General features: G+C 39.1%; 1 long non-coding RNA gene across 2 annotated transcripts; it reads right to left on the bottom strand.

Annotated features, from left to right (window-relative positions):
• Window positions 1-66,926: 66,926 nt before the first annotated feature.
• Window positions 66,927-70,383, bottom strand: LOC148970419 (uncharacterized). 2 transcript variants are annotated; one of them, XR_016148641.1, is made up of 4 exons: window positions 69,887-70,383; window positions 68,956-69,066; window positions 68,339-68,480; window positions 66,927-67,063 (listed from the first exon to the last, which is right to left on the bottom strand). It is a non-coding gene; the product is annotated as an uncharacterized LOC148970419 (long non-coding RNA). The 2 variants fall into 2 exon arrangements; XR_016148639.1 differs by lacking the exon at window positions 69,887-70,383 and having other exon boundaries at window positions 66,928-67,063; window positions 68,956-69,852.
• Window positions 70,384-72,089: the final 1,706 nt, after the last annotated feature.

Here is a 72,089-nt window from a genome sequence, read left to right as displayed (position 1 = left end):
CCATTGTTTACACTGTCAGTGAAATGTGACACAATTTGGATTTTTTGCTCATATGTGACACAGATCGGATGTGTTCTATGACCATGTAAACAGGAAAAGAACTCGTGCATTCGGATTTTTCGAGATCAGTTTCAGGCCTCATTCATATGTGGAAATAAATCAGATATGTGCCAATGTGACTGTCACGGAAACAGACAGATCCGATTTTCTGAGGTATTAGATAACGTCGCCGTGGTTTAATGACGAGAGAAACCCCGACGAGCATCTGCAAAGGGACAAAGACAACGAATCAAAGGTTGGCTTGCTCATCCTAAAATTTCGGACCCTCTGCTCCTCGTTAAAGCCAGTATTTAAACTCAATATTCTCCCACCAGTCCTGTCCTGATATCTCTCTCGCACACAATAACTGAAGCATACGCAGGCTGCAATGATGGCACTTTTCACCCTCCCCCACCTCAAAATCATAGTGATGTTTGGCGAACTTCGCATATATCGCAGAGCTAGCATCAATCTTATTTCGCATTCATCTATCTGTGCAAGAGAGGTAGAATTAACCCTTAACCCTTTAAGCATGAGCAATGTTTCAAGTATCAACACATGAATCGGATATGGGTCACGTTAAAATAATGTGTAAACAGACGGTCAAAAAAATCTGATAAAGGAATCAAATCAGAATGATACATCAAGACCTGCAGTGTAAACGAGTAACACAGTCTCATCCCAAAAAGCCATATAACTGACGTTTTGGGACGTATTTTGACCATACGTCAATATCCGCCTTTTTAGGGCCCCCTTAAACGTCGGTAGATGGCGATCCCGGGCCGTCATACAACTGACGCTTTACTTTTAACGTCAGTTAGGTGACGGGTTAGGTTTAGGGTTAGGTTTAGGTATGGGGTAGAGTTAGGATCACATAACCTCATCTACCGACGTTTAAGGGGGCCCTAAAAAGGCGAATATTGACGTATGGTCAAAAGACGTCCCAAAACGTCAGTTATATGACGTCTTGGGATGAGACCGGGTTGAAACGAGGCCTATGTGACGAGTTAGGAAGTGAGAATGTGTTGCTAGTTGTTTGGTAGAAAAACTACAAAATGATCTATGAACAGGTTACTTAAAAATGCACTTAGTTACGCCACAAGTTTTTTTTTTTTTTACAACCTAAAGTAGGAAAACACTTGTGGCTCCCCCAAGTGAAAATCCTAACCCAGTCTATCTCTCAAACATCACACACGCATATTCACAATGGGAGGCAGTTGGAGCATCTGTGTCCTCACTAAACGAGGCTCTTAACTGCACATCTCCATCTTCCTCTGCATCTGATGGCGGCCCCAGACTGAGGCAATTCTACCCCGCTCGCCATCGGCACTGCAGCAGCTCTGTGCTGCCACCAGCAGTTAGACAACAGTTCAAAGATGCATGTGGCGATCACTTCCCGCCCTGGAGTTCTCACTCAAAAGCCATCATGAGTTTTCCAGCTATCAGGAGCAGCCGTCGGTGGTCTCTAAGTTATTCATATAAGCCGGTGGAGGCCCTGCGCTATGCCTACTGTTGCCGCCTGCGTTTTGAAAATGTAATAAAGCAACAGAGATGTGTCTATGTTTTCTTGAAATGCTTTTTGAGGGTGTTTGCGCACATGTGTTTCAACGCACCCCAGTGCCAACATTTAGATGCCCTCTTCTAATTGATTTGTGCACAGACGGAGCGTTTATCAGACCCTGTTCTCCTGTTGGCTCTCCGTATGTTTTCAATGACTGATTGTGTCGATACGCACCCCTGTCCTCGTTGTGTTCTGAGCCATCAACACTCTCAGTGGGGATTGAAGCCCCTGCTGGAAAACTATTGGAATTTGCCTGTAGCTGTTCTGGTGCTCTTTACTTGAGGACTGGATGAACGCTGGCCTCACGACCCAGACAAAAGCAGGACCAGCCTACGGAAAATGAGGAATAAAGGTCGAACTGTGAAACTCATGGGACAGATGAACTCTCAACAGGTGTGCCAGTTGTGCAAGAAATTTGCATGGAAAATGTTTCTAGGAGTTTTCAAGTTTAAAGAACAGTTACTTGGATTTATTGATTCACAAAAAGAAGTCTGAATGAATCGAGTAGATTGTTGACACAAAGCCCTATTCAAACAGAACTAGTTTTTAAAACAGCGTTTGAGATTAAATTCTTTTTTGACATCTGTGATTTGATGCATCAAATGAGACTGAACTAACATCTCTACGTTTATTAAACAGGCAGGAGTGTGTTTTACCGTAGGTCTTTTAATGAATTGTTTTATATAATTTTTCATTTATCATAAAAATCTTTTTCAAATACATTTCACAGGAGACATTTGATTTCGGATTAGATTCATTTTTTCAGGGAACTATTGTGTTTGCTGAAAAACAGGTAATTTGCTCTGGATTTTTTTTTACAGAGGAGTAAAAAAAAAAGACAGATTTAGCATATTCAGACAGGATTATAATTAATATGTGAATTTTTCTAATGTCCTCTGTGAAAACAGTCTTGTCCGATTAAGGCTTTAGAGTGTAATATAATAAAATAATAATAATGATAATATACATACTCTGTAGTCAAAATATTCAAAAGTTAAATATTCAAAGGTCAAAGGCCCACCCACAAAAAAAAATATCAGATTTACAAATTACTTAATTTAAATTAATTGATAAAATAGGTTTATTCAAGTATTAAGTTGTATGAATTGCATGCTTAATATTTAAAAAAAAAAAAAATAAGCATTGTGTCATTGACCTAAGGTGTCCATGGACTATTTTTATGGTCGAAATCACTTCAATTGGAATTGATGCATGAGAACGGAAGATTTGCCCATGCTGATTTTGCTACACGAGTTGATCATCAAAAAGCATCTCGAAAATGACTTCTGTATGAACTACCCTATTGGAAATCTATGATCAAATCTCACAGAAATTTGGCCAATTTGACTCCACATTGAGAGTGCTATTTGGAACAGGGCCTACTCATTTGACACAAAATTGCTTTGTCAGGCCACACAGGTTGCAATTCTGTTTGGTGCCACTAGATGTACCAAAAATTACCCACTGACCATTTAAACTCCTTTTTTGAAATTTAAATGAACATTCTGGACAGAAGCGAGGGCGAGAAATGCGAAACTAGCCCAACAACCCCCAAATATTACATCATCCTGAATGATTTACCAGTTTTTCTTATTAGGGTTCCGCATTACCTACTTTAAAGAACTATAAAATAAACTGACAAATCATTTAATCTGAAAAGAATAAATTCACTTTGAAATAAACACTCTATCACTCTATGTTACTCTTTCAAAACTTTATATCAAAACAATCCAGAAAGTTAAATTGTAACCTTAGTCTGGGATCATAGCCGAATTCTGTTTTCATTGTAAAGTTTAACAAACTAGCTTTTTATAAATGAACAAGCCCCTTTACATCGTTACAGGTTAACTTTTAAAATAAATGCTGAAGGCACATGTAGCGCTCCCCTCAGTATATATATACGGATAAGGGTAGGGCTTTTGGGTTCTTTTAATGTTTCAAATGTATGTTAACCCTGATTAACTCAGTTTTAAATATTATCTTGGATCTCTCTGTTAAAATACTCACTTGAACTATTTTAAACCTATCTATGAATTTACCTTTTTTAAGTTGAGTTTTTAATAAAGCTTTTTAACCAAAGGTGTCTGTATGTCTCTCTCAAAATAAAAAGATAACCTCTTTGCAGATAGGAATTAAACTAACACACCACAAGGTTTTAGAAAAATATATCTCAATTATTTACTCAAAAAACAATTATATCCAAACAAAATAAGAAATTAAATAAAATAAGATTGTCGTTTGTTTTAAACCTTCAACACAAAATATCCCTCTTTCGTAAAGGGAAATATAGTTAGTACTATAATTTATAAATGCACAGTAACAAGTTAAACCCCAATAACCTGCAAATGCATTAATTCAGCAAAACTCAAATACAACAAAGTAACTTAAATCAATATATTTTGTGGGCCCACAACACCTTAATGAAATCTAAAGCCGGCAACCAAATGATTATTAAATAAAATACCGTAGCAGGCCTGATGTGGTGCTTGTGTTCGTTGTGGCCCAAAACTCAATGGCCGCTTCACTCGTCAGTGAGCAAACAAAATAAAAGAAAGATACCTCGAGTTAATGTTTCTGTCCCGTCTTCACCCCAGTAATCACTCGAACAGGCTCAGCATCACATTAGCATTTCCAAACGAACTCCGTTGGTTTATCTTTTCTCTTCCACGTCTCCAGCAAACTCACGAGATCACGAGAGAAATCCCAAATGCTCCAAACTCCGTCTGAGTATCTTCCTTGTCTTCAGGTCGAACACAGCAGATAAACCCCTCGAAATGTTCAACGGAGGGACTCAAACTTTAACTAGAAAATGTCCTTCACTTGTAATGAACAGACTTACATTAGCATTAGCAGTAGCACAAAAGTAAACAGTCTCTGAACTTCGTGTAGAAATTCATCCCGCTTCACAATGTACAACTTGTCACTCTACTCACTGGTTGTTGTGCAAACAATCATCAAATACGAGTTATACACTGGCTTGTACACTACTGATTCACAAATTAACTCAGAACATCTCTGAGTCACGCTCACTCGTGTGCTTCACTCTCTCGAACTTTTTCCTCTCTTTCCCCACGTCGCGCTCCCTCCACCCACCTCTCTTAACCCCATAAATGCTGGTTTAGACAGTTTTCAGAAATACATTATCTCTTGACTAAAACAATAAACATAATTTTAAAACTGCTTTTAACATTTTTATTATAACTTTTCTTTTTGCATGTTTTTCAACCTTTTTTAAAATCACACAACTTTTATGCTCTAATTACCAGATGATAGACCTACAACTAACATCACTTATAACTTTATGCATTTTTAACCCGGGTTACACCCTCCCCCTTCTAAAAGTCTTTGATGTCCTCATCAAACATAATGAACTCTACATTTTTTTTTCAAATGTATTAGAGGAAAAGGTGCATGACCAGTTTAAATTAACTCTTGCCAATCTTAATGATAACACCTCTGTGCACAATAGTGAGAGGCTGATCTTTTGCCTTACCAGGCTCATCATAAGTTAACTTGATAACTGGTTTCACTATTCTTTTTGGACGGTTTTCAGGTTTGCTAATCACTTTTGTTTTAGTGACTGTCTCTGGGTGCTCATCGTGGTAAGGGTTATCAGTCCCCGGATCACTTTCTTCTTGAGGAACTGAATCTTGATCTCCATCCTCTTCTCTCATACTGTCTGGCTCATCTTCCGAACTGTTTCCCTCTGACAAACTATCCTCAGCAGGATTTCCATCTGACTGTTGGGAAGAATCACTATCATCTTGTATGAGATTTGATTGTCCAGCAGTATCTCTTTCTTTTGTCAGGAGTTCCTTCAGATAAGTGCTGTAAGGTTTTACAGGTCCATAATACTCCACATCTGAAGAAGAATCTGTGAACTGCAACTCTTGAAGAGCCTCCTGCACTTCAGGTAAGACTTTCTTTGACCTCTTTTGTGTCTCAGCTTTTGTTCTTGATCTTGTCTTGACAGGTGACTTGTCCTCAGTCTCCACCGTTGGCACTCTCACTAACTGTCCAATCGGCAAAAGATGATCACGATGTAGAGTTTTGACTCCTCCTCCGTCCTCCTGCTTCACTTTGTATACTGGAAGATTGGGCATTTTTCCCAGTACCACGTAAGGGATAGGACTCCAACGACTCTCCAACTTATGTTTCCCTTTCAGTCCCAAGTTCCTTAGCAACACTCTGTCGCCAATATCCAGTGTCTGGAATCCCACTCTTTTATCATAGGACCTCTTGTTCCTCTGATGTGTCTTGAAAGCCGCGTCAGAAGCAAGCTTGTAAGCTCTTTCCAAGTCTCCTTTTAGCTTGGCTACATAGCGTGAATGGGCAACATCAGCTTTGCCATCAGGAGAGGTTCCAAAGCACAAGTCTATTGGAAGCCTTGCTTCTCTGCCAAACATTAAGAAATAGGGTGAATACCCCGTAGCATCACATTTGGTACTGTTGTAGGCGTGAACCAAGTAGCCAATATGTTTGCTCCATTGCCGTTTCCTCTCACAGCCCAGGGTTCCCAGCATTGAAAGAAGAGTTCGGTTAAATCTTTCAGGCTGTGGATCTCCCTGCGGGTGGTAGGGAGTGGTCCGTGATTTCCGAATCCCCATCATCTTCAAGAGCTCTTTGATTAACTGACTCTCAAAGTCTCTTCCCTGATCTGAATGGATTCTAGCTGGCAAACCATAATGGAGGAAATACTTGTCGACCAGGATCTTTGCCACCGTCTGCGCTTTCTGATTTCGGGATGGGAAAGCCTGAGCGTAACGGGTGAAATGATCCGTGACCACCAGTACATTGCTGATACCTGCAGAATCGGGCTCCATGGACAGAAAATCGATGCATACCAGATCCAGTGGTCCATTGCTTGAAATGTGATGTAAAGGCGCCACCCTATGACAGGGGGTCTTCCGAGTGACACATTCTCCACAGTTCTTTATGTACTGCTCAACATCACATGCCAGTTTCGGCCAAAAGAACCTGCTCCTCAACAAGTCTGTGGTTCTTTCAATACCAAGGTGTCCAAGATCATCATGGGTGGCCTTCAACACCACTTCTCTGAACGCACTTGGCAAGACAAGTTGAGTGAGTTCTTCTCCGGAAAGCCGCTTGCTTAAACGATGGAGTAGCCCATCTTTCATCATCAGTTTCCCCATCTCTTTTTTGAGACGAAAATGCTCTGAACCGGATCCATTCTCTTCCAGCCATTTGCCATGTTTAACAGCTTGTATGGCAGATCGGATGGCTGCATCATTCTCCTGAGCTTCAATCAGCTCCTGCTTTGACATCTGCCCCAGTGATTTTAGCTCCAGGTGAGTTGGAAATGCATATATATCAGGCACACAATCAGGCGAAGCTCCCAACTGATCTATGTACCTCGGTGGACTGCCCGCTGGACCAGGGATGCAGATTCGTTTGCAGATAGATCTCACACCAGACTGTGGTATGGTCTCCCATTCCTCTGAACTCTCATCAGGCATTTTCCTTGAGAGCAGGTCAGCGTCTATATTGTGTCTGCCTGGTCGGTACTTGACATCGAAGTCATAGGTGGATAAGGCAGAGAGCCATCTGTGTCCCACAGCACTGAGCTTGGCGGTCGATAACACGTATGTAAGCGGGTTATTGTCGGTAAGTACTGTAAATCTGACCCCATACAAATAATCATGGAATTTATCCACAACTGCCCACTTAAGGGCTAGAAACTCCAACTGGTGAACGGGGTAATTTCTTTCAGATGTTTTTAACTTCCTGCTGGCAAAGGCGACTGGTCTCAGACTCTCCCTGTGTTCCTGATATAGGACGGCACCCAGCCCTCTCAAACTGGCATCCACATGCAGGACGTATGGTTTGTTGGGATCCGCAAAGGCCAACACAGGTGCATGAGTAAGGCAGTGGATAATCTTGTGGAAAGCCTCGGTGCAGGACTGGTCCCATCTCTCACCAAAAGGCTCGGACTCTTTGATGTAGGTCTTTGTGTTGTCTTGCTCAGGTTTCTTTCCCCGTTGGGTTGGAGCATAGCCTTTTGTGAGCTCAGACAATGGCCTGACTATGGCTGCATAATTGGCGATGAAACGCCGATAATACCCGCAGAATCCCAAAAAGGATTGAAGAGCCTTCAGGTGCGTAGGCTGTGGCCAACTTGTAACTGCCTCTATCTTGGCTGGGTCAGGTGATACTCCATTGGCTGACACAATATGTCCAAGGTATTTTACCTTTGGGAGACAGAATTGACATTTGTCGAATGAGATTTTCAATCCAACCTGGGCCAGACGATCAAGGACTTTAAGGAGTCTCTCTTCGTGCTCTTCTAAAGTTCGGCCAAATACAATCAAGTCATCGAGGTAGACAAGGACTTCGAGCAGATTCATGTCACCCACAGCCTTCTCCATCAATCTTTGGAAAGTGGCTGGGGCTCCAGTTATCCCCTGCGGCATCCTCTCGAACTGGAAGAACCCCAATGGACAGATGAATGCCGTCTTTTCCTTATCTTCCTCGGCCATGGCGATTTGGTAATAACCGCTTCTCAGATCAAGAACGGAGAACCACTTGCTTCCTGTCATGGAATCCAACACCTCATCAATACAAGGTGTGGTGTACTGATCTGGGATTGTCCGGCTGTTTAATAATCGGTAGTCGATACACATTCTCACAGCTCCATTCTTCTTGCGAACAATCACTATGGGGGATGCATAGGGACTACGAGACTCCTTGATGATCCCTGCACGCAACAGTTCTTGGAGGTGCTTCCTCACATCTTCGAGGTCAGCTGGAGCCAGGCGACGAGAGCGCTCCCTAAACGGCCGTGGATCTGACATCCGGATTGTGTGCTCCACTCCTTTTGCCAATCCAACATCCCATTCTTGTAAAGAGAACACCTGAGACCTTGTGGATAGCTTTTGACGGAGTCTCTCTTTCCACTCCTCCGAGACAGGTGAGTCTCCGAAATTGATCAGATTCATGTCGAACTCAGTGTCAGTGGTCTTCGATGGAGAGAGAGGAGTGACTGCTTCCGTCAGATACATATGCCCGATAACTGTTCCTACCGGTATAACTGTCTCTGTCAAGGACTCATTTTGGACCAATATTCTGAAATGGTTTATGTTCACCTCGTCGCTGGGCACCACCGTGGGCTGCAATAGTACCCCCGCTGGGAGTGGAGCTACAGGCGAGGAGTCCACCATCAGGATTTCTTTGTCAACTTGGAGCTTGTACTCGACTTTGCAGACTGCCGTACAGTCACCACCAGGGGGCAGAGTCAGTGGGCCAGGGCCTTTCCATAACACACAGCCAATATCACCCTCCTCTTCCAGGGCAGTGGCCATCCCAGAAACAGTTAGCTCGTTGTCACTGTAACAGGCTTGTATCCCTAGTGTCTGGGTGATGTCGATGCCATTATTCTTACACTGTTGTACAAGACGTCGGATGTGGCTGGCATTGGTCCCCACAATAATAGGAGTCTGGTCTGCAGTTCGAGGCTGGGGGCAGATAAGAGCGAGAACTGTCACTGTCTGGTCTGCACCTGCAACCTTTGCTGGATAGTCAATGTCGACCACTACATACCCACGGTATGGATAACTGATCTCAGATTCACTTAGTCCCCACAGGGCTAAGCCAGACACGGGGCGTATTGGAACATCGGACAGGTAAGTTTGGTACCAAGACTCAAAGATAATGGTGACCTGAGAGCCACTATCAAACAAGGCATCACAGCAATGTCCATTTACTTTTACAGGTACTATGCTGGGTGGACCAATCAAGCCTTCAGGGATGTTAGCCGACTCTGATGAGGTAACAGCACTTTTCTTGACCAAGCAGTTAACTTCATTGGTGGTGGCATCTCCAGACTGCTGTCTGTCTTTGGTCACCTTCAAAGCATGAATTAGCTTTCTGATAACCTTCGCTTGATTCTCAGGGTTTCGGCACTTTGTGGCAAAATGTCCGCTCTCACCACACCTATAGCAGAAATTCTCTTCTGGCTTTTTGGGTGCTCCTTTGGGGGAGTTGGGGACCGGTTTAGAAGCTTCCATGGTTGAGACAGCAACTGCAGTATCTTGTCCAGGCATCTTGATGCTAGTTTTCTGTTTTAATCGTTTCAGTTGTTTTTTCAAAGCAGCCAACTCGGCATCTTGCCGGTTCTCAGAGCCAGGCGGTGCACTAAGGGTTTTGACCTCCATGTAATCATCTTTAACAGGAGTGGATTTGGTCACTACTGATGCAACCATTGACTTTAGCTCTTTTATTTCAGCCTTTAAGTTCTGGATCTCAGCTTGCCTTGTATCAACTTCTGTATTAGCTTGTACTTGACGTACTGAGGCACTGAGCTTCTTTCTAGAAGTTTCGTACTCTTCTTCAGCACGAATCTCTGTCAACAGCTGTAGAAAGCTTGGGGGGGCAGCCTTCCTTTCTCTCAAGCGCAACTGAATCAGCATCAGGTCTGAGGCGATAGCACCCCTCAGCAGTTGCTCCAGTCGGGTTTGATCCTTGCTGCTAGCAGGGAGACCACCTCTCTGAATCACCTTAGCTAGAGACCTCTCTAGTCGCCGAAGGAAATCCGATAATTTCTCTCCTTTTTGCTGTTGCATCATTCGGAAAGCAAAGTAGAGATCATCACCGGACTCAGCATTTCCAAAAGCACTTTCCAGAGCATCCAAGCACTCTTTTGGGCTGGCATCAGGATTGGCGTGTCGCACTGATTTGACAATTTCTAGTGCGGGCCCCTTTAAACTTCCAATAATTCTGCGTCTTTTTTCTCTATCAGAGCATTCAGTCTCCTCAACCATAAGCAATGCTTGCTCAAACCAATGATCAAATGGTTCCTCACCTGGCGGCGTTGGTATGGCTCCCGAGAACATGCGTAGTCGACCATAACTCCCACCATCAGCTGGTTTGGTTGTCTTTTCCAAAAAATCTCCGACAGCACGAAGGATGGATTCAGTGGAGCTAGTGGGCTGGGGTGTAATGGGAAATAATGATTTGAGGTCCTCAATGGTTTTTCCTTCAGCCTGCAGCAACCCTTTTAGTTTAGTATTAAACTCTTCAGCAGCTGCCTGTGCCCCTCCTAGGATGATAACCGGCCACGCCTCTCCACCATCAATAGGCACAACTTCAGTAGGAACACTCTCCTCTTTCACAGTCTCTTTACTCTCACACAAAACCATCCGTCGATTTAGTCTTGCACTGAAGTTTCTCCCACGGACACGCACCCGTCCTAAAGACTTAATAGTTTCCAGTGCTCCTTCCACTTCACTGATCTCTACATCTTCAGGGACGATGGTCATAAGTGCATGCGTCTCATCCAAACCCTCACCACGGCACCAGCGTTTTAACTCTGACACTAGTTCGTTTTTTTCCATGTTAACTGTTTGAAAATTAGCTTACTAACTCTAGCTAGTCACTTTAACTTTTGCTTGCTGATTTTGTTTTTTTATTTACTGAAAAATCCAAGACTATCCCAGCGGTGCCTCCATTTTATGTAGCGCTCCCCTCAGTATATATACGGATAAGGGTAGGGCTTTTGGGTTCTTTTAATGTTTCAAATGTATGTTAACCCTGATTAACTCAGTTTTAAATATTATCTTGGATCTCTCTGTTAAAATACTCACTTGAACTATTTTAAACCTATCTATGAATTTACCTTTTTTAAGTTGAGTTTTTAATAAAGCTTTTTAACCAAAGGTGTCTGTATGTCTCTCTCAAAATAAAAAGATAACCTCTTTGCAGATAGGAATTAAACTAACACACCACAAGGTTTTAGAAAAATATATCTCAATTATTTACTCAAAAAACAATTATATCCAAACAAAATAAGAAATTAAATAAAATAAGATTGTCGTTTGTTTTAAACCTTCAACACAAAATATCCCTCTTTCGTAAAGGGAAATATAGTTAGTACTATAATTTATAAATGCACAGTAACAAGTTAAACCCCAATAACCTGCAAATGCATTAATTCAGCAAAACTCAAATACAACAAAGTAACTTAAATCAATATATTTTGTGGGCCCACAACACCTTAATGAAATCTAAAGCCGGCAACCAAATGATTATTAAATAAAATACCGTAGCAGGCCTGATGTGGTGCTTGTGTTCGTTGTGGCCCAAAACTCAATGGCCGCTTCACTCGTCAGTGAGCAAACAAAATAAAAGAAAGATACCTCGAGTTAATGTTTCTGTCCCGTCTTCACCCCAGTAATCACTCGAACAGGCTCAGCATCACATTAGCATTTCCAAACGAACTCCGTTGGTTTATCTTTTCTCTTCCACGTCTCCAGCAAACTCACGAGATCACGAGAGAAATCCCAAATGCTCCAAACTCCGTCTGAGTATCTTCCTTGTCTTCAGGTCGAACACAGCAGATAAACCCCTCGAAATGTTCAACGGAGGGACTCAAACTTTAACTAGAAAATGTCCTTCACTTGTAATGAACAGACTTACATTAGCATTAGCAGTAGCACAAAAGTAAACAGTCTCTGAACTTCGTGTAGAAATTCATCCCGCTTCACAATGTACAACTTGTCACTCTACTCACTGGTTGTTGTGCAAACAATCATCAAATACGAGTTATACACTGGCTTGTACACTACTGATTCACAAATTAACTCAGAACATCTCTGAGTCACGCTCACTCGTGTGCTTCACTCTCTCGAACTTTTTCCTCTCTTTCCCCACGTCGCGCTCCCTCCACCCACCTCTCTTAACCCCATAAATGCTGGTTTAGACAGTTTTCAGAAATACATTATCTCTTGACTAAAACAATAAACATAATTTTAAAACTGCTTTTAACATTTTTATTATAACTTTTCTTTTTGCATGTTTTTCAACCTTTTTTAAAATCACACAACTTTTATGCTCTAATTACCAGATGATAGACCTACAACTAACATCACTTATAACTTTATGCATTTTTAACCCGGGTTACACACAATAAAGGCATTTCTACCTTCGACTTTGCAACAGATATAAGTGGATCAATTGTGTCCAGTTGCAGTTGAACGTTGAACAGTAAAGTTCAGAGCATAGTTGTTTCACAGAGCAGGAACGCAGCACAGTGCAGATCCAACTTTCTCGAAAAATCCTGGTGTGGTGGTTCCCTAGACAACACAAAACCAGACCAATTACAATTAATACCATTTGTGCTTTATAAATACAACAAGTTTGTGGTGGAAAAAGTTCAATCATCTTAGACTTTCATGACTCAAACAAGAAACTATTTTGGTTAGATTAAGAATTTACTCATTTACAAGTAAATTAAAGATTTAATTCATCCAAAAAAAATCAATTCTTATTCGCCCTCATGTTGTTCCAAACCAGTAAGAGTTTTGCTCATCATAGGAACACTTAATGAAGATATTCTTAATTTCTCTTCATCGTCAGCCCATTCAACTACCACTTACAAAGCCACGGAAAGGTATAAAGGAAATCATAAGTAATCCATGTGACTCCAGTAGTTTGACCTCAATTTTACGACTTTATTACACAATTTTAACTCAATTTTATTTACAAAATATTAATCTTCAATGCACGTTCACGGCACATCTGCTCCCACATCAACAGTATGCACAAGTTGTAATGTTCTCATGAACACATGTTGGAAACTAATATTTTATTAATTAAGTGGTAAATTGTTGTTTTTTTTGACCACTGGAGTCGCATGGAGTACTTTAATGATGTACCTTTATACCTTTCTGGGGCTTGACAGTGGTAGTTGCGTGCACTGTCAATGGAGGTTGTTATATAGCAGCAGGAAAGGAGGAAGCAGGATCCAAAAGCAAGTACAATTTAATTCCACAAACCAGGTAATCTGAAACAAACATAACAGGTACAAGAACTCACAAAGATTGGACTGAAACACAGGGCTTAAATACAGGGACAAATGATCTAGATGGGATAACAAGGGGGTGTGGTTAATGGGAAACACCTGTGAAGACTAATAGACAGACAGGGAACCATTAAACATGACAAGACAAACCCACACCGTGACAGAGGGACAGGAAGCTCTCAGATTTCATTAAAAATATCTTAATTTGTGTTGTGAAGATGAAAGAAAGTCTTACATGTTTGGAATGGCATGATGGTAAGTAATTAATGACAAAATTTCCATTTGTGGGAGAACTAACCCTTTAAGAATAAATTGAGACACGCACCTCAAGAAATCTCACTAAATAGTCAGCCGCCTGAAGAATCTAGAGTAAAATATAGTTTGAGGATAAATACCAGCCCGTTCTCATCGTTTAACGTCATACAGAAACGCTATATGCAAAAACGGCGCTGTACTACGCACATGGCACCCTTTATCGTTAATATAACACGCGAACCCAAGACGTCATAAATCCTTTAGCGTGAATATATGACACGCACACCCTACCCCACACCTAAACTTAGCCCTCACAGCGGGTGTTATATTAATGATAAAGGGTGCCATGTGCGTAGTATAGCGCCGTTTTTTCATATAGCGTTCTATATGACGTTAAAGGATGAGAATGCGTTGTAAATACATACTTTACGATTTTTGCACATCACAAATTTTGTCATAAAACTATATCAAATTCTAAAACACATATTGTAAATTAGTTAAAACACTTACTCTTTGTTTTCACTGTTAAAAGCAAACTCCGTGTCTGCACTGCGTCATGAGTCAAAGAAGATGCAGATCGTTAGAAAACAATATAAAGGCATGAAATACATGTAAATTAGTTTAAAACACTTACTTTCCCTGTTAATGAAACAAGCAAACCTTTGAGAAAAGTTTCGGCTTGTTTAAGCACGCAGAGAAATGAGTTATAAATCAATATATTATAAAATACATATTGTAAATTAGATAAAGCACTTACTTTTGTCTTTTCCCTGTTAAAAAGCTGTCTGCTCAGCATTGCGCGTCAACGGAAATGCCCCTCTGAGAACAGAACATACATATTGTTATGTATATTGTTATGTACAAAATATTATGATGTTATAAAATGCATAAATAAATGCAATAAAACACTAAATACATGCATACAATGTATTTTTACAATACATGTTTTCCCTCCTCATAAGCCTTGCATCGCGAGTCAAAGAAAATGCCGTAGGCCTATGTGAAAAAAGTTTCAGCTTGTTTCGTCACACCCAGCTGTAGATGTCCCGGATGTGACTACTGTAGTTACACTCTCTCTGTGTTATTTAGATTTTACTCTTCATATTTTCACCAGCCAGAGGGTGCAGTTTACATTAGCAGTGTCAATCCCTTGAAATTCGACACCAGAAAATCAACACTTTACTCTAAGTTAAAGGAAAGCTAAAGGAAGAGTACTTCCTGCTCAGCTACTGTTCGGACGCTCTTGCTTACTGCTCCGCACTTTGCTCTATCACTTTTGTATTTTTTATATAGGCCTATTTTATCTCCTTTTCACCTAATTTTAACTTCAGCAAATCAGCACAGTGCTCAAACACTTGGATTACTTAAAAGTACTTCACACTTTTATTCAACCAGCCTCTCACTGCTTACATTCCGGGGAAGAGGAAACACAACTCCCTACATACATAAGGATAAGAAAATGCCTCTTCTGGAATCTACTTGCTGCTCTAACTGCCACAGACTTTTACAAACGATTGCAGTTCTTGAAACAAAGTTAAATGTTTCAAGAAAAAAACCAGACAGAACACACAACAGAGCTTCGTCATGGACGCCCTCAGCACACAGCCGGTGAGTCCCATGAATCTAGTGCTCCTCAACAGGCTATACTGACTGTGGAGAAACAAGCCGATCGATTTACAAATCGAGACCTAAAGGCACTCGAGACATCAGATTGTCACGAGCACCACATATTTCAGCAATAGCATCATCTACCCCAGACTTGACTCTGACAAGGATTGCAAACACTGGTCTCCTACCACCGCCTATTCATCTTGAGAACAGATTTGAAGTATTAATGAACGAGGAATCCCTGAATTTGACGAATGTGATCGAACACAGACTGGGTCAGCCTGTAGCTAACACTGATGCAGTGGCGGTTCTACTTTGAATTACACCCAGGGCGAGACCCCCTTCGAGCCCCCCCTTCGAAAAAAAAAAACTTTGCATATTATAGGCTACTGTAAAAACTCATAATTGATAGTCAACTCATAGTTGATTTTAGTTGATCATTATGAAAAGTATTAGATAATATGGTATATCACATACACAGAATCTTGTTTAAAAAGCCTAATACATAGTGAAATCAATTCACCAAGTTAATAACATTAAAGATTTGTTTTAAAGGAGTGTCTTTCATTTTACCTACTAAACTTAAAAAAAGGTTAACACACAAAAAAGGGTTTTATATAAAGATAAACCTCATATTTCAGCATTTAAATCATCTCTATAAAAAGAATGAGTCAATAAAGATACATTCCTGACATTTCTACCCTAACATTTATAATGCACAGTAGCTTATCTTTTATTATTAATAGTAAAATTCGTACCGATTTTCCCATGGCTGTCGTTGCTATAGAACCATGCACTCATTACACTGCGCTCTAGGCTACACAAGGAGTTTTAGTAGCTAATGTATTTCCACCACAGAAACTGAAAAGTTTATGAGCGCGCTTCCCGTGAGCGCATAATGAGCGCGCTTCCCGTGCGCCTATTTGAAACATAGAGGATTTGAAATAACGACCTCGAGCGCGCAAAAGACGCGATACGTGAACTAATGAGGAGATCCCCTTGACATCGCTTCTGCGCACGGCACCTTCTCAGCAAGCAGGGCGCCATTGCCAATAATTGAATCGAAATAAAAAATAGAAAAACTTCGCGGCACAGAGTATTTTTTTAACTGCTCGTGCCGCCCCCCATGTGACATGAAGAAATGCCGCCCCGGGCGACTGCCCGGTTCGCCCGTGCCTAGAACCGCTACTGCACTGATGCTAACCGGCGCTCAAGGTCAAGCAGACAGCGGCACTCAGCTCAGAGCACAGAGGGGCCCAGGACTCTGATAGTGGGCGACTCCATAATCAGAAACATGAGTAGCAGGGATACAACTACATGCTGCCGTCCACAAGCAACAACTTCTGATGTAAATAGGGAAATCGACTCATCATTCATGTGTGGAAAAATTATATTCATAAAGAGCAGTCAGATCTCCTTAAGAAGTATTTCAATGAACTTTTTGAAACACTTAAAAGACTGAAAGTTGAAACATTCATTAGTGGACCACTCCCAGCAAGAGGAACAAACAGGTTTTCACGGTTGCTTGGGCTCAACTCATGGCTGCAAAAAACCTGCATTATAAAAGGAGTCAACTTCATTGACAACTTCAATCTTTTCTGGAGTCAGAGCAGCCATCACCCAAACAAACTTGGTTCAAGAGTGCTAAAGGACAACATCTACTTCTCCCTCCATCATCCTTCTGCAGTGTGTGCCAATCCATTCAACCTGAATGGCGCACACACACCTGGATACAGTATGAATGACCACAGGACTTCACTTCAGCACCTGAATGGACATATTGTTGACACATCACATAAGGACAACGATAACACGACTCAGCCACAACAACCTCTGCTCACGGATACAATCTCAGCAGAGCCCTGCCCACAGAGCTCACCACATTCAGACTATGACATACAAGAACTGCTCCAAGATTCAGCACCCAAGGATGACTTTCTGGAAAACAGCCAGGGAAACCAGGACAGCCTTTTACAGCCTTCGATAACACCAGAGCAACAGCCCCTCTCACCTGACACGTTATCCATCTCTCCAGCATCTCCACTTCTGTGCTTCTCAGAGAAAATGGAACAACTGGTGTATGCTGGAACCAAACTATCCCACTGTTTTGCTGCAAGCCCCCAGATACCAACCAAAAAACGGCAGGCCCCACAACCACCAAAGCCTGTGGGCACAGCTCGCCCTCCACCTGCTCCTCCTCCTGTGAGAGCTCTTCAGCCTCTGCCACAGCGCCAGGGCTCACACCCTCCTCCATCGGCTCGAGGTGAACCAAAAACAAATGATACCAGCTCTAAGTGATATGCGTCGGGTCCTCGCTATGAAAACAATAACGTTATCAAATGTTTATAGAACAAGCGGGAACCCAGTGCGCCTGAATCCTTCTCTATTGCTGTTCAATTACATGATAGAAAATCTAAGGCCTTCAATAACCATACAGAAAACCCATCTAATCTGGTGCCTATTACACGCCAAACTAAGACTGCTGTGGGGACAAAAAGTAAGACTAATAAGTTAGCAATATGTTTAAACATCTGCTCACTTAAAAATAAATCACTTCTAGTCAACGACTTAATAACCATATAGAACCTGGATTTCATGTTTCTAACTGAAACTTGGCTAGAAGACAGCTGTAGTGCAATGGTCCTAAACGAAACATCCCCCCTAAACTTTACTTATATGAGTGTCTGCAGAGCTGGTAAAAGAGGTGGCGGCTTAGCTGCTCTTTTTAAAGATGTTTATCAATGTAAGCAAATATCATTTGGGAATTACCCCTCTTTCGAATATCTGGGTATTTTTTTAAAAGGTGCTCCACGTATTTTACTTATCATTGTTTACAGGCCTCCAAAATATTCTCCAGCCTTTGCTGAGGACTTTACAAAGCTGTTATTAACAATTGCCTCTGAGTTTTACTGTTTTGCCATTGCTGGAGATTTTAACATTCACATAGATAATGCAGAAAACAATATGGCAAAAGAAATAATAACTGTTTTAAAAATGTTTGATCTGACTCAGCATGTACATGGTCCCATACACAATCGTGGACACACTCTAGATTTAAGTCAAGTCAAGTCACATTTATTTATATAGCGCTTTTCACAATACAGATTGTATCAAAGCAGCTTCACAGTGATAACATGTAAGTAGCACAACACAGATCAACAACATTGCTAAACACTAAATAAATAACCCCAACTGCGCAAGCTCAAAGCAAGCTCAAAGCAAGCCAAAAGCAAGGCGACAGTGGCAAGGAACCAAAACTCCATCAGATTGGATGGAGAAAAAACCTTGGGAGAACCCAGGCTCAGTCGGGGGCCAGTTCTCCTCTGGCTTACATTCATATTGTTTAAATATAAATATTAAATATAAATATTGTTTATGAATCAAACGGCGCCATAACATATCGCAGGCGTTGAGTCGTCTCATCACAGGCGTTGAGTCGTCTCATCACAGGCGTTGGGGCATCCGAAATCCCCGTGAGAGGCTGGACACAAAACTGGACCTGACGAACGCCATTTTTCTCGGGACAAGCGTCCCGAGATAACAGCAGAAAGGCAGATGGGAAATAATTAGCATAGCTGATGTTCATAATAATTTCCGTTATAACTCACAAACTCTCCGTAACCCAACCATACGCGCCGACCCGTTTGTCTAAAAGGCTGTCGAGCCCCACTGGTGCGTTAAGCAGTTTCAGTGGCAAACGGTTCCGTATGGCATAACAGAGGACTAGAAGGTAAGCATTATGTAAATGCTTGACTAAAGAGATGCGTCTTTAATCTAGTTTTGAACTGTGTCAGCGAGTCAGAGGCTCGGACCGTATCGGGAAGGCCATTCCAGAGTTTTGGAGCTAAATGCGAGAACGCCCTCCCTCCTTTACTGGACTTCGATATCCTAGGAATGACCAGAAGCCTTGAATTTAGTGATCTTAAGGAACGCGGTGGATTGTAGGGCGAAAGAAGGTCCGTTAAGTACATAGGTGCTAAACCATTTAGGGCTTTATAGGTCAGTAGTAGTATTTTGTAGTTGATGCGGAACTTAATAGGTAACCAGTGTAGAGATGATAAAATCGGTGTTATATGATCATATTTTCTTGACCTAGTAAGAACTCTAGCAGCTGCATTTTGTACTAACTGTAGCTTGTTTATTGAGGATGCAGGACAACCAGCTAATAAAGCATTACAGTAATCTAGTCTCGAGGTCATGAATGCGTGAACTAATTTTTCTGCATCAGAAATAGATAGCATGTTACGTAGCTTAGCAATGTTTCTAAGGTGGAAAAAGGCTGTTCTTGTAACATATGAAATATGATTTTCGAACGACAAGTTGCGGTCTAGTATAACACCCAGGTCTTTTACTGTTGTGGATAAAGTAACAGGACATCCGTCTATATTAAAGTTGTATTGTGAGAGGTTTTGTGAGTAGTTTTTTGGACCAATAAGTAATACCTCCGTTTTATCTGAATTTAATAGCAGGAAATTACGCGTCATCCAGCATTTTATATCTTTGAGACACTCTGTCATTTTAGATGAGTTAGTTAGATTTACTTATCAGTACGGGTTTAAACATCTAATCGATTGTTATTAAGGATGTAGCACTGACTGATCATTTCTGTATTTCCTTTGATATATTAATCTCTCCTGTCATTGAAACTAGAGCTGTGTCTGTCAAGAAGAGATGCTTAAATGAAAACACTGGTGTGCAATTTATGAATGCTATATCTTTAAAACCAAGCATATCTGCCGACTCTGTTGATTTTCTCCTTGATTTTTTTAACTCAAAAGTTAAGAGTGTAATTGATGATATTGCTCCTGTGAAAGTCAGGAAGAATAGTGGCAGACAAAAAGCACCTTGGAGAAACTCAACAGCAGTGCAAAATATGAAAAGACAATGCAGAAGAGCAGAGTGCATGTGGCGGAAGACAAAACTTGTAGTCCATTATAACATCTACAGAGACAGCATACATGGTTTCAATAGGGAACTAGGCAAAGCTAGACAGACTTTCTTCTCAAATATTATAAACAGCAATATAAACACACGCACTCTTTTTGCTACTGTAGAGAGACTGACAAACCACCCGCGCCAGATTCCCATAGAAATGCTTTAGAAAGGAAGTGCAGTGAGTTTGCTTCTCTCTTCTCTGAGAAAATCAATAATATCAGAAAGGTGATCAGCACATCCTTGAGTTGCTCTGGGGTCAGGCAGATCAGACCACAACCTGAGAAAGTAGTTACGATGTCTGTTTTCGAAGAAATTGATGGCACAATTTTGGTAGAAACCGTACAGCACCTTAAAACATCAAACTGCGCCCTTGACACACTTCCCACATCTTTTTTCAAAAGTGTGTTACACAGCTTAGAAGCAGATCTCCTAGAAGTGGTAAATGCCTCACTTTGCTTTGAGAGTTTTCCGAACTCTCTGAAAACTGCAGTTGTCAAGCCCCTCCTGAAAAAGAGCAATCTGGATAAGACCATATTAAGCAACTATAGACCAATCTCAAATCTTCCTTTCATAGGCAAGATCATTGAAAAGGTTGTCTTCAATCAGCTGAATAAATTCCTAAGCTAGAATGGATACTTTGACAATTTTCAATTTGGTTTCTGATCGCATCACAGCACAGAGATAATAAACGATATTCGCTTAAATACTGATACAGGCAAATTATCCGTACTGGTACTACTCGACCTCAGTGCTGCATTTGATACTGTCAATCACAACATACTTCTTGACAGGCTGGAAAACTGGGTGGGGCTTTCTGGGATAGTCCTAAAATGGTTTAGGTCATACTTAGAAGGGAGAGGTTATTTTGTGAGTATAGGAGAACATAAGTCTGAGTGGACATCCATGACTTGCGGAGTCCCTCAGGGCTCGATTCTTGCGCCACTCCTATTCAACCTGTATATGCTCCCAATGAGCCAAATAATGAGAAAGAACCGCATCTCTTACCACAGCTATGTAGACGACACACAGCACTTAACCATATCGCCTAACGACTACAGCCCCATTGACTCCCTCTGCCAATGCATTGATGAAGTAAACAGTTGGATGTGTCAAAACTTTCTGCAGTTAAACAAAGACAAAACTGAAGTCATTGCGTTTGGAAACAAAGATGAAGTTCTCAAGGTGAATGCATACCTTAACGCTAGGGGTGTAACAACTAAAAATCAAGCCAGGAATCTTGGTGTGTCTCTAGAGTCAGACCTTAGTTTCAGTAGTTATGTCAAAGCAATAACTAAATCAGCCTACTATCATCTGCAAAATATTTCAAGAATTAGATGCTTTGTTTCCAGTCAAGACTTTGAGAAACTTGTTCATGCTTTCATCACCAGCAGGGTCAGGGTGGATTACTGTAAAGGCCTCCTCACTGGCCTTCCTAAAAAGACTATAAGAATGTTGCAGCTCATACAGAACACTGCTGCTAGGATTCTGAGCAGGACCAGAAAATATGAACACATCACCCCAGTCCTCAGGTCTTTACACTGGCTGCCAGTTACATTTAGGGTTGATTTTAAAGTATTATTACTGGTATATAACTGATTTTAAAGTATTATTACTGGTATATAACTCATTCAATGGGTTAGGACCTCAATATATTGCAGATATGCTCACTGATTATAAACCTAACAGATCACTCAGATCATTAGGATCACATCAGCTAGAAATACCAAGGGTTCACTCTAAGCATGGTGAGTCTGCTTTTAGCTATTATGCCAGCCGCAGCTGGAACCAGCTTCCAGAGGAGATCAGGTGTGCTCCTACAGTAGTCACATTCAAATCAAGACTCAAAACACATCTGTTTAGCAGTGCATTTACTGAATGAGCACTATGCCACTGTTCGTCCGTCTGTTACTGCACTTCATTTTATTTTTGATTCTAAATTGTTTTAGTTATTTACTGTATATTATTTTTATTAGTATTATCTTATTTTATTTTTGGTAACACTTTATTTTACGACCTGCAAACAACTGTGTAACTACGCTGAAATTACGGTGTAAGTGTCTGTAATTATAGTGTACTTCCGTGTAAAGGGAACAATATGTCAAGTTTTGGGTAATAAAGGGGTAACAAGCAGATATGCAACCTGCAAATAACTGTGTAAGTACACTGAAATTACGGTGTACATTTCTGTAATTATAGTGTACTTCAGTGTAGGTATAAGGGAACAATGTGTTAAGTTTGGGGTGATAAGCGGTAACAAGCAGATATACAAACAAATTATTTAAAAATAACAGGTACCTATTCTGTTAATATATTTCAGACAAAAAATGTACGTCTGTTGTTTGTAAAATGTATCACATTTCTGACAAAATATTGCTTCTGAAATGTTCTTGTGCAATGTTACAGGTTAATTGACATCTGTTGGTTAAAAAAACACACAACACACACACGTATATATGACAAAAAATAAATGTATTGGCTTTTCTTACTAGATTACTTAATGTTAAGTCAAAATAATTTGTTTTTGCTATGATTTTAATTTAGACCGTACCATGTGGTAATTAGTACTTACCTTATCGCATTGAATTGCAATGACACTTAAATGTCAGGGCAAATATACTGTGTAATTAAAACGTTTTTTTCTTTCTTGATGACAGTACCTTTCTCTGTAATTATTACAGTGCAAATAGTGTTGTGTCGTATTGCTACACAGTCAACCCGGTCTCATCCCAAGACGTCATATAACTGACGTTTTGGGACGTCTTTTGACCATACGTCAATATTCGCCTTTTTAGGGCCCCCTTAAACGTCGGTAGATGAGGTTATGGGATCCTAACTCTACCCCAGACCTAAACCTAACCCTAAACCTAACCCGTCACCTAACTGACGTTAAAGGTAAAGCGTCAGTTGTATGACGGCCCGGGATCGCCATCTACCGACGTTTAAGGGGGCCCTAAAAAGGCGGATATTGACGTATGGTCAAAAGAAGTCCCAAGACGTCAGTTATATGACTTTTTGGGATGAGACTGTGTTAACACAGTAAGTAGCGTTTGTTACCTCCTTGTTCTGTGTAGTTACAGGGTGAGTGTAACTCCTGCGGGCTGTAAATTAAAGTAGTGCTTGTTACCCCTTTATTACTCAAAACTTAACATATTGTTCCCTTATACTTACACGGAAGTACACTATAATTGTAGAAACGTACACCGTCATTTCAGTGTACTTACACAGTTGTTTGCGGGGCGTAAAATAAAGTGTTACCTTATTTTTTTATTCTAAACTGTTTTAATTATTCTGATTTCTTTTGATTATTTTAATTTCTTCTATGTAAAGCACTTTGAATTGCCATTATGTATGAAATGTGCTATATAAATAAACTTGCCTTGCCTAAGAGTCCTTAACATTTCAACACTGGAGATTTTACTGTGCATGTGCTAACTACTATATAGCAGCTTTAACACTCAAATTTGTTCTTAACTTGAACCTACGATTGAAAAACAACGTGGTATTGAATTATTAGGAATTGATGCATCATGCTCTGCTGCGATTGATTTAATTTGGAGTCTTGGACTCAGTTAAGACGGATGCCCCTCACACATGACTGGTAACGTGTTTGACAGTTGAGACATCTATCCATCTTTCTTCGCACCTTTCCCATTCATCCATCTTCCTGCTCTCCTTGCACAGCATCCATCTTCCTGGACTCATTCCTCATCAGTCCGTCTTCTCGCTGACACTGTCAGAAGAGACAGTGAGAAGGTGTCCATGGCTTATCCATAAGGTTGCTGGTACTGACATCTTTAAGCTTGTCTGAACTTTGAGCAAGTGCGGTATACCACAACTCACAGCCCATCAATCAGAGAGAGAGAGAGAGAGAGAGAGAGAGGAGAAAGTGAGAGAGACAGGGATAAAGAAAAAGAGTAAAACAGAAGTGTGCTCAATAGAATTGAGAGTAGCTCACTAAAAGTAGTGACGATATTAACTACATTTTTTCAGCTGCTTTCAAAATAGTGTAGCTTTTTAACAAGCTTCTTTTCCCAAGAGTAGCAGTGTAGCAAGCACATGCAACATTGCTGTTTTTAACGTCACTTTGTTTTTGCGTGTACCTGTTTCTTATATTTAGAGTTGGTAAGTAAGTGTGATTCATTTTAGTGACAGTTTGTGAATCAGTTCATCCCTCAAGTTAGAATCATTTTTTTATAGTGAATTCATTCTATTAATCATTTCCAAAATTGTCATTTTTTTCCTCGCATGTAACTAGGTTTGGAAAGTTAAATTCCTTTAAGTGAATCAGTTCATCATAAATGGTCATCTCTCTAAATCTGATTCATTACACTGAATATGTTTGTCCAAAACGGTTCTCTTTTCCAAGTGTTTCTTTGGAAAATTTAGCTCTTTTAAACTCTTATATGAAAGATTGCAAAGTGCGATTCATTGATTTGTCCTTAACAGTACTCTCTCAGTCTGATTCAATGTAATTAATCAATTTGTCTTAAATGGTCCTCTCACATAACATTGGAAAGTTCAGTTCATAGTGAATCGTTTTGTCTGGACAGATTCTTCTCCCTACATGGCAGATTATTAAGATTTTAACAGATTATTAACTTAACAGATTATTAAGAGCTACCACTTTTTCAAAGTTGCAAAAATTTGAGTGTATTTTAGTTTTCTAGTTGTATTTAGTATAAATAGATCTGCTCAATTAAGTCTAATGCTGTCACCCTAATTAAGATGAATTAATTGAAAACCCTAATAGTTTTGTTCCAGAAAAATTAAAAGAAATGAGAAAAGGCTCTCATTACTGCTGGTTTAGGGACAGCTGTAATACTAGCATATTGGCAAAATACTTGGAAAATGATCCAGTCCGTTTGTGGAAGGTTTCTATTTATGTATTTTTTGCAGCTTTGAGCCAAACCACAAACCTAGCAAAAACTCATGTTAACTCATGTTTTGAGCAGTGAGTGGATCTGAGTTCTGCACATTCACACATCCTCTCAGAACAAAGTGTAGACATTATGTAAATAAGAGATAATTGTGCAGGCAGTTTAATTGATTATAACGGAACTTTGTGAGATTGCGATGAACTAAGATGATTGACAGCTTTTTAGTAATTATAAAGGCAGCCCATTTTCTGCCATGGCAAATCCATGTATTAGCTAATGATGTTGTGGTACAATGTTAGATTTATTTTTTTTTTCTTAGTAGCTTGTAATGTTGCCAACAAGTTTCATTAAAAGATACCCTAATGGATAACTCCCTCGAGGCACTAAAGCTCCTTAAGCTAACTACTTTTTCAAAAGAATTTACATTATGCGCAGCTTGTGACTTGGCAAGCTACGGTGTAAAGTATCCCCACCACTGAAGCCAAATAAGGGAAACGGCTTCCTCATCCACTGTTATTTTTATGGAGATATGCAAGTCGTCGTTCTAGTTACCCTCGTTTATCTGGAAGATTGGGACTGATGCGGTGGGTGATGGAGATGGGGGTGTTTGTCATCACTCACCCACCGAGAGAATCGTCCCGGGGGCAAGAGACGGTATCGTTATCATGCTGAGAGGAAGTTAAGCTGATTTGGCCTGAGCGAGGTTCATTTAACGCTGCCTCTCGGGAAGACCGAGGCTTTGCAGAGGAAATGATGATGATCTTCAGAATGTCATTAGCTGCTGAAGATAAGAACAAACTGATCGCTCAAAATCTCATCTCAATCCAGATCTTTAAAACATTTGTCACGGAATTAGGTGTTGAGTAATCGCCACCTCCACAGCACAGAGGTCAAACCAAGGTCAATCACGGGTAGCTCTAGCTTAGCTCTCTGTAGTCTGACAAGACATGTTTGTCTATGCTCAGGAAACCTACGTAACTAGAGTGTTAGTAAAACTCTCAAGAGAATCTTTCAAACATGGAATTCACTCAACCAAAACATACATATAAAAATGATTTTAGAAACTGTAGAAACAAATTTCTTTTGACCTGGCCGCACCAGCTGTCCATAAGTTATAACTTTGACGAAAATGGGCACCAAGTTACAACTTACGGACAATATTACATATTTTTGGGTTGCACCATTAATGCATAACTCTATAAAACTAGATATTTATGGAAGCCCCTGATCAGGAGTAATGGTTGGAATGAAATAGCAGACTGACTAAACCGCATTAATAAGCTTAAACACTTCAAATCTTTAAACATATATTATAATGCTGACATTTACACCTGGTTACATTTTAAGATAGAGAACATTACCGGTATGTGTAAAGATTATTTTGTTCACGGCTCTTCAACATGAACCTGCCCTAAACATCTGTCCCATCGCTCTGTGTTGTGCATGTCAAATAAAATATGTCCTAATCAATAAATGCCATTTCTTTTATTTATTTATTTATTTATTTTTTTTACTTTATCGACTAAAATAACTAGCTTTCGGTAGATGACCGTACGCATCGATTTACGGTGACCCTTGACCCTGACGCATTGACGAAGGTGGAAGCACAGAGGATAGAGCAAAACTAAACACCAGTCACGAATTAGAAGTCTTAAATGACAATTTTTTCAAGAGAAATGTCAGAGGAGCTTGAGTTTGTTGCCCTGCCGTTTGTTTGAACCGCTACTCCTATATCCTACGTCATACATCGTCAAGTTACTCGTTTGGCGTAAGTCGACTTGTGTAGGCTGTTAGCTAGTTATTTTAGTCTATAAAGTTTTAAATTTGGGTATTTTTCTTACACAAACACATGGCTTCACTTCAGAAGGCCTTTATTAACCCACCAGAGCCCTTTTGTGTGGAGCACTTTTATGCACTTTGATGGAGCTAAAAACAGAAATGGACATTCACCGCCATTATAAAGCTCGGAAGAGCCAGGACATTTTTTTTTCTTAATATAACTCTGATTGTATTCGTCTGAAAGAAGAATGTCATCTACCCCTAGGATGACTTGAGGGTGAGTAAATCGTGGGCTAATTTTCATTTTAGAGAACTATCCCTTTAAGAACAAAAGGTTTAACCGAATAAAGTACAGAGTTAGTTACAAACTAGTTGTTACTAAGCAAGTATGGACTTCATTCCGATTTAAGAAAGAACTTAAGAACTTACTACTGGTGCAGCAACCCCAGGACTCAGTACCTCAAGTCATGTACTTGTTCTCAATCCTGTTCTATACACACAGAGTTTGGTTAGAGGGAATCATAAGAAAAAAAAAAATTAATACCAAAGTTACACTGTTAGCATTAATGTTTCTTGTAAGAGACCTAAACTTGATGTTGTTGATTATCCCTATGTCAACCAATCACACATTCCCAACCATCACAGTTTGAAAGTAGCTCCCCCCCACACAGGTTGCATAAAACATAGAAAAAGTCTGCTGTTTTTGCTCTGCCTAACCAAACTTACCCTCCAAGACAGTAATTATTTCCCCCAATATTTGCATGTGGATGATCTCGGACATTGATTTCCACCAGATAGTACTAATTTGGCTAATTTTGGATTTTAAATGCTTTTGGTCTGTAAATACAAACATATTTTGGTTTTTTGACATTTTTTTTTTTTTAACAAAACAATGCAACAAAAACATTTAACTTAATTAAATTAATTGTTAAAATGGTTTATAAATTTTTTTCACTTATTTTAAAAAAATCGATAAATTAGCAATATGTAAATGTGAATATTATAGAAAAGTACCAGACGAAGTAGAACATTTTTTCCCAAGACACTTGACGAATTTGATTTTTTTTAAGTGTGCAAAACAATTTTGCTAAACATGTTTTTTTTTTTTTTCTATTAACAAAATAAAATTTGTAAGCAAAATATTTCAATATTTTCAATAGTTCATGTTTGGCCAGTGACTGATTTTTAAAGACATATTTTCACTGTTGCATTTCATGTCACAGCTGAGGATAAATCACAAAGACCCCTTTTCCACCAAAAAAAGAACTGGTTCGGAACTGGTGCTGGTGTTACAACCCGGTCTCATCCCAAGACGTCATATAACTGACGTTTTGGGACGTCTTTTGACCATACGTCAATATTCGCCTTTTTAGGGCCCCCTTAAACGTCGGTAGATGAGGTTATGGGATCCTAACTCTACCCCATACCTAAACCTAATCCGTCACCTAACTGACGTTAAAGGTAAAGCGTCAGTTGTATGACGGCCCGGGATCGCCATCTACCGACGTTTAAGGGGGCCCTAAAAAGGCGGATATTGACGTATGGTCAAAATGCGTCCCAAAACGTCAGTTATATGACTTTTTGGGATGAGACTGTGTTAGGTTCAAAGTTGGTTCGGAGTTGGTTCAACTTGCGAACCGCTTCAGAACCTATTTGTTTTTCCACTGACTAGAGTGCCCAGGGAACGACATCGTTACGTCACTGTGTACGTCGCCATACGTCTAAGCTAGAAACGCTTGCAAATACAACATTACTTTCGGATTATCTCTAACTCGTATACCAAGAAAGCTTTAAAACAATTGAAATATGTAAGTCTTTTAATCTTTTCGTTTGATATGTATTTTTTTCTGATAAGTTATGTATCCCTGTAATTGTGACTTTTTTTCTTTCCATTTATTTGTTCTATATTGTGACTTTTCTTCTTTGCTTATAATGTCTTCAATAAAAAAAATACAAAAATAGAAACGCTTGCGTTAACTTCAAGCATAACAATTACAAAGGCGGAATCCATCGTGTTTCTGCAAATGTTTCTCTTGGCTTTGCGATCCTTTATTATGGTCAGAAAAGATGTTTAGAACACATCTAAACCCGCCCCAGACCCCGACGTAAGCATGACGTGGTAAAAGAACGGTTCTAGTCCAGCAAAGAGTTGGTGCCGCTTTGGAACCAGTTCTCCTGGCCGAGAACCGGTTCTTTGGCTGTCGAAACACAAAGAACTGGTTCGCGCGCAGGCACCGGCTCCGAACCGGCTCTCAAAATGCTTTGGTGGAAAAGGGGCTAAATAAAGGGTTTGAATACAATCACCTTTAGGACTGTCAGGATGTTATTTCCCAGTGACTTTATATTAGTCATGGCATTTACGATCTGAATCTGTCCCTATATATTTAAACTCTTTATGTCTAAATCTATTGGGACACATATATCTGCATTTTGAACTTTGTAACTTGCCTTTTCTCCATCACCCATTAATGTTTGTGACTCAAACTGCCCTTTGCTGTGGTGCCTAGGGTCTTCATTAAGTTGACCGTGATACGCTGCAGTTTGTTGCTGTACAATTACTAAAGCAGGGTCCAGATTCCCAGTTGTCTGAAAATTACCACATAATAGTAGGAGATCAGAATTTGCTAATGGCTGCCATGTTTGCGTATGTGTGTTGAAACTATAAAGGAATTAATTCACCCCCACCCCACAAAAAGTTACCTCTAGACAGTTTTAGATTGACTTTTGTTAGGTTTTTAAAGGTCAGTGGAATGATCTGGCTGACTGCACCAAAGCAGAAATCACCAAGCGAGCAAATAGTTCATATGCTAATCCCATAATACACACAAAATCACGCAGATAAAAAATGGCCAAATGTAGCGGAGATGCTCTCCCCCCACCGTGCAAACTACTTATGGCACATCTCCTGCCATATTCTGGAAGCAGTAAGTGCTGCCCAAATCATGCCACACCGTCGAATGATCGCTCTCACAAGCGGAATGTCAGAGTGATCAATATAAATTGCTGTGTGCGGTGTCGGCAGAATGGAACGGGACAGGTTTTGATGTGTTGTCTGGTGAGGAAAAGATGAGAGAGCATGCATGATTTGACATGTGAAGGCAAAACTCCGCACCAGGCCTTCCTAATGGCTCTATTGGCTAGTTAGGCATGTCCGCAGTTCAGATGCCCCTGTCAGTTTGCCGCTTTTGCCTAAAGGGGTATTATGCAAAGTTCTGGTTCAGTGCCTCCCGTCACGAGTACCTTTTTCTCCTGGTGGTCCTGTTCTGCCCTCCACCGCCCACCAGCCACCCCTTGCTTTTTTGCCCGTTCCATTGTTTATTTACCGGAATCCCTGTTGAGAGTGAATGGGCAGATAATGGCGTTGGCATGTGAGACGTAAATAATTGCCAATTTTCTTCCTGCTTTCGACCTGCCTCAAACCACTCTGAACCATTTCTGCTTTTTCTGAACAAACTATTAATTGGGCATGCCTCCTGTTTTCAATTACTCTAATTGGTTGCACTTGTGAGGTGTACAGTGGGCAGAAAGGACAGCATTTTTCCGCTCATCATCCAGTTTCCTACTTAGACCTCTGGAGAGCCACTGCCATTCCCATCACATTCAAATCCTGAAGGACCTTTTCAACACTTTGATTGGATGGAAGGGTCTTTTCCTGCAAAAACACAATAAAGTACAGCCCAATTAATTCCTGATGGGTTCTCAAGTGACCTCTAACAAGCTTTTGTGTTTCTCTGAAAATCAGCCTGTGATGGACAGATTTCTTTGAGCCGCTGTGTTCTTGTCTGTCATCTTCATTAATGTCGCGTCTAAGTCATGTCGGAATGATCGTGTTTACAAGTTGAGTGTGCATGAATGACGCCATCAAGTAACTAGTGGGGGAAGTTTGCATTTTCTTTAATCCCTGAGCTTCTGAGTTAGAATTTAGTTGTAATTGTGAATGTTGGTGGTACAATTTAATTAGTATGCATTTTGTGTGTCGTTGATGAACATAAGGCTGATGAGACGTGCTTGTGTCACCATACTACAACCCCCATGATTCTATGTGGTAGCACAATATATTGCCTTCAAGTCCACCTGAGAAGTTCCTACATCCAAGTTTGGCAGCTGTTCTTACAATATCAGACACACATTCAAGTCAGAAAGAACATATTGAGCTACCCAAAACAAAACAAATACACAATATTTTTTTCTGTTGTTCCATTCCGAGGTAACAGCAGGGGTTTGTGAGTTGATGAAAAGCTAATAATTAATGAAATCATGAAATGAAATAATATATATATATATATATATATATATATATATATATATATATATATATATATACAGTGCCCTCCACAATTATTGGCACCCCTGTTTAAGATGTGGTTGAGGACTTTTAAAAATTCTCCCTTTTTTTAAAAAAACATAGAACCCAAATGCAAAAAAAGAGAAAAATCCAACCTTTTATTCAAGTACATTACTTTGGTGGTAAAAAAAAATGTAAAAATTTAGAAAAATAAAAACTTCAAATCCTGTGTCCCACAATTATTGGCACCCCTAACAATTCCGCTGAAAAATGTAATTGATTTTTAAAAAAATATATATTTTCTGTAGTTGCTAATGTTGGTCAGGATATCTAGGAACTTTTAATTAGTAATTCATGACTTCCTATTTCCCTGGGGTATAAATATGACATGACACAGAGGCCTAATTCTCTTACCCATTTGTCAACATGGCAAAGACAAGAGAACACACCATTCAAGTAAGGCAGATGTGTGATGACCTTTATAAGTCAGGCAATGGCTACAAGAAAATAGCCACTCACCTTATCTTGCCCATATCTAAAGTTAGAGGAATCATTAAGAAGTTTAAAACAACAGGAACAGTGACAAACAAGGCTGAAAGAGGTCCCAAGTTTATCTTACCACAACGCACTGTGAGGAGGATGCTAAGAAAAGTAAAAAAAAGTCCTAAGCTCACTGTCACAGAATTGCATCAAATAGTGGCATCTTGGGGTCACAAAATCTCCAAAACAACCATCAGACGCTCTCTACATGCCAACAAGATGTTTGGGAGGCATGCTAGGAAAAAGCCTTTTCTCACTAACACTGACAAACGTAAACGTCTGGAGTTTGCCAAGCGGCACTGGGACTTCATCTGGGATCGTGTGCTTTGGTCGGATGAGACTAAGATTGAGCTTTTTGGCAACAAACACTCTAAGTGGATCTGGTGTAAAACAAAAGATGTGTATGCCGAAAAGTACCTCATGCCCACCGTGAAGTATGGTGGAGGATCTGTGAGGCTGTGGGCCTGTTTCTCTTCCAAAGGCCCTGGGAACCTTGTTAGGGTGCATGGCATTATGAACGCTTTGAACTACCAGGACATTTTAAATAAAAACCTGATGGCCTCTGCCAGAAAGCTGAAGATGGGTCGTCATTGGGTCTTTCAGCAGGATAATGATCCAAAACGTGTGGCAAAATCTACACAAAAATGGTTCAGTCACAAACTCAAGGTCCTCCCATGGCCATCTCAGTCCCCAGACCTCAATCCAATCGAAAACCTGTGGGGTGAGCTAAAGAGGAGAGTGCACAAGAGAGGGCCCAGGATACTGGATGATCTAGAAAGATTTTGCAAAGAAGAATGGTCAAAGATCCCTCTCTCTGTGTTCTTCAATCTTGTGAAATGTTATAGGAGGAGATTAAGTGCTGTCTTGTTGGCAAAAGGGGGTTGTACAAAGTATTAACATCAGGGGTGCCAATAATTGTGGGACACATGATTTGAAGTTTTTATTTTTTTAAATTTTTTTTTTTTTTTTTACCACCAAAGTAATGTACTTAAATAAAAGGTTGGATTTTTCTCTTTTTTTGCATTTGGATTCTATGTTGTTTAAAAAAAGGGAGAATTTTTAAAAGTCCTCGACCACATCTTAAACAGGGGTGCCAATAATTGTGGAGGGCACTGTATATAAATATATATATACAGTGTTGGGGAGTAGTTAAAGGATTAGTTCACTTTTGAAAAAACTTTTGCTGATAATTTACTCACCCCCATGTCATCCAAGATGTCCATGTCTTTCTTTCCTCAGTCGAAAAGAAATTTAGGTTTTTGATGAAAACATTCCAAGAATTTTTTCTCCATATAATGGACTTCAATGGGAACCGGATGGTTCAAGGTCCAAAAGATAGTGTTAATAATAGTTTCAGATGCAGCTTCAAATGTCTTTAAACGACACCAGACGATGAATAAGGGTCTTATCATGCGAAACGATCGGTTATTTCAAAACTTATTGCAAAAATGTAACTTTTCTAAGGACAAATGCTAGCCTTGCTCTATTCTGTGAGGCGCGTTTGCAACGTCACGTATTACGTAATTACGTTCAAAAGGTCACGGGCGACGTAGCCGGAAGTACAGAGTCAGTGTTTACAAGTTGAACGCATAGGTTGAACGTGCAAACTAAATCAAACGCCGTTTACAAAAAAAGGAATTAAAAGGAAAAACAACGATGTCGGACGATTTTGATTCTGTACTTCCGGCTACGTCGCCCGTGACCTTTTGAACGTAATTACGTATTACGTGACGTTACAAGCGCGCCTCAGAGAATATAGCAAGGCTAGCATTTGTCCTTAGAAAAGTTTAATTTTTGGAATAAGTTTTGAAATAAGTGATCGTTTCGCATGATAAGACCCTTATTCATCATTTGGTGTCGTTTAAAGACATTTGAAGCTGCATCTGAAACTGTTATTAACACTATCTTTTGGACCTTGAACCATCCGGTTCCCATTGAAGTCCATTATATGGAGAAAAATCCTGGAATGTTTTCATCAAAAACCTAAATTTCTTTTCGACTGAGGAAAGACAGACATGGACATCTTGGATGACATGGGGGTGAGTAAATTATCAGCAAAAGTTTTTTTCAAAAGTGAACTAATCCTTTAACTACAAGTAGCAACACTAATTTAACTACATTTTTCAGTAGCTTGGCAGTAGCTCAGTTGCTTTTTAAACAGTGTAGCTTTTCCAGTAGCTTACTACTTTTTGCAGCAAGTAGAAAGCTACATTGTGTTTGTCGAGCCTGCACGAATGCAAGGATATTCTTCTTGTTAGATTACAAAGCCATTTTTTGCCATTACCGCCACCTGTTGTTTAATCACGCATCTTGCAGCTAACGGTTCACTGACGTACAAAAGTGGTTAACACACCCATATTATGATTATTCATGACGGAGCAAGACATGACGGCAGATTTGGAGGATGGAGAAACTATTTTTCCAAGTTCAATCGGGATTTTTGAGAAAATCTTTAACATGCAATTTATGTTGTATGGGCTATATGCACGCATAAGTTCCGCATTTGACGCAAGGATGCTCGTCCATTTCCGGTTGTGTAGATTAAAGCGGAGGAAAACCGGAGAAAACGGGATTATGGCAGAGTCTTCAATATTTACTGTCCTCCCGTCTTTGAAACGAAACGTACATACGTTTAGATGTAATTTTATATATGTTTATTTAATATAATTTTAAAAAGAAGCATAAACACAACGAGGGGTGTCTGTTTTATCTGTTTTTGTGACTAATGTTTCATTAGTATAACCATGGAGTATAAAATTCAATATAAATTCTCGCTATTGCATTGGACTCTACGATCGGCGGAAGTTATCGAGCATCCTCACACCTTCACCGGAAATAACGCCGTGCATAGAGCCCATTGTCATGTAACTGACGTTAAAGGGTACACTAAAACGGCGGATGTTGACGTATGGTCAAAAGACGTCCCAAGACGTCAGTTATATGACGTCTTGGGATGAGACTGTGTTATTTGTAACATAATGCACATACTATTTTAAAATTGTATTGCATACCTGTTACTGCCACAATGGCCCAAATGTTTACATGCTTTTTCTTCTTTTTGATCTTAACAGCTCCAGTGGAGGTGGAGCGGTGATTAAATATTGTTCTTGTTAATACTTGCCCTCATTTAGTAGGTGTACATCCTTAAAATGCCAACCACCACAAAACTTAGCAGTTACCGCATGACCTTGGTGTTCAGCAAAAAAGTGTAGGTTATTTTTATACGGGTGGTGGAAGAAAAACACAGGCATTTTGGCATTCGGATGGCAATGACATCACAGAATAAACCCTGTAAATTATTTAAAAAAATGCCATACATCACTATAATAAACAATTAACATATGAATAGGGCTAATTATCTGGGAGTGAAAAAGAAAAAAAAAGGAAAAACTGTCCAAAGAGACCATTTTGTTTCGTCCAAAATCCCTTACGCACATCACGTTGAAATTATGACTTCCCAGGGTGACTTGAACGCAGCATGAGCCTCTTGTTGGAGCTTTACATCTTTCTCGAAGCTCCTCTTGTTACATTTCATTCTGAAAGTCATGTGTTGATGAAGAAAAAGAGAGCAGGGGGAAGACTGAGAGACAACGGGCTCTCACACAAAGTTTGGCAGGGGTCGCCATCTGAGACGTGGAAGGGTGACGGCCAGATCTAGTGAAGAGCAGATTACAGACTGTCAAGAACTCCCCTGAGGATCACACGTTCCTAGTCTCTTCTCCCCTCATCCCTCAAAGCCTTTCACCTATTCATCTTCCAGAAGGTGACAAAATTGTCAACAGCAGTTACTGCACAGGCTGGGCGCAGGCCGGCTCCCTTCGGCTGCTGTCTTCTTAGGCTTGATAAATGTGTCTGATTCCTAAAGCCAGCTATCTCTGTCACATGGAGTGTTTAACAGGGTACCCCGAGAGACACACTGTGATGTAACCAATAAGGATCTCTAGTGAATCTCCTCCTTCTCATTCAGTGAAATAGTTGTCTTTGTGCTGTCTCAACTGCAGGCTCATTTTACTCTATTCAAGGCTCTATTCAAATTCAGCGGACTAAGTCAAGTTATACACTAGATCAATTACATGTAATGTCAGAATTATACTACTTTTATGTCTTTGCTCAGATTTTTATTATAAACATGCTGACCTAAAGCAAAAAGTTACCATACACATTTTAGAGTTAAAGACCCATTAAGTTAAACTGCAAACAAACAAATAATTATATATTATAGAATTATATATATATATATATATATATATATATATATATATTTAAAAACTATATCCATTTAAAATTGCCTATACAGTATATATAAGATACCTGATTGCCTATACAGTATGTACAAAGAACTATTGAAGAAACTTTACTCAGTGGAGTGGAGTGTTCTGGCTACTGTTAAAGTGCACATATTTGCACTCAGTTCTCATTGCTGATCAATGTCATAACCCAGCATTTAACACACACATCCAACTCTAATGTTCAACTTTAGATACAACACATCAGCAACACGAGAACTCAACACATCACCTGCACGCTCTCAAACACGTATATCACAACACCAAAACAGCACACAAAGGCTGATCAGCACACAAAGCAGATGGTAGGATTCTTCAGTTGAAAAGATGCTGTTAATTCAGCTGGAATACTGAATGTATTTTTTACTGACTCTTTATTAACTTCAAGTTGCACGTTATCATAACATTGATGTCATAATTAAAATACAGATGCATTTGAATTAGAAAAGTATAATTTAAATTGAATGAAATTCAAATATATTTATCTGCAGTTTTAAACATTATTTTTAAGTATAAATCACTCATTAACATGTTATCAAACACAATTTATGGGGCATTTCCAGAAATATTTATAATCAGAAATCTGTTTGAAATTTAAATATCTAATTTATGGAGATTTTTTTGTATTTAAATAAATTATCTTGGTGGACCTTTATGGAAGAACAACCAATTCTTTTTAGTTCAATTATAATTAGTTAATTCATCTATGTATTATACACAGTAGGGAACAAAGAAAACAATGTATTTTACTAATTACCATTAGATTATTATGCTATTCCAGCCCATTCTCACCCCCAAGGCGTCACTTAACTGACGCCTTGGGAAGCATTTGGACATGCTTCAATATCTGACGCTTTAGGCGCCCTTTAGCGTCAGTAAGATGACGCCCTAGGATCGCGTGTGCCCTACCCCCACCCCACACCTAAACCTAACCGCGTCCTCTAACTGACGCTTTCCTTTAGCGTCAGTTAGATGACGCCGTAGGATCACGTCATGCAAGTGACGCTAAAGGGCGCCTAAAACGTCAAATATTGAAGCATGGTCAAAGGTGACGCCTTGGGGTGAGAATGCGTTGGCTATTTATGTTTTGGCACACAACGTTTATGTGACTGTTGTGTTACATTACTTTGAAATGCCTCTTCCAGCTCATTATGATTCAAATTCCAGAAAGTATACTACATAAACTTAAAGAAACAGTGAAATTGGTTTATTAAAGTGATGGTATAGGGTTCTGAGGTTTCTCTGGTAGTATTCTGTGTGGCTAATTTAATTCAAATTATGACAAATGTACTGAAATTCTTCAAATCTGAATTTCACCCAACTTTTTTTTTATTTTTTTATATAGGGCCTGATGTGATTAATGTGACTGAGAATCAGCATTTTAATAATGGCAATGAGGTCACTGCCTCTTTCTGATGTTCTTGGGGGTGTTCAGAGGGGCTCACTGGTCCTGACCTACGTGTGCCCATGTGTTCTCTTTTAGGTTCCTTAAACTTCTCTGATTAGCTCTTATAGTGCATGCCAGCGGGTTGCTGTTTCTAATCAGGTGGTCTTTGGTCAGCTATGCGTCTGGGAGTAATCAAGCTCTGTTTTAACTCCTCACCACTGGCACTTCAACATCTGCACTACCAAACCGGTGATGTCATCACCCTTGAAGCTTTTTCTTCTTTTTGTCCTGGTTACACTCTAAAAATGCTGGGTTGTTTTAATCCAACTTTGGGTCAAATGTGGACTAACCCAAACTTTGGGTTAAAAATGTAATTAAAAAAATAACCCAATGGCTGGGTTTGACCCAAAGTTTGGGTTAAAACAACGCAGCATTTTTTAGAGTGTGGTAAAAACAGCCCAGGACCATTTCCCTTCCACCAAAAATTCCACTCTTCTTTTATTCATTTATTCACACTTTCTGCATGGGTCCAAAAGTCTAAGACCACATTTAAAATATGTATTCTTTATTATTTAAATCATGGAAGAAACAGGACCCACAATCCAGAATAATATATTTCAGGAGTGAAAGTATATGATAACTTAATTTATTAATTAATATACATATACATTTTAAACTACCATAATGACTGTGTTAATTGTTTTGACATTTAGAAAAATAGGCCTTATCTAATTAGTTAAACATACACTCTAGGGACTAGGGGTGTTATTATTCAAAATTAATGACTATTAATTACTTTTTTTATTGAAATGTTTGTGTGACTGTGGTGAAAATCAGCCCATTCTCACCCCCAAGGCGTCACTTAACTGACGCCTTGGGAAGCATTTGGACATGCTTCAATATCTGACGCTTTAGGCGCCCTTTAGCGTCAGTTAGATGACGCCCTAGGATCGCGTGTACCCTACCCCCACCCCACACCTAAACCTAACCGCGTCCTCTAACTAACGCTTTCCTTTAGCGTCAGTTAGATGACGCCGTAGGATCGCGTCATGTAAGTGACGCTAAAGGGCGCCTAAAACGTCAAATATTGAAGCATGGTCAAAGGTGAGAATTGGGGTGAGAATGCGTTGGAAATGACTGCAATAAGTGCAGAAATAAGCTATTTTTAAATACATTTATTTCATTTTTACATCATATTTTTTTCAAAAGTATCCTTCATTTGTTACAACCTTTTATTGATGATACACACAAGCTTATTATAGACACACAAAAAGGATTTTGGCTATATTGCATTGTTGTAACTTTGTAATCTGGTTTTAAAAACTGATGGCTATTTAAAAGTAGCCACACGCACACACACACACACACACACACACACACACACACACACACACACACACACACACACACAGTTCTTGTGCGAGTTCTTGTATTGACATTTCTGATATTGCCATCTTTGTTATAATGTAGAGTGTATTTTTTTTTAGTTTTCCCCTATTTTTTGGGGACTCGGATGTTATGGTTTTTATACTGTACAAACTGTATATTCTATCCTCTTACACTAACCCATACTCCTTAACCTACCCATCATTGAAAACTTTCTGCATTTTTACATTTTCAAAAAAACTCAATCTGTATTATTTATAAGCTTGTTTCTTCATGGGGTCATAACTTTAGTTCCCCACGGTAACACGAGTCACAAGTAGGAAGTTCATCCTTGCTTAAAAAAAGTATTAAATCAAAGTACTGTGTATTTATAATACAAAAGTATAGACCTAAAAACTCTAAAACCTTTATGAAGGAATCACAGATTTAGATGCAACCATAAACCACCACTAATGACATGTGATACGTCACTGATATATGTCTACTGACAGATAACATTTTATTGGTTTATTTAAAAAAAGAAGAAGCCCAATCTCAGGTAGGAGCGTGAGGCCAAAGACTGATATCTTACTGGCACAGTTTTATTGCACCGTAACATCACTTTTGGAAATATTTGTCCATTTTGTGTATTCTTTCTCCTCTCTAGCTTTCTACATCAATCAAGGAAACATATATTCCTGATTTCAAGTGCTCCCCCGCTGAAAAACATGACTGCATCTTGTTTTTTTTGGTTGTAGGTATGTTTGTGAGTCACTATCAGAGGGGTGAGGGCAAAAAGAACAGACGGCACACAGACATCAGAGCACCAGGTGGAACAGCATGTCACCGAATCCCCAGATCACAGTCCGGTTTTTATAGCCTACCTATAAAAACCATCAACATCACACTGAGACGGTATATAATTGATATAATTGACCTTTGGGTTTCCTAAACAACATGATCCATGCGTTCCTCAAGACTAGACTGTTCTGACACGGCTATTAGATTAATTAAACCCCACACAAAGTTTCGGAAGCAGATGCGCAGGTGTTTGGTTTGCCTTTACAGCTTTAACACACTGATGTGTATAATTGGTTGTGTCCTTCTCTTTTATGCCATTAACTGGTGGTACCTAAATATTTTATCTATCCATTATTCCTGCTGGGCATTTCTAGGATATTAGCATAATTAACAAAAGTGCTTATTAAATGAGTCACATAATAGCCACATACTGATCTATGACAGAATGCTATCTTATTGTTTCAATTCTACTGCATATACTAATTGGACTTTGACTGGGCTGTGGGGAGGCCAATCTGGCCTCTGTCATAGATGTTAAAAAGCTAATTATAATGTTAATTACAATAAAGGAACTTTAAATAGATTTAATTTATTTTCCTTTTTTTTTTTTGCTAAAGAACTGAAATCTACTGAAAATGAAAACATAGGCTTGCTTCATATAAATGGCCGTTTAGCTTAAAATAGCGGTTTAAATTCATAAATTACAGTCTGAAATGTTGATCAATTTTATGGCCTTCTTCAGAGGGTAGTTTAAACTATGAGGGCTGACCACACTGTATGTAGCTGCCAAAAAACACTCAAGAGCAAGTTTACAACTTCCAAGTATAAAACTATTTATTGCAGGCAGTGAAAGGCGAATCTTGAAATCGAGGGGGGAAAAACGAGTGTAAGCCTTGATGAACTGAACTGCTCAAGCTGAACAAATGGAAACACTCAGAGCCCTGGGAAGTGAGGTGTCTAGAGACGACTAAAATAGGTGCACCTGGAGTCCAAATTTCACTTGGTGCTACAATGAATAAAACATGGTCAGCTCTCTCCCTCACTCTCTTTCTTCTCTCTTTCTCTTTGTTCCTTTCTCTCGGTTTCAGTTTCAATTCACTGGACTTTATTGGCATGACCAATAACATTACATTTGGATTGCCACAGCGGTAGCAGACAAGCTGCGGACAACCATTATAATGAAGAGCAGGGCTAAATAAATGCTGAATTATATTTAATGAAATAAGCCACAACAAGTAATAACTATAATAATGGAATATATATTTAATTTACTGCAGAATGAAAAAGATTGTTGTTCTTGAGATAATGGCATTCATATCAACGTCATATCCCTAGTCAGTAAATTACGGTTTAAAAACGCTAGGTTCTATTTTTTATATATATTTTAATATTTAAATATATTTTAATACAAATTATTCCCGATAGCAAAGCTGAATTTTCAGCAGCCATTACTCCAGTCATCAGTGTCATGTGATCCTTCTTAAAAGAATGCTGAATGTTTAAATGTTGATTTACACCATGTAATAATTAATAATTACCAAGTAATATTTATTCATATTGTCAATGTTGAAAACAGTTGTGCTGCTTTATATTTTGTGTGAACTGTGATATTGTTTGGGGGGATTCTTTTAAGTATAAAACGTCCAAAAGAAGAATGTTTATTTGAAATAGAACTATTCTGTAACATTATAAAAGTATTTACTGTCACATTTGACCAATTTAATGCATCCTTTCTGAGTAAAAGTATACATTTCTTTTAATAAATCAATCAATCAATCAATCAATCAATATTAGGGTATTCACTCCAAACTTTTGAACAGTAGTGTATAAATATAGATTTTCTTAGCTGAAATCATGCTAAAACTGTATTTAAAGGGATACTCCACTTTTTTTTTTTTTTTTTTTTTTTGGAAATAGGCTCATTTTACAACTCCCCCAGAGTTAAACTGTTGAGATTTCCGGTTCTGGCAGTACCACTTTTAGCATAGCTTTGCATACATCATTGAAGTGCACAAGACCATTAGCATTTCTCCCAAAAAAATTACCAAAGTGTTTCGATATTTTTCCTATTTAAAACTTGACTCTTCTGTACAGTAGTTACATCATGCACTAAGACAAACTGAAAATGTAAAGTTGCGCTTTTCTAGGCTGTTATGACTAGGAAATGAAAGCTTTAGCATAAGTTCTGCCAGGAAGACTTAATTACCGCGTCACTTGTTACCTTCCAATCACGTTCTTATTCTTGTCGTATAAAAGATCAGTACTTACACATGTTTGAGTTTGCAGATGCCGACATGACAACAAGATGCTGTCGCATTCATTCATGCTCTCGTTCAGTCGCCAGGCAACATGTTTCAGCTCATATGCTTACAATTTTTCAGAGTTCCTCAAGTAGTTTGCACATTGAGGTTCCCGCGCTCATTTTTCGCATCTCCCCGTAGGCACAGCGGTCTTTGGAGAGTTTGATCAGCTAAGGCCTCTGTCACTCCGGGTAACCCATCGGTTCTATTTTAAAGCCACAACAGCGTCAGCTAAACCAGGATAATCCGACAGAAAGCAAATCACCGATCCACCGACATGAATAAACAACTCTGCAAATCACGAGACGATCTTCTCTCACTGGTTTCAAGTTCAAACTCCACCTCCAAGGCTTTCAATTGGCTTTATGCCCAGCTGCACTACTTCCTGAACTTTAGCCAGCTTCTTGTTTCCTGTCTGCCATTATTGGCCAAATTGATTAATTCAGGTGTGTCTGGTTATTGTTGCCATGACTACTGAGGTCAAGCACACCTGAGTTTGGCCAATAATGGCAGACAGGAAACAAGGAGCTGGCTGAAGTTCATGAAGTAGTGCAGCTGGGCATAAAGCCCATTCGTATTTCAAGTTTTGGTAGGCACCGCACCTCCAACAGCCACTATTAATATGTCCCCTATGATTAAACTTCATTCAGGTAAGTATTTCTCCATGGCTTCCTACATGGCTGAGTTGAAATCATGGTTGAAATTGGCGTCCACGATGTCGATGACGTGGTGCGATCTGATCATTACGGCTGATCTGCAGTCTGCAGAGGGGCCGGATAGCTCGCCTTAATGCTCGTAGAAAGTGTAAGCAAGTTTTGCGTTTCCGCCAGTCCGATATTCCACATTTGTAATCTAATAATATTAGTGTTGTCAATACCACGCTCTCATTTGCAGTTTGCAGTTTTCATTATCACAGGTCGCACTCGTCATCACGTCTGCTCACTCACTAGAGTTCGGTTGCACGTGTGTATATTAAAAATAAAATGTATAAATAAATTTAAAATAAACCTGAGCTAAAGACAGCACGTTTATCATTTGGCTGTTATGCATATACTGCAGTGGACATATCTACAATGGCTGCAATCGTTAATATAACACGCGTTGTGAGGGCTAAGTTTAGGTGTGGGGTAGGGTGTGCGTGTCATATTCACGCTAAAGGATTTATGACGTCTTGGGTTCGCGTGTTATATTAACGATAAAGGGTGCCATGTGCGTAGTATAGCGCCGTTTTTGCATATAGTGTTCTATATGACGTTAAAGGATGAGAACGGGCTGGTCAGTCCCATGGCCCGACCAGCGATTTACTCTGGTGAGGACGGGGAATGCAGGGGCTTTTTGCTTCAGTGCGAACTGTACATGGAAATGAAAGATTCAAATTTACCACGGGAAGAGTGAAGGTCATTTTCGTTATCTCACTTCTCACTGGATGAGCACTTCTCTGGTCTTGAGCGCCATGGGATGCAAACGATACTGTCACCCAGTCTATTTCAAGTTTCATTGGTCATTTTAGAGAGGTTTTCACTCAAGCTCCTAACGATCAGTTATCAATCACAATCATTCACGATCAGTTATTTTGCCTACGACAAGGAAATTCTTTTGTTTCAGAATATGCATTGCAGTTTCGCACTCTAGCAGCTAACAGTGGGTGGAAAGAAACAGCCCTGATTACCGCCTGTCAATCAAGACATTTGTTTACAACTGGCAATTTACGATGATAACATCGGTGTGGAAAGTCTCATTCAGTGCTCCATCCATATTGCCCAGCGTCGTACTGCTTGCTTGTCTGATAACCCTGCACTGCCTCCTCCGAGCCCAGTATTGACAGTCAGCCCTCCAGTACTAGAGCCCATGGAAGTGGATTCGACCCATTTAAGTTTCATAGAATGACAACAATGCATTCACAATTCCACAGCCTCTACTGTGGTCATCTCCTCATTGCTTGTCCAGTTCGTCCATTACGACCTGCGGTGAGTACAGTTGATCTTCCTTTTTCCATCTCAACCATAAAACATATCCCAGTACTGCTTTCTTATTTTCAACGATCTCTTTCAGCGAAAGCGTTGATTGACTCTGGCTCCATTGGCAATTTAATTTCTCTCACTACACTTCAAAGACTTCAAGCTCGCCAGAAATCCATCAATCAATATTTGTATGTACAATCCATCCTGCGAAAGCTGTTTGGTCGTTGTAACGTCAGGTAATGCAGTCCCTTCCTGGGGGGTGCTTGCATGTAGAGAAATGATCTTTCCTGGTACTGGAGGGCTCCATGGCCGACATCATCCTGAGATCTTTATCTATTACGGGTGTTCCAGGATGTATTCAGCAAGCAACTGCTAACTAAACTTCCCCCTTATCAGCCATGGGACTGTGTTATCGACCATCCTGGACAGAAGGCCATAAAGGATGACATTGAGGAGGCTCTTCGTCAGGAATACATCCAACCCTGCCGCTTCCAGTTTCTTCTTCGTAAAAAAAAAAGACTGGGGCTTGCGCCCCTGTATTAATTATCCGACCCTCAACGCTTCTACTCTCAAGCTCTGTTACCCACTTCCTCTGATTCTAGCCACCTTGGAGCAACTACGTGATGCTCAGATTTTCTCAAAACTAGACCTCCACAGTGCCTACAATTTGATACGTATCCGTTAGGGAGATGAGTGGAAGACGGCGTTCATCACCCCTGCTGGGCACTATGAGTACAAGGTCATGCCCTTCTGTTTATCCAGTGCTCCAGCCGTCTTTCAGGGTTTTATGAATGAGATTTTCAGAGATTGCCTCCAGCTGTTCCTCGTCTTTTATATCGACGACATACTCAACTACTCATCCTATTTGTCTGAACACGTCCGCCATGTGAAGATGGTTCTTCAGCGACTATGCGATCATCAGCTCTTCCTCAAACTAGAGAAATGTGAATTTTATCAAGAGTCCATCCAATTCCTGCGGTATGTGATACATCAACACAGAATCTCCATGGACCAGAGGAAGTTGGAAGCCATTGCAGCAGCCAGATCACCCAGTAGCCCAAGACTGGTTGCCCACAGAAGCTAAGCAGGGCTGAGCCTGGTTAGTACCTGGATGGGAGACCTTCTGAGAAAGCCAGGTTGCTGCTGGAAGAGGTGTTAGTGAGGCCAGCAGGGGGTGCTCACCCTGTGGTCTGTGTGGGTACTAATGCCCCAGTATAGTAATGGGGATACTATACTGTCAAAGAGCACCGTCCTTCGGGTGAGACGTTAAACCGAGGTCCTGACTCTCTGTGGTCATTAAAAATCCCAGGATGTCTTTCGAAACAGTAGGGGTGTAACCCCGGCATCCTGGCCAAATTTGCCTAGTGGTCTCTGTCCATCATGGCCTCCTAATCATCCCCATATATACCAATTGGCTTCATCACGGTCTCCTCTCCACCAGTAAGCTGGTGTGTGGTGAGCGTTCTGGCGCACTATAGGCGCTTTTCCACTGCATAGTACGGTACGGTTCGGTTCGTCTCACTTGTGGTGCTTTTCCACTGCATGGTACGGTACAGTACGGTTCGCTTCAGGTCGCTTTAAATGGTACCTGGTCTGTTGAGGTTCCAAGCGTACCGTACCGGTACTAAAATGTGACGTGAAACACTGCAGATCACTGATTGGTCAGACAGAATCGTCATTCCCTGCGTCACTACTAGCGTCATTGGATTTGCGACACGAGACACGAGACACTTTTTTAGCAGTATTTTTGTTTTGCTGCCATCAGCCTCATTTTAAACACATTTTTCCATCTAGCAGTTAAAAACAACCACATACCGAGAATCAGGAACACCATCCCCTCGATAGTGTCCATTGTTCCTGTGTTGTGGGTTTGAAAATGTGGCGCTTTTAAGATGATGTCATGGCAGTAGAGGCGCGCGCAAATAACGATCAGTCCCACACACTTTGAAGGGGTACTACTGCGGTGGAAACGAAAAGCGATCCGAACTGTTCCGCACCGAGTTGAAGTGTACTGAGCCGAACCGTACCGTACTATGCAGTGGAAAAGCGCCATATGGCAGCCGTCGCATCATCCAGGTGGATGCTTCACACTGGTGGTGGTTGAGGAGAAAAGCGCAATATAAATGTAATGAATTATTATTATTATTATTGCCAACTGGCCACTACCTACGAACAAATAAGATTCAACGTTTCCTGGGGTTCGCCAATTTCTAAAGAAGATTCATTTAAGGTTTCAACAAAATCAGCGCACACATCACCTTACTGTTAAAGAAAGGGGCCTAGACTCTGTCCTGGACCACTGAAGCCACCAATGCTTTTGAAAAACTCAAAGAGCCCTTCTGTACTGTTCCTACCCTCAGTCATGCTGATCCTGATCCATATCTTCCATTCCTTGTCGAGGTGGATGCCAACCACACTGGAAATCCTAAAGGAAATTCTAATTATTAGGTTACTTCCAGAGGTCGTAGCAAGATGTTATCAAGTGAACGTCATTTATCAGATAAGCCTTATTTAAACTGATTTCTACACCACTGACCAGTAATCCTGTGGAACTCCTCTTTGATGGAGAAACTGTTTACTGATACCGTTGCCTTACTAATGTGCTTTGTATCTCCGATGTTATATAGAAAAATGTGCCATGGCTGAATGCACATTTGCACTGCAATGCACTGCAAAAAAATGCTTTTCTTTCTTAGCCTTTTTTCTTTTGTTTTTTAGTACATAAGAAAAACTCTGGATTTACCTAAAACCTACTCCCAGGTTAGGTTCACAGAGTGAGTACCTCTCTTTCTGAAATGGGCTTGACTTACCCTGCTTTCTCAGGTTTGACATACAGTACCTCCCATTCTGAAATGGAAAACCCAGAGTTCTCCTCATTTCAGAGTTAACATACTCAGAGTTTTCACTTAACCTCCTTTCTGAAACAGGCCCCAGGTATTTAGTTTTGTTTTCAAAAAACAAAAAAAACCTAATTTAAGAATTTTCTTACTTTGCAAATTAACTACCAGTGGATTAAGAAAAAATAATATTGTTTCCGGTTGCATTAAGTTTAATTTTCTTACCCCACTGGCAGATCATTTTTCTTATTTTAAGTAAAATGCAATTTTTAAAAAATGCAATTAATTTAGATTCCCAGAGAGGAGACTGAACGGAATTCTGGGTTTATTGACGAAAATCTGCTCTTCACCAGGTTAGATTCACAGAGTAAGTTACCATAACTGACTCAGAGAAAGTTATCTCTCTTTCTGAAACTGGCTTGACTTGACTCTACTTTCTCGGGTTTGACACACCTCCCATTCTGAACCCAGAATTTCCCTCATTTCAGGGTTAACATCCTCAGAGTTTTATTCTTAGAGCTGCTTTACAGCCATCCAAATGGGCTTTATGCCCAGCTGCACTACTTCCTGAACTTCAGCCAGCTCCTTGTTTCCTGTCTGCAGTTATTGGCCAAATTGATTAATCCAGGTGTGCCTGACCTCAGTTGTCATGGCAACAATAATCAGACACACCTGAATTAATCAATTTGGCAAATAATGGCAGACAGGAAACAAGAAGCTGGCTGAAGTTCAGGAAGTAGTGCAGCTGGGCATAAAGCCCATTGAATTCAGTTTATCACTGTAAAGCTGTTTTGAAACAATCTGCACTTTTAGGCTATTATCCAGCTCATTTGTAACACACATAAAGAAATAAAGGTGCACCAAACAAATAAATACTTCACCATATCACCATTTTCCTATTTTTTAATAGTTCTTAGTAGTCCAATCTCCTCCCCTTTACTGAGCTTGTGTTGCGTTAATGTGAAGCACTAGGTCAGGGCAGTTTCATTGTTCTGTACATTACTGGAGGTTCAGTTTTCTTTTAGATTTGACTTTTATTACATTTTTATGCTACAGTCCGTCTGTTTCTTTATTGTTCTTACAAAAGTCTAAAAACTGTTCTGCCATAGAAGTAGCCTATGCCAGCCCGAACACCGCCCACAACATTTTTTGGTCGGGAAGTTCGGTCTCGACTCGATCCATTGAGGAGTAATTATGATCAGGCAAAAAATGTTCGGGCCAATCAAATTGCTAGGGCGGGCTTTATACGATGATGGACAGATGATCTGCAGGGACGTAATAATCATGTTATAAGAGCGCTTAACTGGTTTCCCTCAAAGATGACTGCAGCTGGAGAATTGAGATGTAGAGAACTGAGAACTGCAATCAAGGCATTTGTCGATCCGAAAGATATTTTTGCCGTCCTTCCAACATGATTCGGCAAAAGTGTAACTTATCAGCTGGCTCTGACGGTCGCTAAGAAGATGGGACGTAATGAAAAGCCTGTGGTCGTTGTGGTTTCTCCTTTGGTCGCACTCATGGAGGACCAAGTAAAAGAAGCAACACTCGTTATTTAACTTCTAAAATAAGTAAGTTCTGTAATTGACAACTGTATGCAATGTAGTTGACTTACTGCGTTGCTCTGATTGGTTGTAGGTCTACCGACTATCCAATTGAGTGCAGAGTTTTTTTTTCCTGGTTCGGTTAAGACACGCCTCATAATCAAAGCCTTACGGAGCAGTTTCAGACTCATATTCGGACAATGTATGACGAAGTCAGGCTACCATAGAATACTATTCCCTGTGTTAATTTGAAGTTTCGTGACCCACTTGTGTTTTGTCAGTGGCAGCAACATGAAATGAAAAGTGATCTTATTTACTTTCATATACTTCTTTCATATTCTCTCATAAAAAAAAAAAACTAAAAATAAATAAATAAATAAATAAATAAATAAATGCCATTTGTTTGATAATTTGTTATGGTTCTGACAATTTAATCTATTTGAATTACTTTATTTGCTTAATTTGCTGCCATGTGCAACTTTACAACTGAAATATTTCGCATGTGTCCAATACATAGATTAAAACTCAAAGCAATGGGCTGAATAACAGCGTCAGCAGTCTTTAGTCCACTAATAGACTTAATCTGTCTGCACATGTGCATTATCAAGTGCTCTATTGATGGTATGATTATGCCAGTCAGAACTCAGCGGTACATCTCTTATAGACCGACCCAAATGGATCTCTCCTGGAACGAAGCAGCTATTTCCATTATGCTACATTTGTATCCCATGCTATTATTGCTCAAATAGCACAGAAAGATGCAGTTCTGAGTTTCTGTTACAGACCCTGATGGGTCTCCATTTACATTAATGGTCCCATTTCGCTGGATAAAAGCCTGGTCAGTTTGGCCTGCAGCTTAGTATCCTGGACCACTCGCTCTGTTTGCGAGGGTTTTAGAAAACCCCTTTGCTTAATTTTTAGTTGTGTTATTTTTGTGTTTATGCAAGCAAACTGCATTTTAGGAAAAAAAAAATATAATACATTTTAGCCAAATTACGTTTTCTAAAAAGTCAAATATACTAAGAAACTACTTTGAATCTACATAAAAGCTCATTAGACTGACAACATTCCCCCAAATGTCAGATAGGCTAGTTTTACTTTTTCAAATTTGATCTATTGAAGTAGGACTATTCAATTATTTTAAATTGTATTATTGTCACAGGCTGGCTGCAGCAGTGATTAGACTGGATCAGCAGTCTTTATTGAAAACAAAATCAAACAACAAACATAAATACTCAGACTTTAAGAAATACCAAAAACAAAGACAGAACAACCAGTAAATAGCAACGACAACAGACAACTAAACAGGACTAAACACAGGGCTTAAATACTCTGAAAACGAACGGAGAAACTAACTAGACACACCTCAGCTAAGGACTCTAATCAAATCTGTAACCAAGGAGACAAACAGGAAGACTGAACCAATTGGCTTTATGCCCAGCTGCACTACTTCCTGAACTTCAGCCAGCTCCTTGTTTCCTGTTTGCCATTATTGGCCAAATTGATTAATCCAGGTGTGCCTGACCTCAGTAGTCATGGCAACAATAATCAGACACACCTGAATTAATCAATTTGGCCAATAATGGCAGACAGGAAACAAGGAGCTGGCTGAAGTTCAGGAAGTAGTGCAGCTGGGCATAAAGCCAATTAACAGATTATAAAATTCACTAGGAAACACAGACATGAAAATAATAGAAAAAGAGATCAAAGACAAACTCTAAACATGAACTAATATAAAATCATAAACGTGAAAATCATATAGTTAAATTCTATTAATTTATACAATTATTACAATATTTAAATTGATAGTTTTAGTTTAGTAAAAACATTTCTATTGAATTATTACACATAAGTTGCAGTACATTTCTGATCACTGGATGAATAAATAATGTTACAGGCTCATTGTTTAGCTGTTTGCTTACTTTAGTTTGTGCAATTGTTATTCATTATCTGATGTGTGGTGGCAATGTTGAGAGCTCATCTTTTAACTTAATGATGTTTGTTGATTGTCACTGCTTGTGTGTTTAGGTCCATATGCTTCTATATAAATTACTGCATTTAAGATTTGCCTTACCAGATGTTCTCTTGAGGCAAAGATTGTGGAGTTCATTTTATAAACGTGTTAAAAAATGAAAAATAAAATTTGCCAAACAAATTGCTAAATTGCTACTTTATATTCTGTTCAACAATAAATTTTCCTGTCCTGAGAAGAATTCAGGCCCAGTTCCGGCATCAAACCACTAAGGGTGCTTCTGCAAAATGGTTAGGGTGCTCCTTAAAGGACAAGTTTCCATTTGACAAAAACTATGATAAAACCTGTTGGAAAGCATCTTTTGCAGTGATTTTTGTGTGAGGATATCAATGAACAACCCAGACCTGTGCACCTGAAACCGAAAATTCTCGGGACAGCAGCATGTGTCCAAATTTCAATCTTCACCGTTCTATTTCACCAGAAACGATCTTAAATCAGGGCTTTAAGTGTAAAATACAGAACTTGTCCTTTAAATGACATTTAGTTTGAATGTCTCATCCATTGTTTTTGTCTCATCCATTGCTCTCTTTATAATCACTAAAAAAGCTGTTGCTAATCTTAGTTCATCGCGATCTCACAAAGTTGTGTTATAATCAATAAAGCTACACTGCAAAATAAATATCTTATTCACAGTACATCATGTCTACACTTTTGTTTGTTATGACAAGATGATTCGTGAGCGTGCAGAATTATCATTGAGGGGATTCTAACTTAAACGTCTCTGATTGGCCTCTGCATTCAAGAAATCAACAGATATTTCTGTGATTGGCTATTCCTCAATGCTGCAAAAAAACTTTGTAAATAGAAGCACAATTATGCACTGGATCATTTGCTGAATCTGTTTTGCCAATATACTGTTATTACGGCTTCAACCGAGGGTGTTCCTGCTTTCTAGCACTCCGTAGAACAAGAATTCATAGGTTAAATCAATTATGTTTGTGAATTAACAATTCATATTGACCCATTAAGGTATGGTTTCATTTGTTTTTAAAGTATTAAAATATTGGGTAACACTTTATTTCGATAGTCCACTTTAGACATTCTACTAACTATAAATTACTTTTCAACTACATGTCAACTAACTGTCATTAGAGTATTAGTAGACTGTCAGCTTAATATCTGCTAACACTTTATTTTGTTGGTCCCCCAACAGACATTCAACTGACTATAAGTAACTTGGCAGCTACAAGTAAACTTATTCTCCTAACCCAAAGCCTAACCATAACCTAACAGTCTACTAGCAGTCAACTATAATATACTAATACTCTAATGAGAGTTAGTTGTCATGTAGTTGAAAAGTTACTTATAGTTAGTAGAATGTCTAAATTGACTTTCAAAATAAAGTTTAACCAAATATTGAAATATTTGACATTTCAGCCCGTTCTCATCCTTTAACGTCATATAGAACACTATATGACAAAACGGCGCTATACTACGCACATGGCACCCTTTATCGTTAATATAACACGCGAACCCAAGACGTTATAAATCCTTTAGCGTGACTATGACACGCACACCCTACCCCACACCTAAACTTAGCCCTCACAGCGCGTGTTATATTAACGATAACGGGTGCCATGTGCGTAGTATAGCGCCGTTTTGTCACATAGCGTTCTATATGACGTTAAAGGAGCAATGTGTGATTTTTAGCGACATCTAGTGGTTCGGTTGCGAGTTTGCACCAGGTTTGCACTAAGGGCTCAGCCCACTGCTCACCCCGTTGCTAAAACGGGACAAACATCTCATCAGCTGAGACAGCAGAGAATAGCCAGAGTAAGCCAAGAGTGTGTAACATTGTCACTGTTTCTGTACCACAGTCCATTATAAACCACATCATGGATACTGTTTACAAAGCCATAGTCAGGTGAGGATCAAGGGTTTTGATATATAATTTAATATAATAATATTAATCAGCTGATTGTCTCACAAACGTAACCAGCAGCACATTTCTCCACACATACTGTAGCAAACCCATAATACAGCGAGGGAGCAGCTATATATTTTTTCTAACAGGGTAGTAATAGTTTAGCTGGCTAATATGAGCTGTTACTGTGGCTGAGCTGGGACACGTCCGCATCGCATGAGTCCAAAGGTCGGAAGTGCGCGCGCTGTTACAATCATGTCATCTCCGCATCCCATAGATACAATTTACTACACACAATAGGCTTTTTTCTCTGATTTTGAAAACTCTTCGTGATCGACTTTAGTGATCTAAAAGTCTCTATCGACGGCTTAGTGATTCCTGTAACGTACTGTTTTACGGTCAATGACATGAATACTAATCATTAGCTGTCTCACGAACGTAACAGCACATCTATCCCCAACATAACAAACCCATAACACAGCGAGGGAGAACTAAGTTACATGAAACAATCCCAACTACATATTTTACACCACTCACAAGGGAAAAGTCACTACTCACGGAGTGTAAGGCTAGCTTCCAGCTTTCCGCTACTTCTCTTTCAAGGTAGTGATGAAACGCGTTCTGTAGCACTGTTTGTTCGCGTTCGGCTACGGTAGGAATATGACGTCACAACATGGCGACCTTCATAGAAGGGGATTCCCGCGGTTATGGAGCTATTAATGTCTCATTCTAAGGTAATAAAAACATTACGGTTAATTAAGTAAGTTCTTTATACACAACTGAAAACATAGTTATGGATGTCATATTGCATTTCTGTTAATAGATACTCAACTTTTTTACACATTGCACCTTTAAAGGATGAGAATGCGTTGGACATTTACATTTGACTGGGCCGGGTCATAAGCCTAAATAGACATTGAGTCAGACGTCACCCCCAATAGTGGAAAACCAACTGAATCCTGAATATGTGGTTATAAAATATAATGATAGCTGTCAATTCCTCTCCCAGATAGCAAACTGACATTGAATCAACGTGGAAACGACGTCTCTCATGACATTGAAACAACGTTGATTTTGCTCATCGAATTAACGTTGAACCAACGTCAGACGCGGCATTCTTCAAAGCTAAATGAAAATCGAAAATTGGTTTGCTTTCATAACGTTGAAACAACGCGTTGATTTCAAGTTGATTTTCCGTTAGTTTTGAAAGAATGACGCGCCTGACGTTGGTTCAACGTTAATTCGATGAGCAAAACAATGTCAGATCAACGTTGTTTCGATGTCATATTTCCACGTTGATTCAATGTCAGTTTGCTATCTGGGCTCCCTGTTGCCTTGATTATTAACTTTTCTCAACAAAAAAGTATATTGTTTAGCCAATTTGTCACATCCAAAAGATCCCAGCATAGGTCTTGTGGGTGAATATAGGCTGCTGAAAAAGCACAGACATAATTCCAGTTTTTTCCTTTTTAAACAGTTTCAGATTCAGAGTGTTTATTCCATTTGGTCCTGTAGGACACACATGTGCCAATGGTAATGTGTTTGGCTGTTTGTTCAGTATGTCATTTAGACAATTTTTTTCTGTATGTCCAGCTTCATCATCAACACATTTTTCTATTTCTTATAATTCCACAGCACAGATTTTCTTAAGCAATTAAATTTTCATGCATAAATTCTCTACAACCATAACCATCTTTTCTGATCTACCAGTCAATAAAAGAAAGTGCCTGATGGAGCAAAATAACCGCTCAGACCCTTTGTGACCCCAGCTGTGATGGCTTAAGACTTTCTGATGACCTTCGAACGATTTGCCAGTAGCTCTCTCCCTCTAGCTGATGGTGACAGAGTGCCGTACCACCACACAGTGCTGCTTAATCTAATAGTGTGGCCAGTGCTGGCCGGCCCACACTCACTCTCCTCTCATGCTCATATGAGGAAGGCTAATGTAATCTGTTCAAGCCGCTAGAATCATCCGGTAATTGGATTTGTCTGTTCATGATGTGTGTGCAGAGGACTGACTCATCTTTTCCTTGAATCTCTGCTGCATGGGAATGTGTCATATTAAACTCTTGGTTTGCCATTGTACTACTCAACTTTAGCAGAACAGAAAACAGGTACTGTGAGTTTTTTTAATGATGTGGTGTCACTTTTATTTTATTTTCCTGTCCGACGCTTTCAAAATATTTGCCATTTCTTATTTCTAAGAATGCAAAGCACGGACTGGGGAAGATCAAGCCACCTTGAAAGTAGTGTTGGGCGCTATCGAAACACGCTTGAAAAAATTTAAACCTTTGAGAATTATTCGTTTGAAACCAGTAATTCGGAGTGCATATCAAACTGCTAAAGTCATGTGATTTTAGTAAATGCAGCTATGTTAAAGGGGTCATGAACTGGCTTTTTAAATTTTATTATATTGTTGTCTGAGGTCAACTTATGACATTCACTTGGTTTTTGCATTCAAAAACATCAAAATGAATAAGTGATAGGCTATTTTGTACCCTAGTTTTGAGCCTAGCTCCAAAACGCTTGGTTTTTATGGGTGTCTTGCATTGAAGACTTGGAAGTAAACGCCCACTGCTGTGAGTGGATAACAGTTTTGTATATTATAATGAGTTTCAACTCACCTCGTAGGTGCACAAGGGTGAACAGTTTTGAAAACGTCCAATGTTGTAAAATGGCAAACGGAATGATTCGCCCATACATGTCCGTGTGTTGCACCCAAGGTTATAATCGTTAACGAAAACTAACGAAAAAACGAAAACTAGATGGGAAAAAACATTGTCGTTAACTGAAATAAAAATAAAAACGAGCCATTACAAAAAAACTATAACTAACTAAAACTGTAATGTGTGTTTGCAAAACTAACTAAAATAAAATAAAATTATAGAGCAAATGTCCTTAGTTTTCGTCTTTAACACTATTTAAAACACGCAGTGTATTCGTTGCATTTCATTTCCCTGTAACGCTCTGTCTCTCCCTCCGTCTCCCTCTCAAATGCACGCACACACACACAGCCCCTCCCCTCCGTGCAATGCACACCGCGTCTCTATGAAAACGAGGGTTCGATCAATGTTAAAAGCAAGTTCGCGAAAGGTTGGTATCTCATGATGAACATTTTACACAATCACACATTAAAAGGTGGTGTAAAAATATGTTAAATTCTTAATACAATTCTGTAAGTGTGTTAATGTCAACCCGAGAAGCGATTGAGCCTTCGTTAGAAAGTTACTGACTTAGTTGCAATTTTGAGGTAAAATGCTGCTGGGCAGTGGGCATGGCCGTGGCTAACCAGTCCGGACCTCGGCCATTTTTTTTTTACATTCAAAAATGGAATGGCATGATTGAATGATTATGTGAATGATTAATTAGCCATGTTTAGACCACCTGTGTGTTTGCAATTCATGTTGCAGCGAGAAGCTAGCGCAGTGAAGGGGGCTTGAGAACGCATTGTGAATGAGGGCGCTAGTGTAGCCTCTGTGTTGCCAGATCCACCTAATCGAATGGTGCGGTAATCTTCTGGACCTGTTTTTCGGATTTTTTGTGACACTTTAGGAAGTTATTATAGTGGAAAATTGCATGTTAGTGTTAGTGATATATTAATCTTATTTCCAAAACACAAGCTTTGAAGTAATTTCGAATTGTTATTATATTATTTGCTTTTTTTTCGTAGCAATATCTGGCAACATTTTACTGTCTGCGTTAATAAAAAAAGCTTATAGACAAACTGCAATTGCATAAGGCAACCACACCAAACGCAATGATCATTGTGATTATCTGTAAAAACAATAGCATAATACAGATCTGTTAGCCTGGTTAAAATGAAATTGAGCGGAAGTGCGTAGGCGGGCGCAGCCAGGCTACAGATCTGTATGTTACAGAATAAAATTTGCCAAAATAACCTTACTGGCCAGCTGGAAGACAGCTCATGCTTTGTTAACGTTTCACATAGTCATCATAAATGCAATAATTAAAGTAGTGTTTCTCAACTAGCAATCTATTCAACTAGCAATTTATTTAGACCTACTTTTATTCTGTTTCTTTGCACAAAACTGTCCAGAAAGTGCCATTTAATAGTTAATATATAATATATAATATATAATATATATATATATATATATATATATATATATATATATATATATATATATATGGTAAATTCCTTTAAAAAATCCCTTCATGTCCATGGGGAAATGTGGGTCCAATAGCCTAACCATTATTATATTACTAATTATTGTGAGGTAATTATTAACCATCATTACCTCACTAGTTTTCAGACCCTGGTTGCAGCCTTGCTGCTTGGTTGTCGGTGTCAAAACTCTACAAGCTGTGATTCAAATATTAAATAATGTTATGTCATTATTTTACTCTTACACTGACTGTTTGCTGCTTCTGTCCAGATTAGTGTTGTATAGGGTAAATTTAGTATAAGGTGTGGAAATTGTAAAGCTGTGGGATTTTTTTATAGAAGATATCTAGATTGTTACGGTAAAGGATTTTCACATTGTAGGCTTCATTTTATGTACTGGTTTTAATGTTGAATAGATATTTCTAAAATTGTATGATGTTTTTGTTGAGTTATTGTTACACAATTCTTTTTCTGACCTTTTTCAACCTTGCCCCTGACAAATAACCCAAACTACAAAAAAAAAGACTAAAACTAACACTAAAACTAATAAAAACTAAACTAAAACTAAGCATTTTCAAAAAATAGAAACTAAACTAAACTAGCAAACCCACTTTTAAAACTAATTAAAACTAAACTGAATTTGAAAACAAAAATTCAAAACGAAATAAAAATAAAAACTAATGAAAAATGCAAAACTATAATAACCTTGGTTGCACCATTCCTTCCAGATCCAATATAGTCGGCACAGCACCATTCTTTAATATTAATCGGTCTCCAAATCCAGTCTTGTTTACAAAACAATCCTCAGTGAAATGAAGCGAACAGACAATGTTTTACTCTCATCAGTTGGAACGTCATTGCATGCTAATTACCTATTCAACTACCTTTTGAAGTAGGCGTTGATCTTCTTCTGGGGGGGGGGGGGGGGGTGGTGTGTGGTTATCCTCTTTAACGTCATAGTTCCCCACTTTGAAAAACAAGTCGCTTGCAGAGGCTGGTGTCAATAAAAGCTTTTATTGGACTAACAAGGTTGTTTTCAGTTCTGAATCTTACAGGATATTCTAATAATATGACCTCTTGGATGTCAAAATCTTAAGGAAAATTTGATTTCTCTGTTCATAAACACTTTAAGTCATAACTGTTTCAAAATATTTCGAAATTGCAATGGTTCACCACTAAGGGGCCGATGATCTCTGTCAAACCTGTGTCTTTGTGGTTTTTACCTGATCTCGGATCAATTTAATAAATTTGTATACATTTAATGAAACATTTGTAAAATCAAAAGATAGAGCTGTACTGTAGTTAATCTCTTATAACCCTCTTATAACCCCCTTGTAGTTAATCTTATAATAGTCTTTTAACCCTCTATGGGAAATTGTCAAATTGCATTAAAGACACAATAGTATTGTTGAGTAAATAAAATTTAAATCTATTTTTCATTTGATTTTTTTTTTTTTTTTTGGCACAAGGAAGGCAAAGAGACATTAGCACATGGTTAAGACCTTTTAGGGAATAACTATTTTATGTGTATCTGCACTTTTGTTCAGTACTGGCTGTACAAGTATTGATGATAATGACGGAAGTGCATGTGAAAATGAGGTCTTTAAAGGGACTATGTGTAACTTTTTATGAAATGTATTATTTAAAATCAATATTTTTATTCCTAAATATGTCCTCAATGGTGTACAAATACCTCTGCCAATTATCTGACTTAATCCTCATAAACGAAGAATTTATTATCTTTATATAATGGGACGGGTAATTCCACAGAGGCTTCCATGTAGTTCCGCCATCTTGAAAAACTATAATAACAGAGAGGGACATAAATGCATTTCCACAACACGCTTTCCTTCAGAGCCAGCGTGACGTGACTGAACGCAGCAGAAGCGGAGGAGCAGAGCGGTGAGAGGCGCTTGTCACTGGCAAATTTAAAAGGCTGCATTGCAAATCCTTGTCACATAAAAAAGTCCAATAGATCGTCAAAGGAAACGTGACCGGAGATTACAAAAAACACAAGTTAATGTCGGAATTGTCCTGCTTTCTTCTCAACAGGTAAGAAAATGTTACAGTCTTAAAGGGTACCTATTATGGCATTTAAAATGTTCCTAATATTGTTCTGGGAGTCCCCAACAACAGTTTTACAAGCATGCAATGACAAAAAACACTTTTGTTGTCTTATAATATGCATTTATTTTTACCTGATTTGCTCACCGACTCCCATATGAATCGTTTAGCGAGTCCTTTTTCCAAAACCCGCCTTTGCGTGACGCTAATCTGCGGTGATTGGTCAGATGACCTAGTCAGTTGTGATTGGTATTCTCTGTGCAGAGATTGTCGAAAACGGAACGCCTATCACCTTAAATGCGTTCTCAACTCCAGTCCTCGCGACCCACTGCTCTGCATATTGTGTATCCCTGCGTCCCAATTCGCATACTATCCGTCCTAAATAGTATTCGAAAATGGAATTAGTACGTCCCAAATCGTAGTATGTTGAAATGAGTGTTTCAAAGACACCCGGATGGTCTACTTTTTCCGGTCAGAATCCGAAGTGTAGATCGATGCACACTCTAACGGCTGATATTGCCCACAAACCATTGCGCGTTGGACGAGGATTCGGTTAGAACTACAAACACGAGTAAAAAGTGTTAAAAAAACTACAGACACGCAGTCGATACGGAGGACGCGCGAGTCCCCGCGGTGGTTTAGATAAAGAGCTTTGAGTGATTAATTATCAGTATCTAACCTGACGAAAATGAATTTATTCAATGTTGTCCACATTATATTGCATTTGCAGCAGCATTGTGAACTTTTGTAAAGACACGTTTAGCCATTACACTTTAAATACATCATTATATTCAAATTGCAAACACGAGGAGAGCATGAAAGACCCACAACTGGCAGATGAACGTGCTCTCCGAAACGGTAGGAAATAAAATTAGATAGAATGGAGGATTTTAACTGTGACAAGATGATTGACAGGGCAGTTTACGGTGACAGGATGCACGCAGCACGCGACAGAGCTTAAAGATGACGTGATAGTATGTCCCAAAGCTTGCCTACTCTTTTGCTACACACTCAAAAGTATGTACTTTTTCCTCACAAAAAGAGTACATACTTTTAGGGCGTAGTATAAGTAAGCGAATTGGGACGCAGCATTATGTCTCCCTTATTTAACACACCTGATTCAGATCCTCAGCTCGTTAGAGCCAGCTCGCGAATCCATACTTTATATATAAACGTTTAGGTTTGTGAAGCAATCATCTTCAAAATGACGCGAACACAGAACAAGGTTTGGGCTATACTTGTGTGGTATACTTGTATATATGAACTGCAGGCAGCCACTTAAGTCTTCAAATGCTCCTCACTTGGCAGGTGAAAAAAGTTCGCTTTTGCGTCGCACTTCAAAACACCGCGTCTCGTCGACATGATTGTTTTCCGGTTTTCCCTGGCGTCTCCGAGCGCAATAAGTGGGCGTTTCTTATTCAAATAACTTGTCAAGTTGACGTCAACTAGACGTTCTTCGAACGATTCATATCAGCGACTCAGAGTTGACTCTTACTTTTGAGAGACAATAACTTTGTATACGATGAACTTTCATGTTTAAAACTTTGCAGGATGTTTTCGTTCACTTAGATCTATGTTAAACACTACATGAAGGGCAATTTTCAAAAATCCATAATAGGTACCCTTTAAATTACAAGCTTTTTTTCATTGTCTGGTTGTGTACTTTATTATATAGACAGATGAACATTTATAGTAAAAAGCTGACGATGATATCTAATGCACGTACTTAAATATAACGAATAAAGAAGGCTTAACTACATATTACAATAGTTCATGTTTTTCACATTCACTAATTCATACTGTAACATTTGTTTCGTTGTGTCAAGAATAACAAACTTGTTCACCCGAAGGAACACTCAACGAAGTGCATTTACCAGGCGTGGCGTACCCCCCACCCCACATCAGCAACATAAATGCAACAACTAACCATTCAGAGACGTCCTGTTGTATTCTACAACATTCTGTCACTTCTTCTTGAGTCTCTCCATTTTTGACTGACTCCGTTTTAACATTAAAGGGAGAACAGGTTCTGTCATTTTAATGTGTCTGCATGAGGAAATTGCAGCTGCTAACACACATGACCTTTTTAAACCCCGCCCTCTGTAGCAGCTCATTTGCATTTAAAGGGCCAGGCACAAAATAAAAAGTCAAATAAATCCAATACACATTACATTATAAACATCAACATACCATTTCCTTTCCAGTGCATATTGCATCCACAATAAAGCAGCAGCTGACACATACCCAAAGCAACATCTTTTCCTCAAACCCTAACCCTGACATGACGGTCCTCATAGTGGAGAACTGTCCTTACATTTCAGGTCAGTGTCATGCCCATCCCCCAACACACGAGTTATGAAAATGTATGAACTGAGCAAGGTACATTTTACTCAAATTTGAGACGTCACAACAGCGTCTTTAAGACGACAGTCCGCGTCAACCAGTCGAGTATGATGCCCAACCATCCTACACTTAAAGGGTTAGTTCACCCAAAAATAAAATTTCAGTCTGTATTTACTCACCCTCATGTTGTTCCAAACCTCTATGTGTTTATTTGTTCTGCTGAACAAAAAGGAAGATATTTGGAAGAATGTTTTAATCAAACAGATCTCATTCCCCATTGACTACCATAGTAGGAAAAAATACATATACAAATATCTTCCTTTGTGTTCAGCAGAACAAATAAACACATAGAGGTTTGGAACAGCATGAGGGTGAGTAAATACTGACAGAATTTTCATTTTTGGGTGAACTAACCCTTTAACATTGCCTGTGTCAAAGAGAAGAAAATGAAGGAACATCCGTTCACTTACTTTCTGTTTCACTGATGAGGAAGGATTCACACTGCATTCAGTCACAGCCACTGATGTCTCGTCACACAATTCCTGTAATTATGAGAAAGACAGGTACAACACTGAGGCAAGGATGTTTGCTAATTGGTCACTGCAACTAATTCTAGAATCAACCAAAGTCTTAATATCTAGTGGCCCTTTCATGGCTTCGTCGTGCACAAAGCAGACATATAAAACATGTGAGGAGGACACGGCTGACATGCAGATCTTGTCTATAAAGTGAAATAACATTATGAACATCAACGTACCATTTCCTTTCCAGTGCATATTGGGTCTACAGCTTATCCACAATAAAGCAGCAGCTGACACATACCCAAAGCAACATCTTTTCCTCAAACCCTAACCCTGACATGACGGTCCTCATAGTGGAGAACTGTCCTTACATTTCAGGTCAGTGTCATGCCCATCCCCCAACACACGAGTTATGAAAATGTATGAACCGAGCAAGGTACATTTTACTCGAATTTGAGACGTCACAACAGCGTCTTTAAGACGACAGTCCGCGTCAACCAGTCGAGTATGATGCCCAACCATCCTACACTTAAAGGGTTATTTCACCCAAAAATGAAATTTCAGTCTGTATTTACTCACCCTCATGTTGTTCCAAACCTCTATGTGTTTATTTGTTCTGCTGAACACAAAGGAAGATATTTGGAAGAATGTTTTAATCAAACAGATCTCATTCCCCATTGACTACCATAGTAGGAAAAAATACATACAATGGTAGTCAATGGGGAATGAGATCTGTTTGATTAAAACATTCTTCCAAATATCAGCAGAACAAATAAACACATATAGGTTTGGAACAACATGAGGGTGAGTAAATACAGACTGAAATTTCATTTTTGTGTGAACTAACCCTTTAACATTGCCTGTGTCAAAGAGAAGAAAACAATGAAGGAACATGCTTACTTTCTGTTTCACTGATGAGGAAGGATTCACACTGCATTCAGTCACAGCCACTGGTGTCTCGTCACACAATTCCTGTAATTATGAGAAAGACGGGTACAACACTGAGGCAAGGATGTTTGCTAATTGGTCACCGCAACTAATTCTAGAATCAACCAAAGTCTTAATATCTAGTGGCCCTTTCATGGCTTCGTCGTGCACAAAGCAGACATATAAAACGTGAGGAGGAGAAGGCTGACATGCAGATCTTGTCTATAAAGTCAAATAAATCCAAAACACATTACATTATAAACATCAACATACCATGTCCTTTCCAGTGCATATTGGTTCTACAGCTTATCCACAATAAAGCAGCAGCTGACACATACCCAAAGCAACAGCTTTTCCTCAAACCCTAACCCTAACATGACGGTCCTCGTAGTGGAGAACTGTCCTTACATTTCAGGTCAGTGTCATGCCCATCCCCCAACACACGAGTTATGAAAATGTATGAACTGAGCAAGGTACATTTTACTCGAATTTGAGACGTCACAACAGCGTCTTTAAGACGACAGTCCACGTCAACCAGTCGAGTATGATGCCCAACCATCCTACACTTAACATTGCCTGTGTCAAAGAGAAGAAAACAATGAAGGAACATCCGTTCACTTACTTTCTGTTTCACTGATGAGGAAGGATTCACACTGCATTCAGTCACAGCCACTGATGTCTCGTCACACAATTCCTGTAATTATGAGAAAGACAGGTACAACACTGAGGCAAGGATGTCTGCCAATTGGTCACTGCAACTAATTCTAGAATCAACCAAAGTCTTAGGCTGAATCCCAATTATCCGTCTTACCCTTTCCCCTTCCCCCTACCCCTCAGCCCTTCCCCTCACCCCTTCCACCTTCCCCTCACCCCTATCCCCCACCCCTTACCCTTCCCCCTACCCCTCACTCCTACACCCCACCCCTACCCCCCACTCCTTACCCCTTACCCCTTCCCCTCACCCCTACCCCCCTCAGTTTTGCACGTTCACGTGAGAGGAAGCGCCATCCCAATTTTCATTTTGATCTAGGGGTAAGGGGAAGGGGTATATACCACTTAAGACCAAGAATTTTCATGAGCTTACTTGAAACCAAGGGGTAAGAAATGCACTGCGCAACTGGCAACGATGGCATTGCCTCTCCTTCACTCTGGATGGCATACCATCCAGAGTGTCCCATAAATTAAAGTTTTTTCACTTACATGATTGATAAAAAAAAAATATGACAGTCTTGTTTTGTGCTCTACACAGTTATGTACATATAGGCTATATTTGCAACTACTGTATGTTGTTTATTGAAACTTTTTTAAAAATCGCTACTTTGCTACGCTAGGCTATGCTAACGTTACGTTGCTGATTTGCACAATCAGTCCCACATTTCAAGATCACCCAAAATTTACGGTATTCAGCTTTGGCTTTCTACAGTCGCCATTCATTATGTGTACATTATTTGACACTGACATGTACGTGATCAGCTTCTCAGATGATGCATTCAGCTTCAAACGGATCCCGACTGAGACGAAAACACGGGAATATTAGATAAACAATCCATTCAGATTCACAGATTTAAATGAATGAATTCAGTCCGATTGAAACAACACCTTGTGCATGTAAACATAATGAATAGTGAAGGCAGAAAGCAAAAGCCGAATCCCGGACATTTTCAGCGATCCCGAAATCCGGGTGACATGTCCGGGAAAAGGATGACGTTGTATGGTCACCCTGGAGACATCAATACGTGCTTTAAATATACTGTCCTGTATTTGTTGCTGACAATCGCAAATAAATCTCCAGTACCAACGCAATCGACATAAACATACTTGCAGACGGCATCTTAAAAGTTACGAGAAGTTTGTGATCAACACTTTTCGCCCCTGGTGATAGACGCCAAGGACGATGTAAGATGACGTAACCGAGTGGTGTCTCATTTCATAGGGGTATGTTTGCACTAGCGCTTACCACTCGATTTCGAGGGACAAGGCCTAAGGGTAAGACGAAGGGGAAGGGATTAGACAGAGAATTGGGATTCAGCCTTAATATCTAGTGGCCCTTTCATGGCTCCGTCGTGCACAAAGCAGACATATAAAACATGTGAGGAGAAGGCTGATACATGCAGATCTTGTCTATAAAGTCAAATAAATCCAATACACATTACATTATAAACATCAACATACCATTTCCTTTCCAGTGCATATTGGTTCTACAGCTTATCTACAATAAAGCAGCAGCTGACACATACCCAAAGCAACAGCTTTTCCTCAAACCCTAACCCTGACATGACGGTCCTCATAGTGGAGAACTGTCCTTACATTTCAGGTCAGTGTCATGCCCATCCCCCAACACACGAGTTATGAAAATGTATGAACTAGGGATGAGCGAGTACAGCATTATCTGTATCTGTATCTGTTAACCATGTGAATTATCTGTATCTGTATCTGTATCTGTACTCGGACTGGGCGGGGCCTAAACCCGGAAGTGGGTCGCGTAGTCTTGAAATGGGCGGGGCTTTAACCGGTATGTTATTTTAAGCATGCAATTGATATGGGTTGATCTGAAATTGCTATATTTTTTGCTGATAAGAAATAAAACTATTTACATGACAGCATCAGCATTGAGCTTCAGATCAATGGTTTTGATCACGATAACAAACGAACTCCAAAACAAGTTTTGCAACAATGAATACAACACAAGTGGCTGCAATTATAAAATAAAATGTAATGAACAAGAGTTTTCATCTCAACTACGGCTGGGTGATATGGACCAAAAGTCATATCCCGATATATTTAGGCTGAATTTCGATATACAAAATATATCCCGATATTTTTTCTGCAAAGTGAGAGCAAATGTTCAGTCAAAGCCAAATATGACATGTCACAAGTAGTTTTATTGAAACTTGAACATTTGCCAAACCAAATGAATGAATAATAAACAGGTTTCTTCACCTTAGGGCTGCATTATTAGCTATGACAAAAATCAAAATTGCAGATTATTCCCTTGGAATTGTAATTGTGATTTATTAATTGGTTTATTTATTTTGTTAATACAACGTTGGTATGAGCCATTACAGTCATTTAAAAATATATAAAAAATAACACAAAGAAAAATAGGGGCATTAAGGGGTTAATATAGAAACGACAGTTACTATGGTGAATAGTGAATACACAATACTAACAAGAACTGTTTATGAAACATGGAAACTGCTCTGGTGAATAGAATGAAAATCATAACTGCATTGCTTTTATTTCGTGTAATTTACAACGTAACGGTGTTGCATGCTCGTATAGATTCTTTTGCACTTTATATACAGAGGCGATCCAGCGCTCGCCACCGCATTTGCGCGTGCAATTGAGTGTGCGCCACGACTAACGTTACAGTTTAACGGGTGACAGGACAGAAAGTCCGTTTTGCTGAGGTGAAAGACTTTATTTCATAACATAACATGCTTGCCTTTAATCACGCACACAAAGTGGAAAAGGAGTGGCTGGGGCGCGGGGAGCAGTGCAGAGAGCTCTGGGTCAGCACTCAGCAGCTTGCTTGGAGCAAGGATCACAGCGCAAACCTGAATAGCCTATATCGATATGCGATATGATTTAATTACATATCACATTTAAAAATATATATATTCTTTATATTGATATATCGCTCAGCCTTAATCTCAACGTAACTTTTTTTTTTTTTTATCCGAGCACAGATGTTGACTCGTATTACTCGTATAATATTCGTACTCGACAAAAGTGCTTTATCCGTACCGGATACTCGTTTCAGCCGAGTATCCGGCTCAACTCTAGTATGAACTGAGCAAGGTACATTTTACTCGAATTTGAGACGTCACAACAGCGTCTTTAAGACGACAGTCCACGTCAACCAGTCGAGTATGATGCCCAACCATCCTACACTTAAAGGGTTAGTTCACCCAAAAATGAAATTTCAGTCTGTATTTACTCACCCTCATGTTGTTCCAAACCTCTATGTGTTTATTTGTTCTGCTGAACACAAAGGAAGATATTTGGAAGAATGTTTTAATCAAACAGATCTCATTCCCCATTGACTACCATAGTAGGAAAAAATACATTTACAAATATCTTCCTTTGTGTTCAGCAGAACAAATAAACACATAGAGGTTTGGAACAACATGAGGGTGAGTAAATACAGACTGAAATTTCATTTTTAGGTGAACTAACCCTTTAACATTGCCTGTGTCAAAGAGAAGAAAACAAAGAAGGAACATCCGTTCACTTACTTTCTGTTTCACTGATGAGGAAGGATTCACACTGCATTCAGTCACAGCCACTGATGTCTCGTCACACAATTCCTGTAATTATGAGAAAGACAGGTACAACACTGAGGCAAGGATGTTTGCTAATTGGTCACTGCAACTAATTCTAGAATCAACCAAAGTCTTAATATCTAGTGGCCCTTTCATGGCTTCGTCGTGCACAAAGCAGACATATAAAACATGTGAGGAGGAGAAGGCTGACACACAGATCTTGTCTATAAAGTCAGATAACATTATAAACATCAACATACCATTTCCTTTCCAGTGCATATTGGTTCTACAGCTTATCCACAATAAAGCAGCAGCTGACACATACCCAAAGCAACATCTTTTCCTAAAACCCTAACCCTGACATGACGGTCCTCGTAGTGGAGAACTGTCCTTACATTTCAGGTCAGTGTCATGCCCATCCCCCAACACACGAGTTATGAAAATAAAGCAGAAATGCAGACTTTTTTTTTTTTAATAATCTGCATCATATAAAAAACTAAAATTCATGAAATACAGAACATGGTTGACTTTCAGTGATAAAGTCTTTGAGAGACTCACCCTTAAACGCCAAGGCCAAGATAAATCCCCATAGTTGTATGTGACCTCTTCATCTGGAAAGATACGTCTTATACTAAGCAGACACAGGTGTGGCCTTCCATCAACAATGATTGTCTTGACTTTGCAATTTGGATTTTTGTCATCATTCACCAACCGAAGTGGACCAAGCGAAGTGTCCTCTTTTGTTGCATCTATGTGGTGATAAAAAATAGTGCAGTAAGAATATAAGGTTCTAGTTGAACATTTGGGTTAGGCTATCCTTGGCTGGCCTATTTAACCTATACTCAAATACACATTGTGAAAGTTAACTTGACTTCCTAAGAATTTAATAGGTCAGATGATCCACATAAGGTAAAAAATAATAATACCCCAGATGAACAATAACCATGTTATTAGAGATGAACCGATTACAATTTTCTAGGCCAATCCCAATTTCCGATTTTTCCTTGAGTTTGACCTGCCGATTTTAGCCGATTCTGATTTCATTTTTTCAAATCACTTCACATTACACACAAATATTTATTTTCTATCTTCTCTTTAATTGAACATTTTGCATAGAACATTTTTGAAAAGATACTTGCTATAAAACAGAACTATATCAAGTTCTCCTGGTGTGGGAAATTCACACACATCTGAAGTGCAGTGTTATGGAAGAACCATTTCCTTTTCACATCCAATAAACAACTAGAAAAAAATGATATATTTAATATAAATAAAATCGGCATATGTCAGACTGACTGGCCGGTCGCCGATCACGGCCGATCACGTGGAAATTGGTCGATTCCGATCACCAGCCGATCAATCGGTGCATCTCCACATGTTATTGATTATCTCTAACTAATATGTTCCTAATGTTCTGAGAACCCTAGCAAATCTGCTATTGTAATAGTGCGGCATGATTAACCATATCAAAATTGTAATCACTCAAGCTTATGCGATCAAAATGCTGCAATTTTATGTAAAATAAACAATGGGCTGTTAACGCAATTAACCCAGCATCTGTTATTTTTTGTCATCCTTTGGCTAGTGTTACATGATAATGCTCTCATGCGATTGCTTAAAACCATTCACGCGAGACAAGTCAAAAGAAAGCGCGCATCCGACTGTGACTCACAGAAAGACGTGTGCCAGTATCATGTGCATGCACAGACCGCGCGCCAGAATACAGTACAATTCATTTTTTTCCAGAAATCAATGGCTTATTGATCATTATAGATGTTATCAATCATTTAGTTGTTGTTGCTAGTTTGAGTTGAGAAATACACATTTCAGAATTATCACTAATCTGTGTGTGCATTTTGCTTTAGAACCAAGCAAGTCGACTCATGAAACTATTTGTTTATTATATCGCATTTGCAATATTGACCTCAAAAATTCCAATATAACATTTTCCCCAAATCATGCAGCCCTATATTGTAATAATAATAATCATCATAATCATAACTAAAAAGAAACAGCCAGCTTACCAATAACGTGTTTCATTCCATGTGAAGTTGAACAAGTAGTTGCCTTAAACATCTTTAACATGTTTACTTTGAGAGAGAATCCCACGGTATTCAACAACAAAGGTGGATGGTTCAATGTGCTCAAGTGCAAACACACCTCTCCCTAAAAGGGCAAAATAATATAAACAATAAAATTAAATGAATAATAAAAATAAAACATGAACCCAAGAGCACCTATATGTTACACAGTTAAACAACCTATCATTTTAAAGAGTTAAAACCTGTAAAAATGTGTACTGTAATATGAGGTGCAGGAAATAAATTTAAAAAAAAATTAAGCATTGGTTTTCACTGTGATATTAATTGTAAAATTGTGAAAATTGACATCCCTACTGTATACATAGTTTTAAGTATTTATTTAAAAGTAACAATAATAATAATAATTATAAAAATTGATTAATCTCTTAACCTTTACGAAAATGAGCAGCTTAAATGTGTGAATGTGAAAGATCATGTCCAGACTGCCAGCAATAGGGGTACTTTTCATTCTTTCAAATGCATGTCTTGTCTACTTTATGATTTAATTTGCCTGCAGTCTGAACATGGTCAAATTGCCTTGTGGTGCACAATCAATTTACCTTTGAATGTGTTGATTTGTCGTCCCTCAATGAAGGCTTTGTCTTTATCCGACAATATGTGTTCTTTTGCATCCTGCTCAGGTTTTATTCGCTTCTTTCTTAACATGTTGACTGAAAACATTCCAGAAAACATAATTAGTATGTAGCCTATAAGCTTCATAATATACAGTTCATTATCGTCAGACTGTAGTCTATATCAATATATACAACATTTCAAGTCAAGTCAAGTCACTTCACACATAAATAGGTTTTTAAGACTTGTTACTTTTGATAAGAAACAGTCACTGATTTCAAATTCAGTCCATTTTAATAACATTTTATCACTCCTTAATGTGGTGCCTCAGATCAAATAAAGCCAAACTCGTTACGTTAGAAAAATTAACTATAGAGAGAAAGTTTTAGAAAATGTTACAGGTATTACACCTATTTAAACATTAAAATAATCAATAAAAATAGAATCGAAAGAATGTGAATTAAAATTGAATGGAATCATAAAATATCTGCTAATATCCAGCCCTAAAATAAATCAACTAAAGTTAAATAGTTTTGTCACATAATTCTATTGACAGTAACGTTACATTAACGAAAGTATAGCCTACTTTTACATTATTTTTCGTTTCTGCTTATTAATATATTTCTGTATCTTACTGTATTAAACTGTAAATTCATCCACTCAACTTTACCAGTCATCGTGATGACAACATAGATTTGATTTATTTCAAAATAAGTCTATGAACAACAAGAGAATTTCGTTTGTAATAAACAAAACAAAAAAAAGTGAATAGCATGTGCAAGATGTTTGGGGACGCCCTTTTTAAATGCCTATGGACTGATATTAGCGGCCATGTTTAAAATAATGTAACTAACGTTATTTAAAACTGACTCATAACACTTAACTCCATAAAGTTAGAATATAAATAAACACACTTACCTTCCTCGTGATAATCTCCCGCAATAGCTCGTCAACTTCGCTCGAATTCTGCTAATTAATAATCTTCTCTTCTGATTAATCACACCGTCACAACACACAGGCGATAGAGATCAAATGCGCAGGCGCGGCGCTCTGACTTTGACGGACGTGAAAAGCAGCCAATCACTGACGAGGATTCCAGCGTTCCACCAATGAATCGCGCTTGGGCGTGGTCTGGGTGTATGAAATGTGTATGATACTGCAGTACCATCGAATTTCACATAGAGGGAGATTATACACTCTGAGCATACACTGATACACACTGAAAAACGGGTACAACGGATTTATAAGGACATATTGAGAAAAAGCGGGAGGTGGTTTATCGCTACCTTATAAGCCTTTCTACATTGCTCGACTTATGAGGACATTAGTGCTGTCCTCATAGTTACGGTATGTCCTCATAGAGTCGGTATGTATCCATGTGTTTTGTCCTCATAATCCGGTCGCACCAACGCACACACACACAAACACTCTGGGGACATCAGAGATTTATTTTACATCTTGTAAAAATTACATTTTACCACCCCTTTAAGCACACATGCTTGGCCATAACACAGAGTGTGAACAACGCGCATATACACTGTTAGTAGCAACCCTGTATAACACGAAATATGTTCTGAGGAAACTATTTTGCAAATCGCAAAACGTTACATGCCAACATATAAGCAGTGCTATTACGTTGGTCCATAACCTAATATGTCTCATTGTTAATACGTAGATTTAATACGTTATTTTCAAAGATATGTAACGTACGTTTTTGTACGTTTGGATAGATGCTAAAACGTATAATATGGACGTATTTGCAACATTTAAACGTAACCTTATTACGTTTTTACAGCTACAAAACGTTAACTACTTACATATGTTTCATATCATAACGATATCTGTATACTTTCACTTTTAAAGATAAATGTAACAAGACCCCTTAATCCTACTCCAAAAAACATATTTATTTTATACAGAATATAAAAAGGATAAAACGTAATGGACAGAGATGTGTAGTTAAATGAGTTTTAGCATTAAAATATATTTTGAGCCACTAATCCCACTCCTATCCCTAAACCTAACCATAACCATTCCTTAAAACTACGTAGGTAACACAATTAAGAAAAAAAAAAAAAACATAACAGACAGATACATTTCACAATAATTTATTTATTTATTATTAACATTACCAAAAGTCGTTCACATGATGATGCGTTGCAGTCGCAGTCCTCTGGCAGTATTTAGTAGTTGTGTATGAGGTACAGATCAGAATTAAAGTTATTAACGTTAATCCAAAATGTTAATCTGATTTCGGTTCGCTCTCTGTCTGAAGGCTCGCGCTCTTCTCCATTTCAAATGTGAATGTACTACACCTACTGAAACGGCATGTCGCAATCTGTGACGAAGCAGGCGAGAGCCAATGAGCGTTTGATGTCACTGCCGTAAAACATGTCGTAACGCTTCTTGAAGGCGCATTATTTGAATTTGAATTAATCACCAGCGCGGATTTGACGTTTGCGGTCGCTGCTGAGAAATGAAGATGAAGATCACTGGATAAAAGGCTGGATTTGGATCTGTTCTTGCAAACAACGTATGGATTCTAGGATTTGGTTTACATCAAGCTAATAAAATGTATGTCTTTTGTGAATGTATCAGTATGTTGTGTTTTATTGGACAAAATATTTATGAGTAACGTTGGTCTATTATATTAATAAATGCGAAGGAAAACTTAATTGATATGACAGTTGAATGCAAAAGAGTCAAAACTGTAATGCCACGATTATGCATAAATAGTAAGAAACCTGCTTTTGATGTATTATGTTCAGGAAAAACGTATAGCGTTGCAATCTTATTACGTTAAGGACAAACGTAATAGCACTGCTTATATGTTGGCATGTAACGTAATTACGATTTGCAAAATAGTTTCCTCAGAACGTATTTCGTGTGATACACAGTTGGAATTTGATGCTCAAGAAACATTTCCGATCATTATCGATGTTGAAAACAGTTGTGATGCTTACAGGGCCGTATTAAGAGCTCACTGGGCCCCGGGGCTATGAGTTACTGCAGGGCCCCCCCACCACTTTAGGTCACCAACTACATGAGCTAAATGTTATATTATTATAGCCTACGAGTCATTTTATCCATCTATGATATACTTCACAGTTAAGTTATGTTA

Source organism: Pimephales promelas, chromosome 21 (assembly GCF_988280905.1).
Source record: "Pimephales promelas chromosome 21, fPimPro1.hap1.1, whole genome shotgun sequence".
Taxonomy (NCBI): domain Eukaryota; kingdom Metazoa; phylum Chordata; class Actinopteri; order Cypriniformes; family Leuciscidae; genus Pimephales; species Pimephales promelas.
Note: the sequence above shows the minus strand (reverse complement) of the source record. Positions and strands in the feature narration are given on the sequence as shown.